Here is a 72,089-nt window from a genome sequence, read left to right as displayed (position 1 = left end):
ATTTTACTCACCTATGAATTTTCATGTCCGATTTGTTAGTAATTGTTAAAAAACAATATCTTCTTGGCATAAGCTAGAAAATTAAAGTTTCAATGCCAAGATCCTACAATTTTTGGGTTCAATTTATTCTAACCATAGCATCGTTCCATAAAAGACAAGTGGAAAAATGGGTCAAATATTGAGTTTACATGCAACTAAAGAAATTGGACAGAGTAAGACAGTCATAGCAAACTATCAACGAGAATTCAAGGTATAAATCCACAATGCCATATAGGTTTTGTAAGTAAGCAGCATTTCACGTTTCCACAATTAGTGACAAACAATAGGAAATGAGAAAAATGGCACGAACGAACCTGATTTTAATTTTTTATCAACAGCCCAATCAAGGGCCTTCTGAGCATCTTCAGTCATTGGAGGACGCTCGGGGACGGGGGGTACTGAAAATATTTCATTTTTTCCAACCACTTTAACAATTTCATCTCGCACCTTGAAAATTGTAATTCCGTTGGCTCGCAAAAACTTGTTAGCCAGATTAGTACCTAGAACCCCAAAGATAGATCAGGCTCAATGTACAAATTTAAATATCCAAAGCTTTCATTGTAAAGAACTTACGTAAGAATAAATACACGGGGGATATGAATAATTAAAGTATAAAACTTAGATACAGTGTCATTGACTCATTGGTACTGTTGGTACTGTTCCCAATAAAACACATACAGTTGGACTCAATTTTTCCAACTCTGAAATTTCAAAGGCAGGGAAACAGCAAATCATTCACCACCATAATAACCACTGAAATGTCACACCCACCTCCAAGGCACTACATTCCTTTGTTCCGTGCACAACATGTGACCATACCCCCACAAATGGCCACTATCTAAGACTCTCAGCCACAAAGACCCACCGCAAACCACTGAATCCTCCCTTTTGCCACAGGGTGTTGCTATTTAGGGATTAAATGGTTTGTAGATCATTCTTTTAATTTGTTTTGTTTTCGCATCATAGTTGCACTTGCAATATTAGTTATAGCATGATGAGGAAAACATGCAAGGAATACATGACATGCATAATATAAGGCTTGGCCATGATAGTTGGTGATGGTTTGGTTATGTGTCCCTAGTCTGCATCGAGAGAATGAAGACAACAGTTTTGTGGGAGTTTTAATTTTTCAAAGAAACCGACACGCGTGATTGTTTTACTGTGGGAACAGTACCAACAGAATTAGTGGTTCTGTACCTAAGTTTTTCCCCTAATTAAAAGCCTCCGAAACATAATAATGGCAAAACTTTGTGTCTCAAAATAACTTCAGAAAAAAATACTAAAACTTTTATATTCATGAAACTTTCAAAAAAAAATCCAGTGAAAATTGAATTCTTTGTGGCCATTAATTAGTTGTTAGGAGAGGGAATCAACTCCTTACACAAGCCAAGTATTATCCTAAAGATCAAGTGTAAATGAGAAATGAGCATATTATTCGCATAAGATTAAATGACTAAACTTTGATGAATCTATAAATTACTGAATTTATGAATCAAGAGAATTATGCAAATGAAAATTTGAATTTATGAAGCAAATGACAGAAATTCATCTATGGTTATCAATAAATCTAGCTTCTAGAACATGGAAACATGAAAAACAAAATTAAAATCTGTAATAACACCAAGAAGTTCCCCAACTGCAGTGAACTAAGTTCCCATCAAAACAAAATTAACAAACTCCAATAAAGCTTCCAATTCAAAAGAAATCCGAAAAATTGCAACCAAATGACTTACCCTCAACAAGAACCCCCAAAATAAGAGCTTCAGTGCCGGTATTAGTAAACCTGAGTTTCCTCGCCTCCACTTCAGCCATTGAAATCGACTTTATAGCCTTGGAAGACCATCTTGCTTTCAACAAACACAATAAGAAATCAACAATCTACAAAATTGAATGAATAAGAAAAAGGAATTGAAGTCACGCAATACTCACTTTGGAGTTTCCTGGCCTGGAGAAACACGCTCTGGATTTCTGAAAATGCGAAACCACAGTTAATTATTAGAAACCTGAAATGGAACAAACATGCATCGAATTTGGGAATGGAGAAGCTTACGAGGTGGGGAGGCTGAAGGAAACGGTGGCGGCGACGGGGCGGCGGTGGGAAATGGACACGGGAGGTTTTGCACTGAGAATGCACGGTTGAACCCTAATTTTGGTTCCTAGCCATGAATTGTTGGGGTTTGTTAGCTTCAAATTGTGAAGCAAACGGAAGGAAGGGTTTGAACGTGATACCAAGGTTGAGGTGCAATGGAAGTGCGGAGCAGCCATTTTTCCGACGAAAATGCGAGACTTCCGATGGAATGGGATAGGATGGTTTATGCAAATTGCATACGGCGTCGTATTACTGATGGGCTTTGAGAGGTTTCATAGGGAATTGGGCTTAGAGCTCTCGAAAATTTTAGACAAAATCTCTTTACACGCTGTGACTATGGGGCGCACCTCTGAAAACATCAAAATACCATTTAGTTTATTTGAAGATACATTTCTGAACGCACTAAATACTATTTTTTGGTTAAATTTAATTTGGAAATGCATCTCTGAATAAAATCCAAAGTAAATTCGCAGATACATCTTCGAAGATATCTTTTTCATTTAGAAGAATTTTTGTAACCACTCAGAGATATTTTCGGAGATATATCTCCAAAAGGATCGAGAGGATACTTGAATTTTTGACCACCTTGCATGATAATCTTCCTCACACTTCAAACTCCTCCATAACCAAAAAAAATCTTTAAAAAAAATTTCATTATCAATCAACTTTTCAATTCCAAACCAAATTTCTTACATTTTATCACATCAAAGAAAGCAAAATAAGTTGCAATTTAAGGTAAACTCTCTCATTTCATCCCTCATTGCTTGCATTAATCTTGAGTTTGAGCTAAAAAAATGTTCGCCTTGTCCAGATATACATATCCGAACTCACCTACAATATTTCAGATATGTATATCTGAATTCTGAGTGGTTTTTAAGCCTTCTCTTGTTTTGGTTCTTAATAGATATGGTTCACTCAAATATGTTTCTCAAAGTTATTTTAAGTAACGATGTAAAAAATGATGTAATGAAGGATATTGTTAAACTAGAACTGAAGCATGGTGTTAAATTGGAAGAAGTGGAGGATGATGTTAAATTGATTGATGTCGAGATAGATGTTGGTCAACGTTTCATAAATGAACAACTATTTACTGTTCACAAACATATACTTCAATGTGTCTGCGTGGTAGCCATGAATTTGGGGTTTGGCATTGTAATCGGAAGGTCCAACAATGATTCAAATAGAAGACAAGCATTTGTAACTATGAGATGTGAGAGAAATGGCATGTATGTTTCCCTAGATTTGGAAGTTGAAATATGATGACACCTTAACGAGAAAATGTGGTTGTCCATTTCATTTGCGTGAATATTGTAACATGGATGAGATGTGGAAATTTAATGTGTTCACGGAATACATAACCATGTCTTGCAAACAAAGCTAGTCGATCATCCCATGGTATGTCGTCTTAAACCGAAGGAGAAGGACATTGTTTCGAACATGTCTTTAATTAAAGTGGCGCCGAATAACATAGTTGCAAATTTGAAACGGAAACCCCTAAAAAGTGTTTCAAATATCAAGCAGGTATACAATGTGCGTCATTGAAACAACATGGCAATCATGGGTCCAAGATCCGAAATGCAATAACTTTTGAAACTTTTGGATGAAAACCACTATGTTTCTAGGTACACAATGTATGGTGATAAAGTCACTGTTTGTGACATATTCTGGACTCATCCTGAAAATATTAAGTTTTTCAACATATTTTCTACTGTCCTCATTATCGATGCAACGTACATGACCAACAAGTATAGGTTTCTGCTTCTTGAAATTGTTGGTATTAATTCTATGGAGAAGACTTTTTCAATGGGATTTGCATTTTTGGAATCAGAAAAAGAGGTCAAATTTACATGGGACTTCAAAGTGTGCAAGACTTTGTTGAAGAACCAAGAAAACACGCAGAAAGTAATTGTCATTCATCGAGACACTGCACTAATGAATTCAGTTGCAAAGGTGTTTCCTACATCCTAAGCATTACTTTGTAGATATCACATTATAAAAAGTGTGAGGAGTCGGCACAAACTCGAGGTAGGCACCAAACAAATCAAGGGTGAAGACAGAAAAATGGTCAAACCAAGTGTGGTGATGGAAAAGATTATGGATGCATGGACTAATATATTAAATTCATCCACAAAGGAATTACATGTTACCTTCGTAATGCAATTTAGGAGCATGTGTATCCGATTTTCCAAATTTCTAAAAATATGTTGAGAGTACTATTCTCGACCAAGTGAAGGAGAAAATTGTTTATGCATGGACCAATCAGGTTAGATACATCGTCAATACAACAACTAACAGAGCTGAAATCAGCATATTCAGCATTGGAGAAATGGTTAGGTGATAGTAAAGGTGATTTCTGTAGAAATTGGGAGGTGGTAAACCAAATGATCCAAAACCAACATTCACAAATACAAACTACTTCTGGTCAAAGCATAATGGTGCAAGAACATAGATTTAAATACAACATTCTTCATTCATAATTGATTGGGTGCGTATCTTGGTTGGGTTTGAATTTCATCTTCCACGAAGCTAAGAAAGCATAATAGACAGGTACGGGTAAGGAAAAGTGTGGATGCACAGTAAGAAAGACTTATGATCTTCCATGTGCTTGTCTCATTGCAAAAAATTAAAGATTAACTTCCTAATACGTATGGATGGAGTGTACAGTCAGAAGAAAATACTCTGATTTGATGATGATGATGATGGTGTGATTAAGGATGGTAAAACATATATAACTATCCAGACCAAGTGTCAAAAAATCCAAGATAGATTTGCAAAGGAAGATGACACCATGAAATTTCACATCAAATAGCAGTAGAGGAAGATTGCATATCTGAAAATTACATATTTGAAACCTCTTTCGCAACCGGTTAAAACCAAAGGTGCAAACCACCTCATCCACCACCGTTACCGGGGATTGAATTCATTGATGAAATGCCGCTTTTTATGCACAAACACAGTGAGCGGATTGTGAATGTTAGGGATAATGGTAATTACAGTTTTCAGGTTGTATCTGAATTGCTCGGTAAAGGAGAAAGGGATCACCAACTTTTCTGAGCCGCACTTTTGAAGGAGTTGACGACGCATAGGGAATTCTACACGAAGTTATATAGGACAAAAAACATTTTAATTTAATTTAAGACGCACTTATTACTTGTGTTAGCGGTAACACATCATTTTCAAAATGGATGCGCTTTCCTAATTTGGCCATCTTATAGCAAATGCATAATACAGAGTGTGTATCGACCTGACAAGATATGGATTCTTTAAGAAATTTTTCCATTACGGAGTGGTCTACCTAAAGAACCTTCTGGACGCATCACGTGCATAGGGTGGCTTTCAAAATTGCTACATTTTGTTCGAGATTCTGTAAAACACGAGTGTCCAATACCATCTAAATCAATCGAGTGTGCGACACATTCAACAAATGAGGCGGAAACTTGGTCAGATCAGTTTCTGAAGAGGATGATAAAGCTCACTAGATTAATGGAGCTTGAAATAGAATCAAATTATGAAGCGTTGAAGGCGGAACCAACTATAAATTTACGCGGTAGTGGATATTTTGATGCATTTTAGATTGTATTCGATATACTTTTTGTATGTATTATTGCCAACGATATAATCTAGATACGATTTAATACAAATTAATTTTATGGTTTGCTTTTGGTTTACAGTGCATGTGCTTGTTTACAAAGTTTTTGGTTTTTTCCTGGTTCATGTAAGTTTCCAAAGTTTCGGATGTATCAAGTACAATATTATTAAATTAATTACCTATAAAATTATACTTATTTACTAACAAAACTACTACGTCATAGCTAGTGGCGGAGCTAAAGGGGAACTAGGGAAGGCCACGGCCACCCCTTTTATATATATTTTCTTTTTTAATTCTTAGGCATATGTATCAGTACTTTTCAAGTAGATGGTAGCCATTGTAGGACATAAAGTTGCATATAGTTCAATCATTTAGTAAGTATACGATAAAAAAAAATAGGAAAATAACTTCTTGTTAGTAGAGAGTAGAGACCTTACATAATTTGTTTTAATTAAAATAATTTTTAATCTCAAGTTAAAATACAAGTTTTTAAAATTTCAATTCTATAATTAAAATACATAAAATTATTGTTATAATATAGTTCTAAGTAGAATATTTAAATAATCGAATAACCACTTATACTAAAATTTGGCATTTGTTTTATTTACCAATGATCAAGTATCAATAGAATATTATTTTAAAGTTAACATTATAAGAGTTAAAAAAAACATATTTAGTAACAAAGTAATAAATTTGTTAAGTTTTTTTTTGTTTTTGTCTCCTAAGAATAAATATCAAATTTTTAATATTAAAATTAATTTATAAACTGGATGCTTGTTATAAAAAGTATTAATTTATAAATTTTAGTACTCAGATTGATTTTACAATTTCAACTTCAATAATTTTTATTTGGAGTTAGTCGGATCAAACATCAATTTACTAGCTATTTAAGAATTATGTTCATATTTAGTTTTAATTGCGTACCAAAATTTAATTCTTGATTTATAAATAACTTCATTATATAATGACTTTTTTTATTTGATAGTTTAATAACAAAAATTTCACTCTTTATTGATAATGCATGAGAATTTATACATTCAAACCCGCACACCTAAAATCTAATATCTCATCATAGTTATCAATTAAATTTGTTTAATATGACACTTTATCATGAGTCTTTTACCTTCTACAATCATGAATAAATATTTTTCTATAGTTAAAATTATCAAATTAAATAGAGAAACAATAATGAAAGCTATATTTCTAGCATATATCATCACACATTTTTAAAAAGAGAAATTAATGTAAAAATTAATTTGAAGTTAATTTTAAGTCACATAATTTAGTTATTTTAATAATCAACTTTATATTTATTATTGCTTAAACATTTTGCATATACTATAACTTGTATCATTATTTATAATTTGTAATTTGTTTTGTCGGCCACCCCACATTTCTTAACCTGGCTCCGCCACTATAGCATTAGGTAATGTGCTTTATCTTAACCTTCCATATTTATTTACTAACAAAACTACCGTATCATAACATTTGGTACTATCTAAACTTTTCATATTCACTCGATCATAATAAATCTTTTTATTAACATTTTATAATAAAGAATTTTTTATAAAATCAAAACAAGAAATATTTTCATTAACTAAACACAATCTTAATAGTGTGTTCAAAAGATAATCAATCTTTCTAAGATGCGAAGCATATGAATAGTAGGATAAACGTGACACATTTAAAGGAATAAATTAAGAAGTGTGGGGTAAGAGTCGAGCAAGAAAGTGGGAGACCAAAACTTGCATAAAATCAAAGAAATGTATGCAAAGATTTGCAAGGAATCGTGTCATACATTTTGATTTAGGGTCTCTGGATTCAACTATTATAATTATTTACATTAGTTTAATGAAACATGTTGAAACACGTTGTAGCAAAACATGCGTGGAGTGTCCCTCGGAGAGACATGCGGCGCCGTAGTAAATCTCTCTCCAGTTTCGTCATAATGCTGGCTGTGCACATAGTTTCAAATTTGGCGCAAGTCTCTCAAATTAAGCTCAAAAGTATTAAAATACTACATTACCCGATAATTCTGGCATTAACGAACCACAGCTGAATTGTCATTCATGGGGCTCTAGTCAAAATCCATCCTCGTACATTGCTGGTTGATTAAATTCTTGTTTGTGTGTAGTGTGGAGTGCCCCACATAACTGTTTAAGATCTAAAAAAGATATTGAGGTGGATTTAACAATGGGCACCGCATCCTATTTTGGTTGGAAATTCTCTTTTAAAAGTATATGAAAGTAGTTCATTAAGATTCTAATATAATTTTAACTGATCCATCATATTGGTAAAAGCAAGATGATGATAGTTGTATTTTTGAAATGTATATAAAATACTCTGACCATCAAGTGATTTACAATTATAAATGTGAAATTATAAATTTGAATAGTTGGTTAGACTTTATAGTATGAGTGTAAGGTTTACGGGCTATAGAACATTTTCTAGTATACATATCAAATAATCCTATAAATTATATCATCAGGTGATTTTTAGGGGTTGAAAAATCCTAATCAAGTGTACTTTTAGGATATGTCTATTTTGTCATAGTTTCTTAGATTTTGGTGACTCGATTTCTAATGGATTGGATTTTAGATTATCTTAAAACAAAAATTAAATTTTGTTATAACATCTTGAAATTTTCTTCTGAACTCAAAAGTTTGAATAACTTTTATAACATTATTGGAAAGTCCTTAAGATGCAACATTACAATATATGTTTTAGTATCTTATACGTCACATTTTAACTCAAAATCGTAAAACATTGAATATATGAGTCACCTCCCTTATATCTCCAACATTTTATCTATTTGTATGCGATGTGAGATTTAAACACTCATGTCTCCTCAACAATAACTTTTCTCTTTTTATTTATCCATATAATTTATTATTTTACAAATAGTGTTTGAATTTTAAAATGTGATGCATGTATTTAGTGGTCGGATGCTAGAATATGAGAGAGATTCAGAAAAGTTTAAAAAAACAGAAAATAAATTATAAAATTTCTTGGTCTTTAATATAAGAAGAGATATTAAGTTTGTTATTCTCTCCATTTTAAAATGAATGTCGTTTTATCAAATAAAATTTGTTTCAAAATGAATTCATTAACACTTTTCAATTTAAAAATGATTGTTATTTTTTCAACTGTGTTCTTTAATTATTACTCAGTACACTACTTCTAACATATTTATAAGATTAATTTAATAAAAGTGTAATGTCTTATAGTAATATTATTACTTTCTTTAATATGTATCTCTTTTTATGGGAAAGAGTAATTATTTGAATAATTTTATTAATATATCATAAGAAAAAAATTATTTGATGATTGTATAAGAATATTTAGTATAAGATTCAGAAGAATAAAGTGTAATATAATTGTTAAAAAAATAAATATTAATGAATTTCACACATAAATACAACATGTGAGACAAAAAATAATGACAATCACTAACTTCAAAAAAAAAATGGACAAAATATAGAAAAGTTATTTACTCAAATCAATCAAATAGACTTACTATTATAAGAGAGAAAACATTTTTATGATCCACTATACTTTAAAAACTATTAAAAAATTTATAATATAATTTAAAAAATTGTATTTTTATCCTCTATACTTCAAAAATTATTAACAAAAAGTATAATATAAGTTTAAAAAAATTGTATTTTTCAAATTCATTTGATAATCTCAAAAGATCGACAAATATAATTTTAAGAATTTCTAATTTTTATTTTCACTACTGAAATATAGGATATACCTTATACACTTTATTAGCTACTTGTGTTAACAACAAGGAAATTTTTTATGTATACACATGCATAAGAAATTTTGTTGCACAAAGTCAATCACAAAATTTGAATTAATTAAAAAATAAATATTTATAACCATCAATTGAACAATAACAATTGAACAATTGAAAAAGAGTCACATTTATAACCATCAAAATCTTAAGGGTCCGTTTGGTACGTAGGATAAAAGACAAAATATGATATCTATATCATATCTTATCTCAATCTAGTGTTTGCAATCACGACAGAATAGGATAAATTAATCTTGAAACTTATTCTATCCTGTCTCAATAGTTCAAACTGCTATCCTGAATATAAGCTGGGTTAGAATACAACAGGATAGAATAAGAAAATGATTTACTAATTTATCTCTATAAAATATAATTCAAAATAAAAAATTAAATATGAAAAAATATAAATAAAAATTAATTTGATATTAAATTAAAAATATTAATAATTAATTTAATAAAATTAAAAATAAGAATATTTAAAAATAAAATAATTATTAAAATTTTAAAAATATAAATACTAATTTTATTTTTTATCAAATTAAATATATGTTCTTGCAAGGGTAGTTTTGTCATTTACATACTTTATATATATATATATATATATATATATATATATATATATATACACACACACACACACACACACAATAGAATTCATGATTTTTTTAAGAAAAATTAAAATTATTTACTCAATAGTGTCAATAAATTTTTTCTAATTGTAAAAAAATATTTTTTTTCTTTACCAATTTATAAATTTTAAAATATTTTACAAAATAATTTTTAAAAAATATAATTATTTTACAACGGTATATATACTCAATAGTATCAATGAGTTTTTTTTTAATTATTGAAAATATTATTTTTTTTATAAATTTATTGATTTTAAAATAGTTTACAAAATAATTTAGAAAAAATATAGTTATTTTACAAGCGTGTGTATATATATATATATATATATATATATATATATATATATATATATATATATATATATATATATACTATCTAGTATTCTCTTGAACCAAATGCACGATATGATAAGTCTTATCATATCTATATCATATCTTATCTTTATTTTATTTAGTATTACTAGATTTTTGGCCCGTGCGTTGCACGGGTTTTATTATAATTTTTACCTGGATTTTATTAAAATCAAATAATATATTTATTAAGTATAGTTAATTATAATAATATCATTAAACATACTTTAAAATTATATTAAATACAAAATAAAATTTTATAGTATGAGATATGTTAATAAATTATACATAAAAAATTTCAATTATATTTTTAAATTAGAAAGATATGTCATATTTATGTGAATAATACAATATTATTAAAAAAATGTTATATAAAATTATGTGTATTTATTATTTGTGATTAATCATTAAATTCATAATAAATATAAGAGTCAATCAATGTAAATTTTAATTTAGTGTTTAATATAATTTATAAAACAAATTTATTATTTTTTTTTGGCTTTATACCACCGGTTTAGTCCGGTTCGGGGGCGAGTTCTGGCATCAAGTGGTTCCATCCCCCTCCCGATCGTAGTTGCGGGGGATCGAACCGTGGTTCTCCCTACCAAGTCCAGCGCCAATCACCACTGGACCAACTAACGATTGGTCTAAAATTTATTATTAAATAGTGATATTTAGATTCTTAAATATAATTTTATGATAAAAAATTTAAATTAGTCCTCATATTTCTCTTCCATTTAACAAAAAAAATTAATTATTTATAGTACATATTACTTGAATATTATAATAAATCAAATACTTTATCATTACGTAACTCTTAAAAAGTTTAGTAACTTAAAACTAAATCAATTATAACTTACAACTAAATTTTCTTTTTCGTAAATAATTATTTAATTTTAAAGGATATTTAGAGATAGTTAATAATTATTATCATATTAATACAAATTAAAATTAAAATTAAAAAAATAGTAATACAAATAAAAATAATATAATTTATAGGATTCAATTGATGTATAAAATAAAATAGAAACCATGCCTATTACTCATATAAAAACTCAATATTATTAAAATGATGTGTAACAAAAATTAATTATTTTATTTATTATAATTAAAAAAGAGAGAGATAAAAATTATAAACATACAAATTATAATATAAAATTAAAAACTAAGAACCATTTAAGAGATAATACAAAATAAAAAAGTATATATGCACCATATAAGAATTGTTTGGAGAAAAAAAATAAGATCTACGACTAAATTGTATACTACACCTATGTAAAATATATGCATCAATTATACATTTATATATGCAATCATAATTATTATTAGGACCATAAATTTCATTAAAAATGATAACTCATAGCTTTAGTAAATAAAATTGTAATTAATTAATATCATTTGTATTGAGTAATAGTCTTCTAGTTCCGCTGCCAGGTTTTCAACATTGATCAAAAGAGATGTTCAACATCTGTTTCTGGTCATTGTGCCAAACAATATCCCATTGATAGGAAGGCCAATAATTCTCCTTTGCCACCACCGAGAACGTATTGATGTACACATTTAAGACTTTTTTCGACATTGTAAACGGGGAATATATGTCTTCTAGAGACATATAATTTATAATTTAAATATGAAATATAGAAGAGAGAATTTTTTTATTTAATATTACACATTTAATTGTAAAAAATAAAATTTTAAAATAAAAGTTTTAAAATCTTTTTTAAGAGACAAATATAATATATTATATATAAGACAGTACTTACAAACAAATACTAATTTTTTTTTTTTTTTGAAGAAACTAAAAAATATATTACCAACAACCAAGAATTCCTTCAAGCACAAGACGTACTTGAAATACTACAAAACGTTATTACAACACTTGACAATGATTAAAACCACACAACAAAACGACGACTCCGTAATTGAAACTACCTAATACAATTCGTGATACATTGCAAAGGATTGAGCCTCCAAAGATTATATTCAACCCTGAAACCCATAAAGTAAGATTTCAGCCACCAGTACGTTTGAAGCTTTACCTTTTCTACTATTGTCATCATCGATAAATACTAAAAAATTAATAAACATCAATAAAATTAAAAAGACTTAACATATTATAAAATTGAACAAACAAAATAAATTTGTATCTTCTAACCCTCCTCAATCTTTTACAATCCAATTTATCAACAATTTTTTTATATATATTTTATAATGTTTCAAAATTTATACCTACAAAAACAAATCAAGAATCAACAAATATTAATAAATATTGAAATCAAAGCATACAAAAATAAGGAGTTTATACCCCTTCTTCTCTCATCATTGTCACCAATCATTTCTAAAATTAAGAATTAACAAATATTAGTAGTAAATATAGAAATCAAGGCATACAAAAATAAGGAGTATGTAAATAAAATGTAAATATTGTGTTTGAGATGAAATAACATATTCAATGACATGAATTGTGATTGAGATGAAATAAGATAATAAGGATCGATTATTTATAAAGGGAATGATAGAGAATAAGTGGGTGAGTGACATTGGTTATGAAATAATACTGATGGAGAGTAATGACGTGGTTGATTTTTCTTAAAATAATTAATAGATTAAAAATGACTTTATGATAAGAAAACGGATAGTAATGGAGTTGTACGTTTTATTACAACTAATTAATAGATAAAAAAAGGAGTTATTATAAGAAAACTAAATGTCAATAATTATATTTCCAAAACGAATGGAGTTATTGGACCATTTACGTAGCTATTATTGTTATTTAAATGCAATAATTATAATTGTCACACTAAATATTAAAATTTATTAATTGTAAAATTTTATATATATATATATATATATATATATATATATATATATATATATATATATATATATATATATATATATATATATATATATATATATATATATATATATATATATATATATAGGGCCGTCTCAAACAATTAGGAGGCCCTGTTCTAATATTTAAAATGGACCTTTAATAAAAAATAAAAAATTTAAATAATTTAAATAAAAGTATTCTTTAATTAAATTGTAAATAACATAAAAAATAGTCATCCTTATAAATAACATTAAAATAGTTATATTTCTAGACAATGAATAATCAAAAAAATAAAATTATAATTTAACAAATTAACAATTAAAAAATAAATTATAAAAAAAAAGTTTTTATGAATTTATATATATTAAAGAGTTTATATAACTTATAATAAATTAACGATGAAAATACACTAAAACAACAACAACTAATAATAATAATAATAATAAAAACATTATTTTTAATAGTGAAATTTGTACAACCTATAAAAATATAAAAAAAGTGATGAACCTCGTAATTTAGAAAACGCAAGCGCAGCTTTAATCTTTCTATGCTAGCTATTATGACGTGTACAGTATAATGACCACTCACATGTACATGTACGGTGCGTAACCAATGCATTGGTGTTTTATAGGCTGGGCTACTGAACTGTTATTTTTTTTAAAAGTTATTAATTGATTGGGCTGGATTTATCATAGCATAAAGTAAAAATTTGAGACCTGTATTTTTTGAGGCCCTGTGCAGTAGACCAGACTGCACAGGCCCAAATCCGGCCCTATATATATATATATATATATATATATATATATATATATATATATATATATATATATATATATATATATATATATATATATATTATCAAAACAGAATATATTTTATTTTTTTTGGTAACCAAAACAAAATATATTTGAGTTATAGAATATTAGTATAAATGTTGAAGCAATCTAAAGAGAATATTTATAATACTTGAGTTATAGAATATTTAGAAAAACTAAGTAATTCAAAGTTTATATAAAAAAATTATACTTTTAATATTAAACAAAATACTTAAAAGAGAATAATTAAAAAACATAATTAAAAGAGAATTAGGATTATAAGATATAATAATGTTAGTTGAATATAATAGTGTTAATTAAAAAAATTGTATTATTATTATTTGATAATTAAATATATTTTTTTGTATGAAAAAATGAAAAATTAGGATAGTAAAATATAATAGTGTTAGTTGAATATATTATTATTATTATTATTATTATTATTATTATTATTATTATTATTATAATATTTTTATTAGTTAGATATTATATTATTATTATTATTATTGATTATAATTGTGGTAGTTGGTTATTAGAATATATTTTTGTTATTATTATTATTATTTTAATATTTTTATTAGTTAGATATTGTATTATTATTATTATTAATAGTGATGGTTTAGTTTTATTATAATTATATTATTATTATTATTTATTTTAATATATATTTTGTATAATTAGGATTTGCATTTAGAATTATTACCAAATGACAATTATTTATCTACTTAATCTAAATGCAAGGTTGTAATACTTAATCTAAATTTATAATATTTAACGATAATATGAGTTATAATATTTAAAATATTGAATTATATAAATTTTTTCAATGTCTTAATGTAAAAAATTGTCTAACAATAATAATAATAATAATAATAATAATAATAATAATAATAATATTAAAAGATCAAAATTTTAAATTTACATTTTATTTTTATTTCTATGAGTATATGTTTTATAAATATCAAGAATTTCAATTTAGGATAAAACATTATCAACAATTTCAATTTAGGATAAAAAATTACAAATTTAGTAAATAATAATGCACAAAGAAATAGTAAAATTTAAAATTTTTATAATTTTATAAATTTATTAAGAAAATGAAAAACTATTTGTTTGACATTTGAATTTTTCATTGAAAACTATTTGTTTGACTTTTGAATTTTTCATGGAAAACTATTTGTTTGACTTTTGAATTTTTCAATGTCTTAATGTAAAAAAATTGTCTAACAATAATAATAATAATATTAAAATATCACAATTTTAAATTTTTATTTTTATTTCCATTTTTATGATTATATATTTTTATAAATTTATTAAAAAAATTAAGGATTATTAATAAAATATAATTATTGAAGGATTAGTAATAAAGTAATAACTATTTATTAATATTATTATACTATTACTATTTGATATTGCTAGAAAGATGATTTAATAATATTGTTAAAAATATAGTGATTAGAAAGGTGGTTTTAATAATATTGTTAGAAAAATATAGTGGCTCATAAAAATTGAAAATTCTAAAATTATGCCACATAAGCATTATAGGATTATGTTCAAAGTTGCTATAATCATGCCACATAAGCATTAGGGTTAGGATGACAACCTTGCATTTAGATTAAGTAGATATCGTGTCTTGATCGCGACTTTACGTGTCTATTAATCTGATGACTGCAAGTGCACAGTCGTGTCGTGTAGTTTTAAAAGATATCGAATCCACAGGGATTATGAATCGATCTACCGTTATCTAAGGTTACTATGTAAAGCTAAGGCTACTAATATTTTGATTGTTTCTAAAGGGAATGTGATTGTGAATTCTAAGAGATATAATAATAGGCGGATATCAGTATGTATTTCGTTTAACTTAGGCGATCCGAAGGTCCATTGGCTATGGTATTAATTCAATTAAAGATCTTTATTAATTCTATTGATTAAAAGTCCTCCTCTCAAACTCTTGCTCTGTTGATTTAGACTACTTATCCTAACTCGTAATGTACGCTCTCGCCATCCCATTAGATTTAGAAAAGTTCTTTGAAAATAACATAGTTAATAAAATGCTTGTTTATTGAAGTCGTTATCTACTTAAATCCCCTAGTCTCAAACTCTCGCTCTGTTGACTCGGTTCATGCTAGTATTCTCTAACGTACGCTTTCGTCATCCCGCGTCGGGTTTAAAAACACTTTTTGAAAATAAATAAGTTCTAATCAGTTTTTATACGCTTTCGCCATCCTTAAAACTAATGTCTTATGTCTACTATCCAGTTAAGAACCTCAAACTTTCGCTCTATTGATTCTAACCTTTGACTGTTTTAAAACCTCAAACTTTCGCTCTATTGATTTTAAGACTTACTGATTAAATTAGACATACAAACCAAAAACAAGTGATATTTAATAAAATATAATTAAGCCAATTTATTTCGGATCCCACGGTTAACTTACTCCACATACTAATACCTTAATTAATTAACTAGACATATTAATACGGTTAAACATGCATAAATTCATTTGGTTCATAATAAAAGGCATGTTAAATGGCATACAATATATCATGCAATAATAATATAAATAAAGGCGGTAAATAATAAACCTGAATAAAATTAATCTGAAATGAAATTGAATCTTGAAGTACTCGAACTTCCACCACATGTTGGCTGGATCGTTCTTCAGAAATTATTAGGCGTAAAATTAAAGGCAAGGAATGTAAAAATAAATCTAACGTAAGGCTAGATTTATAAAAGGTTCACAACAATTTCCGGTGTAGAAATTATTGTGAGAAAATGAAAGCAGTTAAATGAAAGGCAGAAAAATAAAGAATGCTTGAAGAATGAAATTGGCAGCACTTCGTTAGCAGAAATTCGGACCCGGAGAACTGAGGTATCAGTCTCTATTTATAGCTGAGGGTCTGCAGTTGGATTGCGTGAAAAGAGGGGCTTCTGACTTGGACTTGGGAGACGTGCGTCTCCACTTTTTGGGGAAGACCAGCTGAACGACTTGAGACGTGCGTCTCAAGTGGAGAGAATCTAGGAAAGGTTGGAGACGGGCGTCTCTATTGGGTGACGTGGCAGAGAGACGTTGGAGACGGGCGTCTCCACGTGCTCTTTTAGGTCTTTCCCAGCTCCTTCGTGGGCTGGTCTCTTTCTTTGGGCTTTTGGGTCTCCTTTTTGCACCCCCTCCACTTTATTTCTTCAACACTTCTTTTTCATCTTTTAAGCATAAATAGTAGTGGATTTAGCTCAATTTCTTCTCCTTTTCACAAATAGTCTCAATACGAACGTAAAACCTGAAACATCGCAAATACCCGCATAATATCACAATAAAACAATATAATTAAAAGAAATTGCTAATAATACTTATGGATTTTAAGCTAAATATACGATACAAAATCGTGTTATCATGTCTCTATAAAATCCTGGACACTAACGGGCCCTAAGAACTCGATAACAATAAATTTGTGGATTAACTCAAAAAAACTAATAATACCAAAATATCTATTTTTTTCTTTTCTCGATTGTTTTTTTAGGACATATCACAACAATAATTACAAATAGACACAAACAAAATCTAATAATTCATTTTAAATTTGAAGAGTTTTTTTTCAAATTCAAAATAAATTTTATAATAAAGAATAATAAATTTAATTTAATTATATGGTTAGTTACTGGAGGCAGTAACCAACACTAACGACACCCGTTTCTCCTAGGAGCCGGTTTTTGGTTGGGGAGTCGAAGTTGGAAGGTAAAACAAATAAACAATGTAGCCAACCGGGAACGTGTTTTCTGACAGCCTGACCTGCACTACATGTGACACAACACAACACAACGACCCCCACTGCTTCTAATCTACTACCTCCCCACAAAAATAAAATATGAATATTTTGTGTCAAATTTAAAAACCGCTTAATATTACTAGTACTCGATAATAATAATAATAATAATAATAATAATAATAATAATAATAATAATAATAATAATAATAATAATAATAATAATAATAATGTGGAGAATGCGGTTAAAATGGAGATTCTAAGTGTGACAAATTTTGAGGAGGGCCTCATGCCATTTCGCTACTTAGGAATTCCTCTGAATAGTAGGAAAATTTCAGTCAATAATTGCCTGCCATTGATAGATTCTATTGTTAAGCGTATCCGTCATTGGAGCTCTCGGTTACTTAGTGTAGCCGGTAGAGTCCAACTGGTGAAGAGCGTTCTGTTTGCAGTGAACAATTTCTGGTTGCAGTGTATCCCTATCCCCAAACAGGTGATTAAAAAGATCGAGGCAATTTGTCGATCGTTTATGTGGGTAGGCACTGATGTTGTATCTCGCAAGTCTCCTATTTCGTGGAAACAAGTATGCTCGCCTCGGAACAAGGGAGGTCTCAATATTATTGCCTTGCAGGATTGGAGTAGAATGTGTGTGCTGAAGAATCTGTGGAATCTACACAAAAAGGCGGATAGCTTGTGGATCCAGTGGGTTCACAACTATTATATCAAAGGTGCGGATATTATGACGGTCCCAGTAAAGCAATCAGCGTCATGGATAATGAAAAACCTGCTAACGACACGGGAAATTGTTAGACACAACCGGGACTGGACGAATATGCTTAACCAACATTGGTTCAATGCGGGGAAAGTATACGGTTTATTAAGGAACAACGGGCCAGAAGTGTTGTGGAGAAAGCTAATGTTTGGCAATGTTGCGAGAGATCGAGCTATCCAAGTGTTATGGATGGCATGCCATGAGCGGCTGCCGACGAAAGCACGTTTGAATAGACTTGGTATGTTAACAGACACGAACTGTGCTTTCTGCAAGGAGGTAGAAACACAGAATCATATTCTGTTTGAGTGTGATGCGATGAAACAGGTATGGGGGCAGGTTCTTCAATGGTTGGAAGTGAACCATAAACCGGTAGATTGGACTACAGAAGTTAATTGGATGATTGGAAACTGTAACAAAAAAGGGTGGAAAATGAAGATTCTTCAATGTGCGTTCACGGAGGCCGTTTATGAATGTTGGAACTATCGGAATCAAATATGTTTTGGGAAACAAATGAATAGCGAAATGGTGGTTTCGCGTATTATTGAGTCAACTGTGTATAGATGTTGGGCCAAACCTAAGCTTAGATTACCTATAAGTAATGTCCTTATGCCCTAGGATTGGTGTGATGGTTTAATATGTTTAGCAGGATTGTTGGATCCTTGGGATCACATTGGATGTAATGGTTTTTTGAATCTTTTTTCAATAAAGTATTTCTTTGATTCAATAATAATAATAATAATAATAATAATAATAATAATAATAATAATAATAATAATAATAATAATAATAATAATAATAATAATAATAATACTGTTATTATTGTCAAACTGTAGTATATGTGTCCAGTGTACCTCATTTGTATTAACTTATAAACATAGGCATGAAAGCGTGCATCCTCATGCGGTTATACTCATTAATAAGCAAAGATCATCACTATAGTTTTAAGTTATTTCATTATTTATAAACCAACAGATATATTCTGCATAATTTAAAAACTATTCTTTGCCGAAGAAAAATACTAATTTGAAACAATTATGGAACATAGATACTTAAATATATAAGGTCCATATTTTGACTTTTTAAATAAACAATTTCAAAAGACTAGTTTTGTTTTTATGATAGAGAATGACATTAAAAGAATAGTATTGTGATTTGCGGATAAACACCAGAATATTCTGCTTAATTTAATTGACGACCTAATTAAGTAGTTCCAATGTCATGTTGTGTAGTGGATATATTTTTATTCCAACAATTATAAGATGATTCATTCTCGTCTAGATCTGATTTTTTTTTATGATCTTTTAAAAATAAATAAATCATGTTTGAAATATATTTTAATATGTTTGCAATGTAAAATCAAGTTACTACGAAAAACTCTTTATATGGGGTATTAGGGTTGGACAATAAACTACAAAGTGGTCTATTCTGTATTAATTGAATTCGGAAAATTGAATTTAATTTTAGCTATTTAGTCTGATTTTAGTTGTCTAAACCTAAATAGACAATCGTTCATAAATAGATTGTTTTATCTCAATATTAAACAAATTTATTTGGATGATCTTTCAAATCACCCATAAAAAATTAATCAAGAAACTTATTTTCAATTTAATTAAGATTCTAATTTGGTTATTATTTTGGACCGTCTGCAAGGTACATGATAAAAGGCCCAAAAGAAAATATCAAGTAGAAAGACGCACGAGACAAATTCCATGACAAAAAATCCAAGAGCGAATTTCAAGTAGAAAGGCGCACGAGACAGATAGATCTTCAGTTTGACTACAAGTAGAGAATTTCACCCTCCAGCGCATCAATCACCGTTCAATTCAATCAGACAAGTGTTTGCACAACACATTGCATCACTTACAAACAATTTCAACTGATCTTGATGTATAAGGGTAAAATGTGCCATTTTACGTATTCAAACTCATTCTCACTCACATTACTTCTCATTTTTCTCACTGACTTGGTGTTATAGTGGTAATCTTATAAACCCTCCTCGCTCATTCACATCAGAAGTATTGCTCCACCACAATGAGACACAACTCCACTAACTCACATTCTATTTCTAGTTTCTAATCATACAGTGATACATTCTGTGAAAAATGACTTATGATTCTCGCTAATTTCCACAGAAAACCACCGTTTCTCCACCAAAGATCCATGCCATTGATCTCATTTCTCGAAGATTCAATCTCACCCCTACACAAATTTATTTTTAAATCCATCGGGCATGTGACATCCAAAGTCACTCAATCTGCCACCCAATGACAAGTTATTGTTTTGATTGTCAAAGCTCCACCTCTTCCTCCCTCATTCTCTGGTGGAAGACAGTATAAGCTTTCCCGTTCTTTCGACCTATACAACAACCTTACTAGGGTGAACCATCACATGACCTCCTTCACAACCAGTTGTACCTAGACAAGAAATGCCCCAAATCCTTTAGTTTCTGCAAGAAAACCTTGAAGTACAGGGATTCAGTGGCTTGCTGAACAACGTCCACTGCCTAGTACACCAATATAGCTCACAATTCCTGGCTAATATGATACTTATGATTGAAGATAACCTTGAATATGCTCCACCAATGGACAACAATGTATGGAAAGCATCCTCTCGAGACAACCAAGTTGCCACACTAAAGTCAGTTCCCGTTGGCACAACTGCGTCGTGAGGAGAGATCTTGAGATCACCAGCTCATAATCAGCACCGAGGACATTTAACTTCTCTGCCTGATTCTAAAGGAAACACATGTATCCATACTCCTTTGGGAGTTCATTGTCTTCATCATTTACGGAGACACTATTCCCGAAAAATGGAAAGACGTGACATATACACCTCAGCTCCAAAAAAAGGAAAACCTGATATCAATCTGCATCCTCGATAACAAAAATCCAAAGGTCTCAATAGAAACATCCAAACTTGCAAAGTTACAACAGAACCAGAGATCTGAACAAACATGTTGATCGTGTAGACCAGAAGCTATCTTACTACCATGAACAAGGGGCCATGAAGTACAAGCTTTTCACAATAGCCCTCATGGGATCCACAATGGTATGGATCAAAATCATTCCAAACAGGAATGCATATTTGTGGAAGGATCAGTGCGATTCATTCACCACCCAATTTACTTCCCGAAAGAGGAAATCCATAACCATGGCCATCTCAACAGGGTCACACAAAGAAAGAGGGATACCTTGCCTAAGTATATTGATCGATTTAGAAAAATGGCAGTGGAAATAGGAAACATGTATGGCGGATTAAAGTGTTGATGTTCAAGAAGGGGATAGGGCCGAATTGCATGTGTTGGGAAAAGTTGTGGCTCGAAGGAGCTTATAATTTATGTGGTTTTTTGAATAAAGCAAACCCTATATCAATTACGAAGAATAACTCATTTTCAAATAAGGAGAGAGGGGGTGGGGAACAACAAACTCCAAATATGATTGTTACAAATAGACAACAACTACAAAGAAGATCGCGAACGCGAAACCCAATTCATGTTCTTCGTCTGCACCTCTTTGAAAACTTCGAGGCTAAAAATCTAGAGTATTCTAAGAACGAATTTAAGTAAGTCGGGATCAAGAAACCTTATTCGGTAAGAGAATCATCTAAGACTGATAAGTCCAACTACTGTCATTTTGACAAAAGTCACGACCATAATACCAATGAATAAAAAATCTAATTAAAAAAAGGGAGACTCATCAAGTAGTACATAGGGAAGGATAAAAACAAATGAGTGAATATTTTATGCCTCTATATGAATGATAGTCACATGTAACAATCGGATAAGATTGTATTTCAAAGAAACCGTAGAGGTCGGATGATGCATCATAAAAGATATGTTGGTGAAATCTGAAAAAAATAAATTGAAATGTAACATTGAAATTCTAAAATGACATAGGTTTAGTCAATATTCTAATTATCAAGAAATTCATAATAAAGTGGTGTGAGTTTTACTTAATACAAAAAAACTTATTGGATCTTTGAAGTACCACTGCCACATAAGATTTGATTTTGCATACAATATAAAAGCAATATGTAAATTTATAGAGAGATCAAAATCATCTCTTCTCGCGATAACAAATAAAATTATAAGATATATTAAAGAAATAAGATTCCACCATCAATTGTTTCTCTAATCTAACACATTGTTATTGCTAAACGAGGTGTCTCTGTCTTCTCCATAATAAAAACGTCAACTTTTACATTGATGTATATTCTATTTAATAAACTCTCAATATTTCTCTAACATTATTTATATAAAAAAAATAGATAGTTTCTCTACCCATCACAAAAATCGGATAGTGTAGGGGTGTTTAAAACCAAATCGGCCCAGTAGAAAACCGTAAAATTGAACCAAACCAAATCGAAACCGCAAAAAACTGCATTTGATTCGGATGTGTTTGGGCCATTTTTTAACAAACTGTGAGGTTCTGTTCGGTTCGGTTTGCGATTTCTATTTTACAAACCGAACCAAACCAAACCGCATTATGTTACAACTCTCAAACTTCAATTAACTTATATTCAACCAAAACTCAAACCTATTATGCCTTAGTCTTACGATTACGAATGATTTTCTCTTCCTCACACTTAAGGTTTCAGTTTAAGTCTTCTCAAATCTCTCTTAGCGGTATTGCACATTCTTGTCATCTTCTTTTCCAAATCCATATCACATATTCTTTTTTAGTCTTTCATCTCTTAAGTTATTTCTTTTTCATCTTATTATTTTTATTCTATTGTTCTCTCTTCCAATTACGTTTTTAATGTTCCTCTTCTTATCTAATCGCATCTCTCCTGCTCTTTCTTTTTCATCTTCTATAATATTTCATCTTTTTTTTTATTATTATAATGTTTTTGATATTTTTTGATATTTTTTATTCCACTTTTATATAATATTATTTTTGTATATTAAATGAAAAGTTGTTATCCAAATATGATGAATTTTATTGTTATTTGATAACGCATAAATAACTAAAATACAAAGATATGTTGTCATAAATATGTGTATGTATGGCTCAATAATTTAAAAAAAACCGAACTAACCGAATCAATCTAAACCGCATTGGTTTGGTTTTATTTGGTTCAGTTTTATTTTCAAAAGTCAATCAAACCAAACCGAACCACATGCTTTTTCCTCTTGTGGTTTGGATAGTTTTTTACGTCAAAACTGCTCAAATCGCACCGCAAACACCTTTAGGATAGTGTATATTCCACCAATTATATCTATTATTTAATTTAATTTAATTAATTATTTCTAAAGTATTTTAAACTAAGGGTAAATTTATCAAACTTTATTTTTGTATTGAGTACATAAGAATAATAAGTCAAATAAAATATTTGAATAGGAGATGCTTAACCCTCTCATTGTAAGAGCTTCTAATTCTACCATAAAACTTGATTATGGAAGACACGACTACAAAGAGAAGTACAAGAAAACGGAACCCGAGAGGGTTGGCCTAGTGGGAGGGTGCTTGGGTCTCAAGGGTTTGCTCCCCTTGAGGTCCTGAGTTCGAAGGTGCCTAGGACCAACTTTCGGAGGCTACGTGGGGGAGCCTAAAAAATTCCTCTCGGGTGGATTAGTCGGCACGGAAGGAAGGATACCACTCTTAAAAAAAAAAAAGTACAAGAAAACGGCCAAAATCGAGTAAGTGACACAGACAGTGAAAGCCGATAAAACCGTTGTTAACGTGCGGAGACCATAATTTGGGTCGGCAAAATTCCCCCTCAATTCCACCCTCGACAAGGGCCCCACCCGAATTGCCACATACCATTTCCTATGTGCTCATCTGTACACGTGTCACATTTCTTTGTTGCCCGATCACACACTTCAGCCACACGATCAATCAACCGGCCAAAAAACACTTACGATAAGTATTAAACACGGTGTGAAACAGCACAAAATTCTAATAAGAGTCAACGCAACACGCGCTACTCACGCCATGTGATTTGAATGTGTGTTGTGTTCCATTAAACACCCACACCTTCCTCATATTTTACTACAACTTGTTTCATTTCAAATTTCAAAATAATCAAAAACCGGAACGACCAAATATCTATAAATATTTTTTCCATATATAAATAGGTCGTAACTTTACACAAGCGCAAGAGTTAAGAACAAAACGTGCTTTCTGACAGAGAAAAGAGTATTCAACACTCAGATCGCACAGCAAAGAGAGAACCCAGTTTGAGTTTGTTAAGGTGATTTGTGACGGTTGAGGTTTTAGCAGATAAAAGGTTACGGTTTCTCGGATCATAACAAAAGCTATGGAGTGGCCTGCTTGTACGGATGAATATGAGAAGCTCTTATTAAGGATGAGCACACCAAGGTTTGTTAATATTTACTTCAACATGTTATTTTTTTTTGTTGTTGTTGATTTTGTTTAATCTTTGATCATGTGTTTTGAATGATGAGAACATGTTTTGTTTTTTAGTTTGAAAACATTTGTGAGTATTTTTGATGTTTATTTGTTGTTTTTTTTTTTTTTTTGGTTTCTTTTACTCTAGTAGAAGTTAATTTCAGCAAGCAAGAATGTTCTTTGTCTATGACGGTTTATCTTGCTTGGTTGCAATAATTCATTTTAAAATATTTTCTTGACTTTTCTAGTCAATTTTTATTTATTTTTGACTTTTCTGTACTTATCTCTTCTAGGTTCTAGCATTAATTTCTCCATCTAGAACGTTTTTGTACCCAATTTTTGACATTTTTGTATGAAACAGGGTTGTTATTGACAATGTCGTGTGTTCCACTGCTACTCTTGTCAAGGTAACATTCATAAGGAATCATTTTGTTTTTTTCATTTTAATTTTGAAAAGTTCAAATTAATAATAATAGTTTCTTGTTTGATGAAATTTATAGGTTATTAGTGCAAGAAGACATGGTAGTTTACTTGATGCAATTCAAATTCTCATTGATCTAAACCTTGTAATTAAGAAAGCTTATATATCTTCTGATGGCAAATGGTTCATGGATGGTAAGCTTGTATTCATTTCCCTTTTGAAGTTTTCAATTTGATTATGTTATTCTGCTTAATTGGCTATTCAATGTACAGTTTTTCATGTTGTCGATCAAAATGGAAACAAGCTAATCGACGAGAGTGTTTTAAAGTATATAGAACAGGTGAGACAGTTAGAACAAGACATTATTGATAATATAAGAAGTTGAATCCTTGTTAATGTTGTCAATGTCAATCTTAATTTTTGATTGTATGTTGCAACAGTCGCTTGGGAGTGTTCACAGTGTGAGGACTAGTTGCTCGAACGGTCTCACTGCGCTTGAATTATCGGGAACCGATAGAGTTGGTCTTCTATCGGAGGTTTTCGCAGTACTTGCTGATCTTCAATGTGATGTTGTTGAAGCTAAGGTTTGGACTCACAATGGCCGCATTGCTTCTTTGATCTATGTTAAAGACTGCGATTCCGGAGCAACTATTGATGATTCTCAAAAGATTAAAAAGATTGAAGTTCGTTTAAGAAATGTTTTGAAGGGAGACAATGACATTAGAACTGCGAAAACTTCGGTCTCTATGTCTGTCATGCACAGTGAAAGAAGATTGCATCAAATGATGTTCGCTGATCGTGACTACGAGAGGACTCCCATTCTCAAGCTCATTTCCGATGACACTGTAGTGACGGTCCAGAATTGGGCGGAAAGGGGTTATTCAGTTGTGAATGTTCAGTGCAAGGATCGAATTAAACTATTATTTGATGTCGTATGCAATTTGACAGACATGGAATATGTTGTTTTTCATGCGACCATCAACACGAATAGTAACCAGGCTTACTTGGTAATTAATTACTCATCAACTTCCTTACTTGAAATGCCGTATATATGTTTGCTTATAGTTTATGTTCTAAGTTTTGTTTATTGATATTCAAATTTCGATTCATTAATCATTTCAGGAGTTTTACATAAGACACAATGATGGCACGCCAATTAGTTCAGAACCAGAACGACAACGCGTAATTCAATGTTTAAAAGCTTCTGTGGAGAGAAGGGCATCTGAGGTATATGTTTGTCGAATCATTTTTTTTACGATTATAACCTCTGCTTATGGAGTGTTTAAGACTGATTAGTCCTTAATTGTGTGATTACAGGGTGTTCAACTAGAGTTATGCACAGAAGACAAAAAGGGACTTCTAGCAGAAGTGATGAGAACCTTCAGAGAAAATGGACTTAATGTTACAAGAGCTGAAATATCCACCACAGGAAAAATGGCTACAAATGTTTTCTATGTAACAGATGTGATTGGACACCAAGCTGATCCAAAAATCATAGAGTCTGTTAGGCAGAAAATTGGGTCAAGCAGTTTGGAAGTGAAGGAATTACCATTGGTATATCATGAGAAGGCAGAAAGAGAGGATCAATCAGGTGGAATTGGTGGTGCAGTGTTGTGGTCTATTGGGAGCCTTGTGAGAAAGAATTTGTATAGTTTGGGATTAATTAAATCATGCTCTTAAAGCATATGCTTGTGTATGATAATATCATTTGCTTAAGATTAGGTTTGTGTATATAAAAAGTTAAGAATGATGGAAATTGGTGATAGTTAGTAGTTTGAAAGATGAAAGTTGTGCATACTTGGATTAATGGTTGCTGGTAGAAAAAATTTAGGTAGAAAATTGGACAGAACAAATTTGGTTAATTTGTTCATTTAGTACTTGGGTCATGTGTACATATATATACTTATTTTGGCTGTTAATATATCAAATATAGTGGTTGACTTGACTCCAATTTTATATTTGAGCTCTCTCTTCCTTGCAACTTCCTTCTTGCTCTAGGTTTTGCAATTACTAGATTTTTATTGGATCTTTTAAGTTGGCATCATTGAAAGGTTATATATTATCATTAGATTATAATGTATGCAAATTTATGTCCATTATGCAACAAATTTATGCAAATTTGATACTTCGCCAAAAAAAAAAGGAATTATGTCAAGCCAAACCTGAATCGAGTCGCCGGACCGCACGCTAGTTCTATTACACTACCAGTAATTGCTTACAAAAGAAGAAGAAATCACATTATAATATTATCTACCATGAAATGATACATTAAAGTCAGTTGAGTTATTCCTATTTTCTATCTCCATGGACAGAATATATGTTTAAGCAGACCAACTTTCAAAGAATGAACCACCTTTCTTAGATCATCTTTGCCAACTTTCCAAATTGTTCTCAGAAAAACCTGTAAAATGATTTCCAATAGCTTCAACTTCTATTAGTATTATTTGTTGGTTTCATGATTAATTGAAACATTTATGCCTAAATCAACTTCATGAGTGCGATAGTCATTAAAAACTTAGGACAAGGTTGACAGAAAATGAAACCCATTGCTATTATCATGCCAAGAGATCCGATCATAATAAATTAATGAAAATCTCAAATTTATGAGCAAATTAAACACATTGCTATGATTGATATTGGAGCTATTGTAACTAATATTTTTTATTTTCCCATTACTGTCATGTAGAAGTTGAAACCTTTGAATAATTTAGAATTGGGAAGAGTTGCAAGCAATTCTACAGAAAAATGTTCAATAAGAATTAAAATTGTATTGTAAAGTTTGGTCACATATCATGCGTAAATGAAAAAACTGCAAATCACTAAGAATTAATTATTTTTCCCTCTCATTCACATTTATATATATTCATTCTCTATCTAATATTGAATTAAGCTTGTTTGAGGCTAAGGATTGCATAGCAACTTTTAATTGTGAATCAAATTATATATGAAGCAGAATGAATGTTTAACTAAATAAAATGTAATGTAGGGTGGCAAAACCAGCAACACTAACTAACAAATAAATGAAAAATAAGAGTATTTTCCCAAGTCACATATTCCATACTTCATAAACTAGCATTAGCCCCACATGAAGTCAGTAGTAAACATACTATTACCTAAAATAAAACAATAACATCTAGAAAGGAGATATCAAACTCTCAACATAAAAAAGTGGTGCCACCTTGTGATCATAGATATTGTTTTGCATTTCAGGAGTACTAAAAGTTTTATTTATAGAGTTATAGACAACCAAACCATATCCCCCCTTGTTATAGAACTCCATCAGCAATTGATCATCCTCTGAAACATATAACACCTTCACATAGCAGTAAAAACTACCTATACCTTGATCTGGGTGAGGAACAGTAAACAATTTAGTCCAAGATTTTTCATTCCCGTATTCCTTCATGATCCAAACATTAGAAAATTTGTCTACATTAGAAAGGATAGATTAACAACCCCTCAATGTCCCCAAGGCAACGGGAAGTTCGGATCCTGTATCATCATCATTATAAAGAGGGGGTGAAAGCTTTTGATATGACTCCTTCTCTAAATCAAGAGAAATAATGACGTTGTCCCGTGGCAAATTAGTATCATATGCAATCCAATTAATAGTATCATTCACAAATATTCCAGGTTTACTAATGTGATTAGAACATGGAAAGTCTTGAATACTTGTCCAATAATCCGTCCCCAAAGTGTGAATGTTAACTCCTACTATGCTATTAAAGTAACCAATAGCAATAACCTTATAATTACTAGCCATTCGATCATACACTAAAGTATATAAGTTTTGAAAACATGTTTTCAAAGGAGGCAATACTTTGGATTTTCCAGTAGAAGGATTATACAAAACAGCTAAAGATTCATCTATCCCAAAACAGAGGATACCGTCACAAGTGGTAATTGCCAGACGAGTGCGTCCATTATTAAGAACCCCAGTTAGAGTTTGACTGAGGTGTTTTACGGTAACAAGGGAGGCAGAGGTGAAAAAAGAGGATATTGTGGAATGACACAGAAGGAACTCACGCGAAGAACGAGTAGATGATAGGAAGAGGTGGTGGTGGTCGCGGCGGGAGGTTGACAAACTGAGTTGCTTCCTGGCGAAATTGGAATCAAGAGAGATAAAGAATTCCATGATTTACAGACGCAACAGAGTTGAAGGAGTTGTTTCACGGAGAGTCTACACAGTATATCTGACACTAAATCCAACGGGAGATTTGGCGGTGTTAGGGTCACTGACAGAGAAGAAGAAGAAGAAGAAGAAGCCGCCGTCATATCTAAATCCGAAGTGAGAATGAAAGACAACTTCAACTTTTTTGTCACGTAACTCTTCTTATTTTAGGTTTAGTTAGTTAATACTAACACAAGACCTAGGTAGCACTTTAAACACCTGCACTTGGCACTTGCCATTGAGCTAGCCGAGGGCTGGACATATTTTTCTATTACACTTTCGTTTTAATTATATTTTAACTTTCTTCAAATTTAAGGAGAAAAATTTATCAATTTACTTTCTTCAAATTTTATGGCATTTATTTGCCTTTGATACTATTGATTTTAGTTGTTATACTCATATTTCATTATCAAAATTGTACGCGTAATAACATCTATCTTCATTTCATTTTATAAATCTGCAAAATATATAAATCTTTAACAAAATTTTAATATTAGGAATGAAAAAGAAATTTTTAAAAAAAATAAGGAAAGAGAAACATTTGTCCATTTACTTTCTTCAATTTTTATGGTATTTATTTGCCTATGATACTCCTGATTTTAGTTGTTATACTTATATTTCATTTTAGCCAATTGTTCTTGTCATAAGAATTATTTTTCATTTCATTTTATAAATCTGCAAAATATATGAATCTTTAACAAAAAATCAAAATTAGGGTTGAAATAGTAAATTATAAAAAATAGATCAATCATATGGTTGATATATAAAAGGGTTAAGTATGTTTTTGGTTCCTATAAATACCTCAAATTTTATTTTTAGTCCCTATTAAAAAAATGACATATTTTGGTCTCTATAAAATTATTATGCACGTAGTTTTAGTTCTACTGTTAAACCGATGTGTATTTTTGAATCATTATTTTACAGACATGTTAAAAATGTTATAAAAGTTCCTTGAGATTTGCATTACTTTTATCATTATCTTTTGAAATTTAAAAAGTTCATATTTAATTCTTATTATAAAAAATTCTATAATTTGGTAAAAAAATTTTTATAATATTCTAAACACGTATGAAAAAATAATTCAAAAATTTAAAATTTTAAGGGTAATTAAATAATTTTCAAAATTTTTAAAAAAAGTAGGGACTAAAAATGCATGCATAAAAATTTTATAGGGACTAAAATATATTATTTATTTAATAGGAACTAAAAATAAAATTTAAAATATTTATAGGAATCAAAAACATATTTTTTTTTTGACCAAAGCAAAGTTAACTTCTTTCATTCATAATAATAGTTTCAATACAACGAGGAATAATGTTAATAGAACTACGACAAGACCAAGAATTGGCCGCCTTTGAAATACAATGGGCAACCATATTCGCTTGACGCTTAACGAACTCTACCTCAAAGTTCGGAGAATGGGAAAGTAAAAATTTAATAGATTGAATAATAAGATTAAATTCGGAACCACCTTTGTTACTAGAATGAATAGCTTGGACAACTTGTAGAGAATCACCCTCGAAAATAACATGATCAAGCTGGAGTTCTAGAGCACTTTGGATAGCTTCCTTTAACGCCAAAGCTTCCGCCTCTAGGATAGAAAACAACCCAACATCCCAAGCAACACCCGCATGAATAAAATTCCCCAAGTTATCCCGGAAACACCAACCTCGATTCGTAGTACCTTGATGCCGATTAAAACCCGCATCAACATTGCACTTTAACCAACCGGGAGGGGGGGGCTCCAAGTTATAGAGGACGGAGGACCAATCCCACCCTCCCGGGGATTTTGAGCCAACCACCACTCTTGCCACTTGTGGACCGCTAACCACCCAAGCCTTGAAGCTTCCTCCTTCTCATTATTCCAAATAAAATCATTCCTATTAAACCACAACAAATCAATCATCATAGCAAAACTTCCCGAAACCTTCTTGTCCATCCTATTGCACAAGTTCAAAATAAGAGATCGAATATCATTGGAATGAAGGAGGAACGGTGATAAAATGTCGGACAAACCTGCAAATCTCCAGCACTCGAGAGTCTCAGGGCATCCAAAGAAGACGTGCCAATCATTCTCCTCCTCCACCCCACACAACTGGCACATAATAGGACAAGGAACGTGGTGTTGTCGAAGACGGACCCGGGTAGGCAAACAACCCGAACAAATTCTCCAAAGAAGATGTTTCACCCTCGGGGGGGCAAGAATAGACCACAAACCATTCCAACTAGCCTCATTATTATCTTGAATAGGTGGCTTATTTCTACCCATCCACACACGATAACCGGATCGAACACTATACTGACCATCTTTCTCTTCCCTCCACACCAAGCGGTCCGTAACCACATCCTCAACTAACGGGACACAAGTAATAGCTGCCACTCCTGGAAAGTCAAACAACTCTTTAATCCTCCTCAAATTCCATTGTTTAGCAAAAGGCGATAACAAATCTTTAACGACCAGATTATAGATGCCCTGATGTTGAGGTCCCGGGACACACCTAAACTCCTTACCCCGAATCCAAGGCTCCTGCATTACCTTAATCTGGCTACCATCACCTATACTCCACCTGCATCCGAGCTTAAGAACATCTCTAGCTTTCCAAATACTCCTCCAAACAAAACTAGGATTAAAACCAATGTTAGCTTCAAAGAAAGATGTATTTGGGAAATACCTTGCTTTGAAAATTCTGGCCACTAAGGTGTGCGGGTGACTCATAATATACCAACCTTGCTTAGCCACCATAGCCATATTAAAAGCTCTAAAGTCTCTGAATCCAAGACCACCATCCCTCTTAGAACAAGCTAATCGCTCCCATGCCATCCACCGAATACCCTTACTATTAGACCCTCCTCCCCACCAAAAGGCATTCAACATTCTCTCTATATCAGTAATCGCTGCTTCAGGCAAAATAAAAATACTCATCACATAAGCCGGGATAGCTTGGAGAACTGATTTGATCATGACTTCTTTACCTGCTTTTGACAATGAACGGCCCTTCCAAGAATTAATCCGTTTCCAAATACGATCTTTAATGAAAGCAAAAGTAGACTTTTTACTCCTCCCGATCATAGAAGGCAGACCTAAGTACTTGCCGGTACCTAAAACATGATGCACTCCCATGATGTTTGCCAGATCTTCCTGAGCCAGTAAACTCAGATTCCGACTGAAAAAAACCTCCGATTTGGATAAGTTGATTTCCTGACCAGAGGCTTTTGCATAGATATTCAGAATCCCCATAAGATGGGAAGCTTCCGCCACATTTGCCCTGCAAAAAAGAAAACAATCGTCAGCAAAAAGCAGATGCGACACGCTAGGTGCCCCTCTGCAGATTTGAATCCCATGGATATCCCCTCTCGCAGCAGAGCCCTTAATGAGAGTTGAGAGCCCTTCAGATATGAGAATAAAAAGATAAGGCGACAGTGGGTCGCCTTGCCTGAGTCCACGTCCTGGTAGAATAGGTCCAACTGTGTCCGAGTTAACTAGAACCGAATAGTGAACAGACGTCACACACATCATCATCCAGTGCGTCCACTGATCCGAAAAACCCATCTTAATCAGCACACTACGTAAGAAACCCCAATCCACTCTATCATATGCCTTACTAATATCGATCTTAAGAGCTAACTGGGCTCTCCCACCTTGAGTCTTTCTCTTGAGGGAATGGATGATTTCAGATGCAATCATGGCGTTGTGCAAAATAGACCGACCCTCAACAAAAGCAGATTGTTCCTCTGAGATACAATTGTTAAGAAACGGCTTCAGCCTATTTGCCAACGCTTTAACAACAATCTTATAAATGACATTACACAATGAAATTGAAAGAAAACATAAAGAAATAATTGAAATTAATGTTGCATTTTGCTGCTATGAGTATCTTCCTTTAAATGGAGAATAATATTATAATTTGAGTGAGATATATAAATTGAGAGATAAATGAATATTATTGTGATTTAGTAACCGTTATATAAAAAAATAATAATTTTTTTCATTGAATAAGTTATTTATTTTTCTTAACGTAAAAATTTAAACATTAATTAAACGTGATTTGATTGAATACTAATAATTGGTGATAACTGATTTTAATTTACTATTATTCTAAAACCGACTTTCGAAATTTGATTGGTTATCAAATTTAATCGAGTTTTTAATTATTTGTTGTTTGGTATCCTTATGTTAAAACCATCATTTCTAAAATATTAAATCTCTAAAATGGATATTCTAATAAAACCCTAGCCATATATATATATATATATATATATATATATATATATATATATATATATATATATATATATATATATATATATATATATATATATATATATATGAATTCTCATTCTAAAATTTTTTTGTTTAAAGAAAATTATATTTCTAACATAAAACAATTATATCTTTTATTAAACATATGAGAAGTTATAGGAATATGGAAAGTATAAGGAAATCTAATATATAAAGAAAATTACATAGTATTTATACCTATTAAATAAGTAAAAATCATGTATTCTTAAAAGATACAAATATATATATATATATATATATATATATATATATATATATATATATATATATATATATATATATGGGGACGACTCAAGTGAGAACACTTGGTTATTATGAGAAATGAGAACAATAAATCACGACCATTAAATTTGATTTTAATGGACTGGATTGGTTTCTCTTTCTAAGATCCAGTCCATTAAATATTAAAGATCTTAGAAAGAGAAATCAATCCAGTCCATTAAAATCAAATTTAATGGTCGTGATTCATTGTTCTCATTTCTCATAATAACCAAGTGTTCTCACTTGAGTCGTCCCCATATATATATATATATATATATATATATATATATATATATATATATATATATATATATATATATATATATATATATATATAGGGGACGACTCAAGTGAGAACACTTGGTTATTATGAGAAATGAGAACACGGCCATTAAATTTTGATTTTGTTGATTTTAATGGACTGGATTGGTTTCTCTTTCTATGTTGATTTAAAATAAATATTAAGGATCATAGAAAGAGAAACCAATCCAGTCCATTAAAATCAACAAAATCAAAATTTAATGGTCGTGATTCATTGTTCTCATTTCTCATAATAACCAAGTGTTCTCACCTGAGTCGTCCCCTATATATATATATATATATATATATATATATATATATATATATATATATATATATATATATATATATATATATATATATATATATATATATATATATTTATTTAATCTCTTATAATTTTAATTTATAAAAATATTAATTAAGAAATTTTTGTAATATTTATGGATTTAAATTAAATACATAAAATTTATTAAATATTTATGTAATTATTTAAAAAACAATGAAATATAAAATAAATTAAAAAATTATTACATTTTTTATAAAACATAGGAATATGGAAATTTGTATGGAAATCTAACATATAAAAAAAATTATGTAGTATTTGTATCATTAAATAAGTAAAATTACGTCTTTTTAAAAGTTATAAATATAAGTTATAACTTATTTAATATCTTATTAATTTACACAATTATTAGTTTTCATAACTTTAATTATCATTACTGTTGATCTAAATACTATCAGGGTTTGTATCCCAAAAAAATAATATTTTTTTTTTTGTAAGCAAGGGATATATTGAAGGGAGAACTAGGGGTTCCCCAACCCGAATACAAACAAAACGGCCCAAAGCCGACAAAAACCAATATTACAACCAATTACAATTACGATAAAAAAGACCAAGGGTCTTTGTAAAAATCGTAAAAACTACAATTGGAATACGTAATATTGCCGTAAGAGGACCATCTCCAAGCCAAAAATTTGATACTCCAAACCATATTGTTAATGTTCCACACATCATTCCTAAAACAAAAGCCATTTCTTGTCATCCAAATGATCCAAGTTGTAGCTAGCCAAAACACCCCCAATTTGCCGCTATTAACCTTTTTACAACGGCCCAAAGAATGCCATTCCACAAAAAACGGGATACAATCTTCCTCCGACCAACCCGAAAAACCCACCCACGAAGCAATTTCTTCCCAAACCAATTTAATCACATAACATTTTGAAAAAAGATGGTCCGCCTCTTCAACATGAGAATCACAAAAAACACACATTAAATTATCATGATTTAAATTAATGCCTCTAACCACCAATAAATTTTTAGTTGGTAACCTATTCAAAAAAAGCCTCCACCCAAACGCCTTAATCTTGAAGGGGACATCCGCTTTCCATAACAAATTGAAAGCCTCTTCGCACTTAACCGGGGGGCCAAAAGAAATGCGCCTAGAAGCATAAAAATTATAACAAGAGGAAACCGAATAACCATTATTTAAGTCCAACAACCAAACAACCTCATCCTTTGAATCCCTCAAGCTACCGAAATTAACCAAAATCTCCTTCAACTCCGAGAGAGATTGTAAAAAAACCGAATCCCTTCCAACGACCGAGATGCCAAGATCTCCCCACTCCCAAACCCCGTCAAGCCACCCACCCATAACCGCTACCGAAACCTTTTTAAGGTGAGAAGCCAAAAATAAATCCGGAAATTCCTCTTTTAAAATACAATTATTCCGCCAACAAGATTCCCCAAAAGGAGTATTAAATCCATTTCCCACCTTAAAACTACAATTCGCTACAATGGGATCAACATGTAAAGGATTAGAAGAAACAATACTAACCTTCAAAATATCTCTCCACCAAAAGGAATAAGAAGCGCATTTGTGAGAATCTCCCTCACAAAACAATTGCAAGCACAAATCTCCATAACGCGCCTTCAACACTTCTAACCATAAAGAATTATGTCCTTGGATTATCCTCCATCTCCACTTGTTCAAAAGAGCCAAATTAAATTCGGCTAAATTTTTTATTCCCAATCCACCTTTCTCTAGAGGAAGAGTCACACCTTTCCAACCAACCCAATGAATCTTTCTTTTATCCTCCACTCCACCCCATAAAAAATTGTTTTGAATTGCCGTAACCGCTTTAACAACTCTTGTCGGCATCTTGTAAAAAGACAAAGTGAAAATGGCTAAAGAACTCAAAATGGACTTTAAAAGTGTAATTCTACCTCCAAGGTTAAGCATTCTATTCTTCCAACCCACTAATCTCTTTTTCATTTTTTCCATTAAAGATGTCCAAGTAGCTTCCTTCCTAGGATTGCTTCCGATCGGAATTCCAAGAAAAAGAAAATTACTACTCTCGATCTTGCACGAAAGGAAGTAGGCCGCGGCTTCCAAAAACAAACAAGACACATTAATACCGATCAATTTGCTCTTGTGAAAGTTAATACCAAGACCCGATACAATTTCGAAAGCTCTCAAAACCATCTTCAAAGCCTTGACATGTTTCCAAGACCCCTTTCCAACTAACAAAGTGTCATCCGCGAATTGGAGAATGTCCACCCCACACCTTCTATTGATATCAAAATGCTCAAATTCACCAATATCAATAGATTTTCTAACAAGTCTCGTGAGGGCCTCCGTCACCAAAACAAAAAGAAACGGTGATAAAGGATCACCTTGTCTTAAACCTCTATTAACACCGAATTCCTTCGTTGGACTCCCGTTAACCAACACCGACATGTCGCTTTTGAACACCAATAGCTCCATCCACTTCCTCCATTTTTCTCCAAAACCCATCTTTCCTAAGAGAAACCGAAGAAAGTCCCATGAAACCTTATCGTAAGCTTTTTCAAAGTCTACTTTAAAAAGTAAACAAGAACCCCCCTCCTTTCTAGCATAATCCACCACCTCATTGGCCACTAAAACTCCATCAAGTAATTGCCTTCCCGGAACAAAAGCACTTTGACAATGAGAAATAATCGAATTCAAAACTTTTTTCAACCTACCCGCCAACATTTTGGACACTATTTTATACATACACCCCACTAAACAAATGGGTCTATAGTCATCCAAACATAACGGATTAGAGCCTTTCGGAATCAAAGCTAAGAAAGATGATGTAATTACCTTAGTCAATTCGCCTCCGTTGAACACGTGATCGAAATACTTCAAAAAATCGTTTCTCAAAATTGGCCAACATTTCTTTATGAAAAGAAAAGTATAACCATCCGGCCCCGGACTCTTAGATCCGCCACAATTCCCCACCGCTTCCATTATTTCTTCCTCATGAAAAGGTCTCTCAAGCCAATTTTTCTCATCCTCACTAATCGTATCAAAAGAAATCCCTTCAAGACTAGTGGATACACCATTAATTCCGCCGAATTTTCTAGAAAAATGATGGAACACCTCCTCCTTAATTCCCTCCACCGAATCCAAAACACCTCTACTAGAATTGATAGGCCCTATGTGATTGTGTCTTCTTTTCTCTTTCATAACTTTATGAAAAAGACCACTATTAGAATCCCCCTCCTTTAGCCATTTCATTCTTGATTTTTGAAGGAGCATGTTCTCTTTAATTCTCAACCTTGACCAAAATCTACTAGTAGCTTCCCTTCTATCTTTTAAAATTTCGAGATGAAGATCTTCCCCTTCAACTTCCAACCTATCGTCCCCATCATTAATGTTCCTCGCCTCTTCCTCCACTTCCAAATCAATCTTACCAAAAACCTACTTATTCCACCATTTTAATCTTCCTTTTAAACGAAAAAGTTTTTCTTTCAAAACGTAATCTCCTCTTCCTTCCACCTTTATATCATTCCACTCCTTTTCAACAAAAGAATAAAAGGATCCAAAAGAGAACCACTCATTGTTGAATTTGAATGGTTTTGGACCCCAATTATTTTTGTCAACTTCTAGCCATATAGGACAATGGTCGGAAACATCACGATCACCCACAAATTGGCCTACCACACCCCATTCCTTCACCGTGTTCTCCGAGATAAGGAATCTATCAATCCTACTCATCGATGTGCCATTACCACTATACCAAGTGAACTTTTTTCCTTTACAAGGAATATCCACCAATTTACTTTCTTCAATGAAATCCGCGAATTCATTCATCTCCGTAGTGTTAGAATTGGGATTAGAGACCGCCCCCTACCTTTTCTTTCATTCCGATTCTTGGTAGTGTTGAAATCCCCCCAAGATCCATTCACCATCATTATACGCTTCTTTCAACTCTAAAATCTTCCTCTATAAAGCTCTCTTTTTAGAAAGATCACAAGAAGAATATATATTCACCACATAGTAAAATATATTATCCTTCAAAATTTTGATACCTAGAAATCCCTCTCCTTTGAAACTAGCCACCACCTCCATATTGTCCTCTTTCCACAATGTCAAGAGACCTCCCGATCTACCAACCGAATTGGAAAACGAGAAACCAATGTCACCACCCCTCCAAAAACTCTTTGCCACCCACTCATGCATATTTACAAGTTTAGTTTCTTGAATCAAAAAAATATCCGCCCTGCCTTTAGAAATTAACGCACTTATCCTTTTCCTTTTCAAAGCGTTCCCCCTCCTCTAATGTTTAAGGTGCCGACTAACATAAAGACCCTTTATTGTTCTCCTTCCTACAAACTCTCCGCGACGACGCTTCATTCTCCATGTCCTCCAATCTCTTCAATATACTATCTTCCCCGCCGTGATTAACAACACCCAAAGCTTGCATGGATTTCCAGATTTTAGATCCCGCCTCTCCATCTAAGTTACCTCACAACCTATGATTGTTTCTTGATATATTGCTAAATTCACTAATGTCGGATGAAGAAAGATCCTTGTTTCCTTCAAGAAACAGAACCGGATCAGACTTCGAAGTTGCGTGCAAAACCACCTTTGTACCCTCCCCTGTTGACACAGTTCTTCTACTTATTTTCTTCTTACCCCTCTCCTTCACCTCCTTAGCTTTGGCCTTTTTAAGAGTCAAAATGGAATTCTTATGGACAGTTCCCCTCAAATCAGCCAAATATTTGAAAGATAATTTCCTACTATTGATCTTTTTCTTCCTCTTTAGCCTATCTAAAGCTCCATCAAAACTCCCAGCTCCCTTGCGTTCCACCCCCTGCCCCACCTCAGTACCAGCTACAGAACAGGAAACATTGCCCACACCAATCTTCTCTGCCATAGAATTAATGAACACGCTGTCTGGAACAAAAGAAGAAGAAGCCGATACCGAAACGTCCCTTTCCTCCCGTAAAGACGCGTCAACAGAACAGTTATGCCCTGAAACCACCTCAATCGGGCCAACAGAAACAATAACAGGATCGATAATGGGATGCTCCATCGCCTCCGCAGGACATCCTTGAACACCGATAACACAGCCAGGATCAATCCCCTCTCCTCTCACCCCACCAACCCCTAAAACAGCTCCATTCGAAGCAGATGACACCCTCCCCGCTTCCCCGAACAAACCGTTATCAGCCGCTATGCCAATAGCATCCACCGCGGCAATGTCCTCACCATGGTATCGCGAATCAGTCCCAGTATCAGAAACCACCTCCCGCAAACCATCGGATTCGGAAGAAAAGTCCGAAGAAGTAAAATCAGAATCGGACTCGAGATCAGAATTGAAAGAGGGAAACTTACAAGGAACGGTGTTTCGACCTCCATTATCCTCCTTGAAAACCAGATCGTATACAAACCCGTCAATCTCCACCGTGCCGAACTGAATTAATTCAAAATCGTTCCGAACTTCAATAAGCATCCTAGCAACATCCATCCTTTCCCCGCTCGACGTATGGTCGTCGATACATATCAGTTTCCCTAAAGAATTCCCCAAAGCCGACATAAACACAGTGTTCCAAGCATGGGGAGGAATACCGAACACATTAATCCATAATGCCTTGCCTGCCACCAAATCACCCTCAACCCACCTCTTCACCTCCGAGAAACAATTCCTCCACCAAACCGAACCTTCGTCAATCAACAACCTGATAACACCCTCTTCTGTTTCTTCAAGTGAATAAACAGAGCAGCTAATAGGTGTTACTTTAATGTTGAGCAAACCTTCCATCTCGAGTTTTGTTTGAAGGCCCCCAGTCGTCCCCGGAATCACCACAATCCCTACGTAGGCCTTCGCAAATCTCCGTCTAACCTCCTCAGACGACGTATGTTTCAGGATGCACACAGATGAAGCTGCCTTAGAAGTCCCAACCTTGTTATTCAGAACATCAACGAACGACCTCGACCCATTGAACGTGTTGAACGCGTTGCCCCTGAAACCTGCATCTTTAAAAATCCTCCCATCAAAACCCCCTCCCTTGTTAAACCTTCTAGACTCCAACGGACCCTGCCCTCCCTTGACCACTCCTATCGTATTGCGTTCAAATCTTGGCAAGTTAGCATGAATTTTCTTGCCCAAAATACGCACATTGTCAAGTTTGACCGCTAATAACCTAGCATCCTCACAATCCTTAAAACTAATATATGATCTTATTTAAATTAAATATTACATATTCATTGAAACTAACAAAATGATTAAAATTAACAATCACAATATATAGGTTAAATTATATATTGCAAATAAGAAATAATACAAATTTATTAGATAATATTTTGATGATCATTAAAATACATTAATATTTTTCTATAATATAATACAATTACAATAACATGTATCAAGAATGACTATATCAAAATCATTCATTTTTAATTAAAGGCCTTCAATATATTATGCTTAGAGACAGATACTTATATGATTTTTCACATGTTTCTCAAATAATAAGAATGTAAAAGTAGCAACAAAATAATTCTTCTTTGTTCTTTACATCCGCAAGAAATAGTAGAGATCTACATCACCAAATCCTATAAGAAAATTATTACAAAATCGTATAGTTAAAATATTTAGATAATTGATAAAATAGAGCAAATTAAGTATAAGTCTGCCATATAAATTGAAGAATAGTTAAGACATAGTCAATAATAAGAAAAGGAAATAAAAATATCGATAAAAAAATTAGGTACCTTATTATTGTTTGGGTAAAAGAGGATGTAGATCTACAACAACAAAAAAATAGTTGAAATATATATAATTACTACAATAGAATAGGTTGAGTTACTTGTCATATAAATCAAATAATAGTTAAAACATATGAAAAGAAAGGAAAATATTAATACAAAATAGAAAATGAAGTACTGTGTCAACCTTGTTTAAAGAGAATGATGAAGACCTACGACAAAATATATAGTACAGAAATGTAAAACTCATCAACCAATTATGTATTTATATACATAAGAATGATTATTAAAAAGACAATAACTCATATGTTACAAAAAAAATTGTAACTTTCAGTTTCACCAATTAAAATTTATTATAATTAATACTAATTAAATATTTGTATTGTAATTAAAACATATTTAATTTTATCTTCAATATAATAATTTCATAGTATTGCAAATGATGAATATTTATGGAATATATTTTAACCATAAAGAAATATAGAATTATGAAATTTGTTTTCTTCAGGTAGATGTTTATATCTATAAAATGAATAATAATAATAATCAATAAAAATATTGACTAATTATTTTTAATAAAATCTTACCTTAATATAAATTTTTTTCTCGTATTGGTCAACTAATTATTTTTAATCAAATATAAGTAAATGTTGTGACAAAAATTATATATGTTATTAAAATGAACTAAGTTTTTAGAACTAATAATATAAATTTCACATATTAAAGATTGACTACAAATGTTTTAATATTTAATATTATTTTAATTATTTATTTATAAATATTACATCCAAATAGAATAAAAGTTTTATTGAGCGGTGGAGTAGTTATGGAATATGAAAAGTTGAATAAAGTTGAAGAAATATCTCAATTTAATTATAATCATTATTTTAATTACATAGAAATCAAAAGATATCACTATTAATCTGAGAAAAAAACATCATTTTTTGGTAGTAAGACAATTTGTTGACTCTACAATGGAATAGAGCAAGTTGAAGAAAGTTGAGAAAATATCTACAGTTTATTGACTCTAAAATTTTGAAAAACATATTATTTTTTCGAGCTTATTATGTCAAAATATAACATTATATTATTGAATTGTAATGCTTCAAAATAAAATATTATTTCACTATTTATAAATAATTATTATATACAAATAGAACAAACAATAAGTAAAAATGAATTTTATAATAATTAGTTAATATAATAATTTTTATATTTCTGATTCGTATTTTTAATTTATATAATCATTATTGATGGAATATATTGATAGAATATTATATTATATCATTATTATTATTATTATTATTATTATTATTATTATTATTATTATTATTATTATAGTTGTGACTAAATATTATGTTATTATTATTATTATTAGATTTATTATTTTTAGTTATTTTGGATGATAAAATTAATTTTTATTAAAATAGTTAATCATATAATATTGTTTTTTAATATTTAGAGAAAAAACATGTTTTATTATTTAATTGATTCGTGTACTTTTTTTTAATTCTAAATAAATAAAAGTTCCTAAATCTTTTTGAGACAAACACTACAAAAAAATCGCTGGATTGCGGAGGTTTTATTGGGGAGGTTTTAAATAACCCCCTTAGTTTAGCTTAACAAAGGGCTTGAAGCGCAAAATGGAAACAAACATTCTTTTATTTGAGGGAGTTTTAAAAACCCCTGAAATTAGAGTAATTTACCTTTTACTGAAATGCTTTTATTTATTTTTTATTAATTATTAATATTAATTAGAACAATACAACTCTAAGTTTCTTTTTTTCTTCTTGCGAACCCTAATTCCCTTGCTCTCTCGTTTATCTCTTGTGCCGCCACCCATAACTTGCCATCAACCAGCCATATCTCACCGTAAACTTTATCATTTTCTCAATTCATCTTCTCACTCGATCCTTCACCAGGAAGATAAGCCCTTATTTTTATCTCTTTTTTCGTTTCTTTTGTGCCCTCAATAAGAAGGGTTTCTCCATGTATAATTTTCTTCTTCAATTCGATTTCTTTCACTTTTTCAATTTCTATTTTGCTATAGTTTGTTTTCAATTTGATAAGGGTTCCTTTATTTTGTGGTTTTCTCATTCAATTTGAATTCTTCACACACATTTCAGTTATTGATTTTTTTATCTATTGTGCTTTCCCGTATTTTCTTTATCTAACTTTATTTTTCTTTTGATTTTAAGCTTTGCAGAAAGCACTGATTCAGATTTTCCTTTTCAAGCTAAAGGATTTGAGGATAATCATGGTAAGTATAATTTTTATTGATTGATTTCTTTGGGTGTTAATGAAATAGACTTAAAAAATGTATTATAAAGAATGAACATAATTTAATTAGGATTTTTATTGATTTATTGACTTCCTTTTCGTTTGTCCTAGCTAATTCATCCATGTAGTACGTGTGAAGATGTGATTCTGTTGCAATTTGCAGCCTTAATAGGTGCTAATTTCAATTGCAATGTACTGCGCCGCTGCTGAGATCAAATTAGTACCGCAAAAGATAGCTGATTATGATTAACGGTTAGTTATTTGGCTTGGTAGTTTTCAACAGGTACACATTAAATCCTCTAACTTCCAATTATAATGCAGAATTTCTTCCAAGCATTATTACTAGGTAATTTCATTTCTTTGCTACTTGAAAATTTTCAAGGTGGAACACTTTTGTGGATTATTTTTCTGTAGAAGCTTTTAATGTCGCAAGTCAGTTAATAGTTTTTCTGTAGAAGTTATTTGTGAGTATTTGAAGCAGGTGAGATGCTTCACTAGTTAGTTGGAAGTAGTTTATTGGTCTATTTATTAGAAAGTACATGTACACTAGTTTATTTAGAAGCTATCTAGTTTTTCTAAATTTTCTAAAATGTCTTGTGTACTTTTTGGGTAAGTTCTACTATACTTCTTTGTTATTGTTTCAAAAAAAACATGGATGTACATTTGTTGCAATAACTTATCCAAACAAATATGATAAGAACTGATATCAGTTAATCCCACTTACTCTGTCAGTTTTCATCTTTATTATGTATTGTTTCCTTATGCTCTCATTTATAATATTTTCAATACACTACGGGCACAACTTATTAGAATGTGTATGAGAAACAATGCTTTGAGTAAGACCCTCTTTTTTTATATCTGCCAATGTATCTTCATAAACTACAATTTGTCTTGTTAATATACTATATGTACCATTATTAGTATCTTCTTTTAGTAATTATTTTGGTAGAAAGTTGTATTGACATTGCTGAGATTTAATGGTGTTTAATGGAATTGCTTAGATTTTATCAAACTATTTTTTCTATTATCCTATTATAAAAACCCCCCGCAGATTTGTTTAAAAACCCCCGCAATCCATGCGCGTTTTTTGTATGTTTAAACATAATATTATATACATAAGATAAAAGGAGAAAAACATGATTTTTTTAATTATCATAAATTATTTATATAGATGATATTATTTTTAATAGTGGTAGTTGAATATTATTATTATTCTTATTTTATTATTATTATTATTATTATTATTATTATTATTATTATTATTATTATTGTTGTTGTTGTAGCTTAGTATTCTATTATTATTATTATTATTATTATTATTATTATTATTATTATATACTAATGTAGAAATAATTTGTTAAAATATTATTATTATTATTATTGTTATTATTATTATTAATTATTAATGTAGATTTAATTATTATTTTTATGGTTTTATTATTACTATATTTATTTTTAATGTAGGGTTAAATTAGTAAAATTAACAATAGAGTGTAGGGTTAAATTAGTAAAATTTAAATTAGGGTTTGTGCTTAGAGTTGCTATGAGGTTGACATGTGGCTTGGGTTGCCATCATGACAACCTTGGATTTATATATAAGATTATCTGATTATGTAACCTGATATATATATATATATATATATATATATATATATATATATATATATATATATATATATATATATATATATATATATATATATATATATATATATATATATATATATATATGTGTGTGTGTGTGTGTTCACCTTAATTATTATAAGTAGATTTCTAAACTATTTAAGAATATTTAAATTGGTTTTAAAATTTAACAATTTTTTAACTATTATTTACTTCAATTAGATCCTTCTATTAAACCGCTAGTCAAGCGTTAACCAATATTTTTTTCATAACTGGATTGATCTATTAAGCAAACAAAATCGAAAATGGAACAATACAACAAAGAATTTTCATCCAGCGCAGGGATGAAACCAAGCCAGGTTCTACACCGAAGGACTTTACCTATGCTCATTATATGGCGAGTGTTAGAAATTCGGTATGATAATTCTGTATATCTTCGAAGAATCGTGTTCGTTCACTTTCCGAACAAAGTATTTCGACCTTATTCTTGTCTGGGTTCACGAAATTTTTGCGGGGATAATTCTGGAAGAGCAATCTATTTTCTGACAATAGAGAACAGATCAGAATGTAGAGAGGAAGTATGATTTCGTATATCAAAATCGAGGCCAAATGACTCCTTATATAGGAGACCAATAACAGAAAACGAACAGACACACCTTGTCGGAAAAAAACGGTCATGCCCCGCACCTCGCCCGCTGACCTGGCAGCGGGACCCCAGCTAGGGGCGCTGCCCCTTGGACCCCGGCAGGGCGCTGCCCCGCACCCGCCAGGGGCTCTGCCCCTTGGACCCCGACGGGGCGCTGCCCCGCACCCCGCCAGGGGCTACACCCCTTGGAACCCCCGTTTCTATTATTCGTATTCAATTACACGTTTGGCTCGATGAGCGTGCACTCCGCACTACCATAACTCGTTTCAAACTTAACGCATAATTGCATTGGCCTATAGTAAATCACATTACTACCAAAATACATTGATGATACTAAAATCACCAACAGTGAGCTCCAACATTACTCGTCTTACTCCAAAACAAAAGGGAGGCACTCTCAAAACTACCTAAAATATGCTTACTTACAATCAACGAGAATCAGTTCCAAAACAACATAAAAGGATAAATCATTAATACAATATTCCATAACTTTTAGAGCATCCAACAAGAGAAAAATCACGTTGTCAAGGTCTTGCGCCATCTGCATGACCCATCTGATAGCAAGTGTCTCAACAACACAAGGAGCAACGTGGATGGGTTCACGGTTGCTTGCTTCCAAAGTAAAGCCAACATCAACAAATTAATGACGCACCCCATAGTGACGAAACCTTCCTCAAAACAACATGCGTCAATTTGCACCAAGGATGTACCTGCAGCCGGAGGCGCCTCCAAACCACTATGAATCGCCTATTTCTTTGTCAGCACATCTGGATTGGCTTTAGTGAAATCCCACACCGATACAAAGGCTTCTCATGCAAACGTTTAAGGGTCAGACATCTTAAGATTGAAGACACAATTATTGTGAGCCTGCCAGATTTTCCAAAGGGCATTGCACTGGAGTTGTAAGGACAAAATGTCACCGTAGAATAAAGCTTGAATGATCCAGACAATTGCATTAGAATGGGAATGCAATCGAAAGCCCAATGGGGGAGAAGCAGACTCTTTTGAAGAAAAAGGTGTTGGGAGGTTTCAAGCAAGGAATGACAAAAGGGGCAGCAAATGTCTAACCTGATACTTTTTTCTCCAAAAAGTAGAGGTGTGCGTGGTATCCCTACACAGGTAAGGGATACTCAGAGGCCTTAGTAAATGAGGGTGATAAGAGTTTTCCCGAGGTGCCAAGATGCCCTATCATGCGATGTTTATGATGTTTAGGTGATAAGAGAGATCAACTCACGTGCGACGAGAGGCTGTGTATTATGCGTTATGCTTGTTAGGTTATAAAATGTCCATATCTCGTTAGTGGAGCAATATTTATAGAGGTCCCCGTGTCTAGGGTTTTCTTGAGAATGATAACTGTCCACTAGTCAATGGTGGACCATTGAATCCATACATTTTATGAGAACATGGATCAATAACTACTAACTCCGACTCCTCTATGATCAAGAAACATTTTCTCCATATTTCTTATAAATTGACGAGTAAGAGACACTTAAGTTAGGACGAGATGATTTCTATCAAGGAGCGACATATGATTACCGTCCCTTTTGAGGGCTACAACTCTCCCATCTTTACTAGACATTTTAAAATATAACACTACAATACTAGTAGAATAAAAAAATATATTTTTCAACACATAAAACATAATAAATAATCTTTTTTAACACAATTAAAATTAAGTATACTAATTGATTAAAATTTTAATTTTTTTCCAAGTTTTTTAAATGTTTTGAGGACGTCGTTGAAAAAAGAGTATAATAAATTGAAGTGTGATATGAAGCACACTTCAAAATTCCAAGACTTAGAATCAATACCTCTGATATCATGCAACAAATATATAAGATTTATACCCCTGCTATATTTAATCTAACACCAATATGAATTATTTGAAGCATGTTATGTGAAGAGCATGGACATACAAATATTATCAGTTGATTATGTTTTTGTTGGAAAAAAGAAAACATGAAGAAAAAATAAGAATAAAATACAATACAAAAGATTAATTTGGAAATTCTAAATCGGAGAAAAAACTATAATCGTTGTCAAATAACAACCAGAGAATAACACTATGTAAAAATTATTATAGCAGATAAACTATCTTCAACCACCCCAAGCCCCTAATACACCCACACTCTCCTAAATAAATGTTTAATTACCCCTCACAAAACTCTAAAACAAGAGTATAAGAAAAAAAATATAAAAAGTGAAATACAAGCTTAAAATGTTTTTAAGTGGTACTTCTTAAAACGGATAACTCGAATCATATATATAGCCCTGGACTCCCTCTCCCTTCACTAAAATAAGCGACGTGGGATTTAGAAGAATGTTAATCATGTATATAGCTTTGGACACTCTCTTCCTTCACAAAGCTAATCGATGTGAGACTTTTTCAACAGGTATATTTTCAACCAACCTCAACAATCTCCACATTTATTGAAAATAATACATTAGCTTTCATTGTCTTCATCGACAATCATACTCCACCATAAAGAGTATAATCATTTGAAGCTACATCACTCTAAGAATTTTCACATTGTCTTTTCCGAGAAATCCTAGTTTTAAAAACTATAATACTCCATCTAAAGAAGAGTATACTTCACTTGAAGCTAAACCACTTCAAGAATTTTCACATGTAAAAATTCAGGTTAAAACTTTATGGTACAACTTTTATGTTGGTAGGAAGCTCTTCAACCATCGACATAATCTCACACCTTAAGTAAACTTGATTGTATCAATATATCTTTGACTTGAACTTTCCGCAAGTCAAAATTGATTCTTCCATCAATTTTTTCTAAAATCTTCATTGCACTTGAAAAACTTGACATTGCAACCAAAATAAATTTCTAAATATATTTTATTAATCGAAACAAAATCAAAATTTTAATCAAGGTGAACACTTATATAAATAATTTACTTAAATTTAATATCATGTTTACTTTTTATTATAATTCATTCATAGAGGGCAAAAGCCCAAGAAAGAAGACAACTATAATCTTTTTATTATAATTCATTTTAAAATAAATTTGAACACTTATCTAAATATTTATTATTAATTAAACCTAGAATATACAATATGAAGAGTAAGGTATTAGGTTAGTAATAATATTTCGTTCTCCATTAGGATTTAGATATGACGGCAGTTTCTTCTTTTTCTCAGTCACCGCCACATCTTCCATTGATGACGTGCATATATATGTATCCTATGACACAAGTTTATTAGGTTAGTTCATATTAGGATTTACATATGACGACAGTTTCTTCTTCTTCTTCTCTGTTGTCACTGCCCTTTACACAGCCACATCTCCCGTTGGATGTGGTATCAGATATACTGAGTAGACTTTCTGTGAAACACCTCCTTCAACTCTGTTGCGTCTGCAAATCTTGGAATTCTCTTATCTCTCTTGATTCCTGTTTCGCAAGGAAGCAACTCAGCTTGTCAACCTCCAACAAAGACCGCCACCACCTAATCCTATCCTCTACTCAATCTTCACGTGAGCTCCTTCTATATCATTCCCCAATCTCCTCTTTTTTCACCTCTGCTTCCATTGTTCCTGTAAATCAGCTTAGGCACACTCTAACGGTGCACCTTAATACTGAACGCAGTCGTACATCAATTTCCACTTGTGACGGCATCCTCTGTTTTGGGATAGATGAATCTTTAGCTGTTTTGTATAATCCTTCTACTGGAAAATCCAAAATATTGCCTCCTTTGAAAACTTGTTTTCATCAAAACTTATATACTTTGGTGTATGATCGTATCACTAGTAATTATAAGATTATTGCTATTGCACTAAGTGATAAGTTAACATTCACACTTTGGGTACCGATTATTGGACAAGAATTCAAGACTTTCCACGTCCTAATCACATTATTAAACCTGGAATATCTTTGAATGATACTATAAATTGGTTTACATGGGATACTAGTTTGCCACGGGTCAAGGTCATTGTGTCTCTTGATTTAGAGAAGGAGTCGTATCAAATGTTTTCACCGCCTCTTTATAAAGATACAGGATGCGAACTTTCTATTACCCTGGGGAAATTGAGGGGTTATTTGTCCATTATTTCTCTTAGAGAAAGAGACCATTTTTCTAATGTTTGGATCATGAAGGAATATGGGAATGAGAAATCTTGGACTAAATTGTTTAGTGTTCCTCACTCAGAAGGATGTAGTTTTTACTGCTATGCGAAAGTATTATATATTTCAGAGGATGATCGGTTGCTGATGGAGTTCTTTAAGACGGGGAATATTAAACATGGTTTGGTTGTCTATGATTCTACGAATAATACTTCTAATATTCCTGAAATGCTAAACAATATTCATTATCTTACGGTGGCACCACATTTTTATGTTGAGAGTTTGATATCTCCTTTCTAGATGTAGCACTGTGCTACGTGAAATGGTTTGGCAACTCTGTATGCAATATATATGATTAAATGATCTTGTTATTAGTAGGATTACTTCTGACTTTATGGATTAATGTTAATTTTTCAATTTTTTTTTTCATTTATTTGTTAGTTTGAGTTGCTGGTTTTGTTACCCTACATTACATTTTATACAGTGAACAATCATTAAAATCTTCTACCAATTTCTCTTATTATTTACTCTCTTGTTGGTGGATCTAGATTCTGTAACAAAGTTTGACTCACAATTATAAAATTATAAGTTGCTATGCAATCCTTAATCTCAAACAAGCCTAATACAGTATTAGATAGAGAATGAATATATAAAAGTCTGTGTGCTTACACAGTAAAAATAAATATAGAGAGATATGGATGGAGAATGATAAGCTTAAGCATATCTATCATCTTGCCACAGCTTCCATTTCTGCATTTTTGAGACTTTAAAAAGCAAATATCAATAGCATATTTACATATGACAATTAAACACATGAATTTACTGCAACAAATGAACACTCACTCCTTTTCCAATCTCTAAATCTACAGCTGGATTACAGTTATTAAACTTTAAATTATGTTATAAGATTAAGGATGCTGAATTTTTTCAGTAAGTAATTGCACCCACTTTGGCAATCTCCTTGAACAATATAAACAAATTACTTAAATCAACAACCGATTTTAAATTTTTAGAAAAGAGTTGCCACCATTAACTCTTATCCTAAGGGAAGGGATTTAAATGAATTACCCTAAATTTAGAGATTCTACATTCGTGAGTCGGTTAAACGGAGGGAAGGTGTTAGATACTATTCATCTCCCTTGTATTCAAAGGGACCCCCTCTAAGTTTAGGTTTTTTATAGGTTTTAATTTGAAGATACGACAGTAAGTTTATCCATATCCTAAAAAAGTTTATTGAGGTTTAAGAGAATTATACTGAATGTCAATTTTTATGGTTATACTCGCTAGGGTTTCGAAATCCTATGCATACGTATCCTCTAGTGCAATAAGGAAGTCAGAGTACCGTAGTTCATAAGTTGATTGGTTAGTTTTTTTATGAATTGTGTAAATGTTTTAGAAACTTCTTTGAATCTTGTCTGAATTAAAAAAGCGTACTCGTAGACGCAGTTCATAGTTGACTTAGAAAATAGATCCACAATCCTTTTTGAAATTAAATTGAATTGATAATTAAGTTATATTATATATAAAAAGGAATTTAGATTTATTAGCTATTTTAATGTATAATGCAATTACGAAAAGAATTTAAATGAGGAAAGAAGTTGTTTATGCTAGTATGGCTTCCCGACACTCGTTTTGAACTCGCAGATTGCTGACGTAGGAGAAGGATCCAATGGGGATTGTACGCAGAAAGATTGCCCCTTCATGGAGGGTCTTGCCCCAATTTCTTGATTTGTATAAATTCTCCTTGATATAAGATTTGGAAGTTGTCTGATCAAAGTATGAATAACCCCACTAGTTTCTGGTGGATATTAATCCAAACAACGATGGAACGACAATATCACGCTATTAGTCAGCGGCACTGGCGTCCCAAAAAAAGCAGGATCGCCGTCAACTACCAACACTCCGTCAGAAACGCCCTAGAAACTACGATCCACCTATCCTAAACCACATACATTCTACAAAGTAACAAAACTAGGGCGAAAAAAGTAAAGGAAACAAGAGAGCTTACGTCTATGGTGAGAGAATTGATGGTGGTCGAAAACTTTACGTGGCGGCTAACGGTAGATAAAGCTCCGAGCAGATAATGAGCAGGAGACTCAAGAAGAGAGAGAAGCGAAAATGACAAATAGCATGACTCCCTCTTATTTATAGAGGGTCCCCCCAGTGCGTGACCGAGCACGCGCCTAAGCCTATCCTAGCATAGCCATCATTATGCCTTTATGATGACACGTGGCTCAACGCATGCGTGCAACATCGTCGAGTCGTTTTCCATCAGCTAATCATTTCCCCGACAATTCCTAATCTCCTCGACAATCTCCCCTCCTCGAGCAAGCTGAAACATGCAACCCCTTAGAAAGCAGGCACGTCCCCGTACACTCCTCCTCGAATCAGGGCTTACTCTTAAGTCATCACTCCCATGCTCGGAGCAACGACTTGGGGGCTCCTATTCTAGATTGGCCCAATAGCTAGGAATGGCCCAATCCACTCCTGCTCCCAGGATGGCCCAATGACCTTGGCCTAACCACTTAAAGGAAGTAGAGGCACCATTCCCCTGGCCCTTCACCGGGCTCACTCCCCATCATGTCGAGGACAGCTCACTCGATTAGACAACTTTCATCCCAGCAGCAAGGCACACACCCTGCTCCCCTCAAGAGCGAAATGACCTCTGTTCGACGGACAACCGTGTCGACCAGGAATCACCCATCAGTTCAACTAACGGCTAGCTCTGGGATGCATCCCTTGATTCCTAGATTTACTCCTAAAAATTCTGGCAGTCACGCATTTTGGGCCTAGATCCACGATCCAATCCAAAACGTGGACCAACGGCCAAGTGCTAGGGGACAATATAAATACCCTTTCCCTTGAGAGGGTCAGGTAACACAATTTCAAATCCCTGAAATATTCTCACGTATTTGTGCTCCTACTGACTTGCTCGTCGGAGTGCCTTGCAGGTACACCTCCTCCTCCTCTTCATCAACACCGCGCAGATGTCCCTGACCCTCCTTTTGATTTCGACCAACCTCTGAAACAGTAACATTTGCTTTCTTCTTGTTGTTCCATCAATCAAATAAGTTTCCAAGTAAGTGACACGTTGTCATACCCCAAAATTTACCCGATGTAATTCACATCTGATGATTTATTAAGGGGGGTTAAAAATTAAGAGCCATAGGGTTTAATATACCTATTATTAAACTCGATCTCTTATAAAATTCCCTTTTTAAAAATGAAATGGAGGTGTAGATAGCGAATCTTCCTGAATCCAATTAACGCTTATGGCCCATTCATAAATTGCTTCTAATAAAAAAAAAGGGGTGTGTTCTAAGGAATAGAGAGTGTGGGCTCAATTTTAGTATTAGGCCCATTTAATGTAAAAAGGAAAATTTTGTTTTAATATTAAATTTTGCATACTTTTTAAAAAAAAATAAAATAAAACAAAAGAGCCAACCTTGGAAACTAATGGAGCCAGAGGAGGTTGAAGATCAAAAAAGGAAGACTTGGATGATGATTTCCAATCAGAAGATTTGGCATTCAAAGCAAGATTTCTGATCAAAATTTGTGAACCTAATTTATAAGACTATAAAAAGAGAATTGATCCAAGGATTAGGGGAGGAGGTTTGGCTGAAAATCTGCAGAAAGGGGGAGCCTCCAAAACCTTAATCGAGCTCAAAAAAGTGAGGAAGAAAGTCAAATTCGTTTGGTAATTAGGAGTTGTTTCAAGGCGTGTGGAGCATTCCAATCAGTTCCCTGGTGTTTCCTGGTGCTATTGCAATCATCATCTTCGATCAAAACGCTCGGAATCACGTTCACAATAACTCACGGTTTGGAATTTTTGAGTTTTTTTAGATTACCACCTCACAAGCATTGTAAATAACATTTGTTCATATATTATTGTTAGTATTGATACATAGAGCGTTTCTGGATACTTTGATTCAAGTTCTGATGCAGATTTGACAAATCACCATTGTTAGGTTACCCAAGCTCTAAATTGGGATTCTACAATATAAGTAAAATCAGACTGAATTAAGGATATTATCGTGTTCATAATATAATTTCCAATTGAACCATATGATTTTTTTTACAGTTATTTGTTGTGTTGTACGACTGTGAAAAACGCAGGGCTGGTAGAGGTATGGTGAAGACGAAGGCCTACAGTACCTGTGCAGGTTTTGTTTTCAAAAATTTAAGGATGAATTCGTTATTAAATTTCGCGCACGTCGTTATGATAACAGATGCAGGACGCAGCTCGAGTGGTACGAGCGTTGTAGCAATCAGCGTGAGGGCCTGGATTCGAACCCTACCCTCAACGCTTTATTTTTATAAAGTGTACGCTTTATTCTGTCTGAAGATCCGGTGTTGTCCTCTTGTGAATGACCATGGTGCGCCTGCGCTGAAGGACCCTTGGATGATCACAACGTTAGATCCGACGCTCATGGATATGCAGGAGCACCATGCACCCTCCCAGATGCGCAGCATAGAATTAAAGCCAGGTTTTTTTTATTTTTTTTATTATTTATTTTATTATTTAAATCTTTAGATTAATTGTTAATTAATTACTATTGTTTAACTTAATTGGTTTAGTTAATTAGGATTATCATATAAATTATGATTAGACTAGGGTTTAGGATTTTCTTCCGATTATTTCGATTACACCGATTTAATCTATTTAATTAGTTTTAATTATAACAAAAATCACAAAAAAAACCCTAGAAAGGTTTATGACTATTAGGGTTCGCCCAACCCCATTGCCATTTGGCAAAACATTAACCATCAATTAATTCTCTCCTCGACCCGACTAAAGTTATTGGTCGCATTAGACGAGAGATAAAAAATACATAAAATTCAAAACACACTTAATTTGCTGCCCGCGACGATCAATCTATCGATCTGAGTAACCAGCAATGCCTCTTAATCCGTTATCTATACTGATCAAATCTATTGATCATCGCATCTAACGGTGCCAAATCAAATCAGGGTTGTACGCCCAAACACTTAAAACACATCCAACCACAAACCAGAGATTTTCATCTCTTCGATACTGCGAAACTTCGAGGGTAATTCAAAATACCTTTTTCAAAACCACGAAACGGTAATTCAAAATACCGTCAACACATTCAAACTCTAATTCAAAGGCGTACAACCCTGTGCCCGAACTACGTTGACTCTGATTCTCCCTAAGGAGATACGTAGGCACTTGGATAACCAAGGCGAGTCCCCCTCCCTAAAATCTCAATCCACTTAAAATCTCAATTTTTCCCTTTTCACTTCTTTAGCTATTATCCTAAATATTTTAGCCATAAGCCTTAACCTTAGATACAAACCTTAGGAAAGGGTTGAGGGTACCTAACACCTTCCCTCGACCTGATTATAATAATCTTACCCCGATCTCTTAACTACGTAGGGTTTCCTATTCGCCCTGGTAGAATAGGTGGCGACTCTAAAAGCTTTAATTTTTAGGGCAGGTTGCTACAGCTGGCGACTCTGCTGGGGATATACACTATAGGTGAATTATTATGCTCCTAAGGCTTGAGAGGGTTTAGGTTTTTGGGCGAACTTTTTAGGTTTTGGCGAATTTTTTAGGGTTTGGCTTACTCGCCATTTTAGGGTTTAGGGTTTTTATAAATATTTAAATTTTATTTATTTATTTATTTATTCGTAATCGCATTTATTTACAACCATTTTATCTATTTACAGTAATTTAATTAAATATTTGTTTATCTGAATATTTGTTATTTTACTGCATCTTTTGGGTTTATATAAATTGTTGTAAAAACCTAAGCGTGGGAATTATAATAATGACCAGAGGGGAATTACATCACCTACGAGTCTTATTATAATTCCACTCAGAGTGGGTTGAATATCCGGAAAGGTCTGATACGAGGCTCGACCTTGTTGAGGGCTGGACTTGGTATTTGGCTGATCTCTCTGGGAACCTACCCCTAAAACTCGAACCTCATGGATAAATGAGTTGTTCTAAAATCCAAAGAGACAGAAAGTCTCGGCGGCTACGAACGATCCCATGAGACCTTCTAGAACATACCAATGGGAAGGGTAGGCACCCTAAGCCGTTACGTCGAACCTATGAACCTAGGGCTTATGTGCTTATGTGCTTATTATGTGGTTGCAATTTATATACTGCGAATGTCTTGCATGTTAATTTTGCAGGTACACCTACGCGTTCCCTGGCCTGCAGGGACTCTACTGCTAAAACCATGTCCTTCCCACGAAGGACACCTCCATTTACGCACGTCAATTGGCCTCTCGATGGCCATGCGATCTAGTGACTGTCTTGAACGGTCACCCCGTGCTTACTCCTACGTACTCCCTAGCCTGTAGGGATGTTCTTTTACGTCCATGTGTTTTTACAATGACGCGTCCTTCCACTGAAGGACAACTTCATTAGCATGCGTTCGATTGGCCTCTCGATGGCTATGAGATTTAGTGACTGTCTTGAACGGTCACTTCATGCTAGTTCCTGCGCACCCTCTAATTTGTGGGGTTTTTGGATTTCCATCTATACATCTTCCATCCCTAGCCTGTAGGGATTTCACTTCAGCCGATATCGTCCTTATATAGGTTGTGTTCTGCATAGAGAACCTTCCCACCAAGGACAACTTCATTGGTACACGTTGATTGGCCTCTCGATGACCATGAGACTTGGCGACTGTCTTGAACGGTCACCAGCCGCTACCTTCTGCATACTCCCTAATCTAAGGGATTTCCATTTGGCATGTCATAACATCTAGCTTGCAAAGATTTCACTAGGATCTAATGTCGCCTCTAAGGCTATCCCTAGGATTATACGTCACACGTCTGCATTGCATACACAGAGTTATAATACAAGGATTCTCTCGCATACGCATGCATTTGCATTTTCATGCATTCATACATTTACATTTGCATTTCTATCTTCGTCCGCATCCACACTTTCCGTGCTAGCCGATTTCCCGAGACCCCTGGAGAAAAATCAAAAAAAGGATCAGAAACTATGGAGAAAGAAGAATAAACGAACTTGGTCTCACAAGGAAAAAAGAGGATGCCTTTCGTCATGCCACATGTCCATGCCTTGTCGTAACAGGATCATAAATACAACAAAGGTTATCATCGAGCGAGGATTAGTTCAACAAAAGAGTTCCCTCATAGATACACACAAGGGGTATCTAGTCATAAGGGGGGTTCATCTATGAACATAGCAAAACTTACATGGACGCTCTGCGATAACTTTGGGGCAAGGGTCAGTCCAACTAGGGCAATACCCTAAACAAAGATGCATAACTACGATGGAGAGAAAGCAACATATGTTAATTCCACACCAAAGGGCAAAAGGGTCATAGGTTCTCTCTATCAGTCTACAAACTCTGGAGGTTACGAACGGTGTGATACTATTCTTAGGAAAAGCAAAAGAGGTTCAGTCAAAGGAAACTCATGAAGTTCCGATACGACGAAAACCCACCGCTAACGATTTATTCCCAACAGGTTTGACATGTATAAGGAGAACTCGAGGTTACCCTTCACTTCTACAAGTTCATCAACTAAGGAGTAAAACAAAGTCAATGGATCTACAAAGGAGACTGTCCCTAGGATCAATAGGTGTTTACCACGCTTAGAATTTCAACCCCTACGATCGCTAAGTGTTGCTTAGGATAAAAGTTGTATCTTCGGATTAGCAATTATAATGGGATGACCATGCAGGTTTTGGAATCAATTCATTCGCTTCATTCGCGCACTTCTATTTTCAATCTCAGATTTAGGATTATTGACAAACTTAAGGGAGAATGAAGAATACAAATAACTAAGTCCAGCTAAACATATGCTTTCAAGGTAAGACCGAGCCGAGGATGTACAGGCATTGCTTCAATTCCCAAACAGTGGAGATATAAGGATGTTAATCCCTCGTCACCCCCTCGAGCCAGGAGTTGGAGTTTGTTTTTACTTTTTCAAATAAACCTTGATTTCAACCAGAGGCAGGGTAGAGTTCAATTAATCCAATGGCGTATTTTGGTTGTCAAGAGAATCAGTCAATCCAAGCAAGGATTCAAGCAAAGGTTAAAGCATAAGGATCAAGCAAAGCAAAGGTTCAAGCATATCTTCTTCCTTGCTTTCATCCAAGATTGAGGAAGCAATGGAGATAACATTCGCAACATCTTCTTCCTCAATATATCATTCAAGATCGAGGACATATCAAAGACGAAGCTTGCAAATCAAAGTCATGGCAGTCACAATATTCAAAATCCAAAGATCAAAAGGAGCCTTCAAAAGAAAAACGCCCGCTAAGTCAAAATGGAAAATTTCATAAAAGAAAATAAAAATGACTTAGGCAAAAATTAGGGCATCCCGATGGATCAAATTCAAAGGAATTGGTTCATGCAAAAATAAGGGATAGAAAAATAAAAGCAAAATATCAAGGATAATCTTGTGACTGCTGACTCATCAAAGCTTCACATGAATGCTTGGATCTTTACAACTTTTTTTATCAGTGCTTGGATCTCTACTAAAGCTTTTGCTCTACATCAAAACTGAAAGGGTTCTCTTGCAAACAAAGCACATTCATTGGATTAGGCGAATTTTAGGATTTGGAGAACATCAAGGAGAAAGGGGTGGGTTAAATAAATTTTGAGCCTTATATCTATTGTTTCTTAAAACCGTAAACCAGGCCAAATTACAGCATTCAAAAGTCCTAATTGAGGCAAGGTTAACTACGAAAGCATATTAAGCAGGATTTTGTTATACTGACTCCTATGTTTGTTAAAACTATTTCTGATCACTACGCTTCTTCAAGCATTCACTTCTAATCGTCCTGTCCTAATTCATAACGGACTTCGATTTCAAAACTTGCATACGCATCGCATTGGGGTTACTTCTCAAAGGATACAACGTCATCTGCGAGTATACACTTAGCATCGAGGAGATCTCGAAATGGGTTAATCAAAGGTGATCCTTTTCTAATAAAGACTCTGGAATGGGGGGAACCACATCTAGAGGGTTCTCCTAAACAGGGGCAAAAATTTCAAGGATCACAGGGGCATGCATTCAAACATCCTATTCACTAGGGGCATTCTTCCTAAAGTTCAATCGACTTGGGGCACACCTCAAAGCAATAACAAACAAGGGCCTGTCAAACATGGGTAGAATTCAAATTCAGAGGATAGAAGACTATGGATAGCCCTCCATATCCTGGAAATCACGAACATACCCTTCAATCTAAACGTTGAAGCATACGACAAGGTTATTCCTCGGGGCACTTCTTCTACATCTTGGAGATCATAAGCATCTTTTCCCACGAAATATTGGGGGCAATGGATATTAAATCCACAAGACGCACAACAAAAGGAAAATGCGTTCTCACACTTTACAACAATCTTTCTCCTAACTACGATCTGCAAAATTCAAAAGGAGGTATTGGGGAATCGCGTTAGCATCCAACAACCTTACAACTCCAGCGAACTATATACGCTTTGGTTATTAACAACCTATCATTGGAGCGTCATGCAAATATATATAAGTCACGCATTACATACATTTGGTTGATACATTGCACCATACCTTTTCATGTAGTCTTCTTTAAGACAAGCCTTACGACCCCTTCTGGGAACCTTTTCAAACAGTCTTCTTTAAGACAAACCTTACGATCCCTTCTGGGAACCTTTTCAAACAGTCTTCTTCAAGACAAACCTTACGATCCTTTTCAGGAACCTCTTCAGGTAGTCTTCTTTAAGACATTATTTTTCTAAGAACCCTTTCAGGTAGTCTTCTTTAAGACATTATTTTTCTAAGAATTTTTTTCAGGTGGTTTTCTTTAAGACATTATTTTTCTAAGAATCTTTTCAGGTGGTCTTCTTTAAGACATTATTTTTCTAAGAATCTTTTCAGGTAGTTTTCTTTAAGACAAATATTCATATCCATTCCGGAAACCCTTTCAGGTAGTCTTATAGAAGACATTATTTCGTTCCACTCATTACATCAATCAACACACGCATGAGCATAAGCATTATCCTATACATCAAAACATCCAAATCATTACTCTGGTGCTAAGCCACATTGTCCACCTGCTTCCCGGTAACCTTACCGATGTCAGTAACCTTACTGAGATATTCTTCCCAATCGCCTGATTGATGCTTTCCGGTAACCTTACCGATGCCAGTAACCTTACTGAGATATTCACCCGATCACCTGATTGATGTATCCCAGTAACCTTACCGATGATAGCAACCTTGTTGTTCATTTCACTCATAAACAAACTACGCATATGCATAAGCATAAACATTACCCGCATACATAAACATTACCAAGCCGGCATAAGCATAGCCGTGTGTAGGGGCAAACATGGATTAAACAAGTTCAATGGGATTAAGGAGATAAAATCTCGGGATTGCATCAGCATACATACGTACGCATTAGCATATGCATATCATCTATTACATTCACATATTACCAAAAGCCTAGTTTCCGACCGTCGAGTCGTGAGTTTCCAACCCTCGTGTTGTGATAGGTGTATTTTCCGGTCCTCGAGTCGTGAGTTTCCAACCCTCGTGTTGTGGTAGGTGTGTTTTCCGACCCTCGAGTCGTGAATGTCCGACCCTCGAGTCGTGAGTTTCTAAACATAACGTTTCCTTCCCGATCCTTGAGTCGTGAATATTTGACATGCTATTTTCTCCGACCCTCGAGTCGTGAGTCTCCAAACAGGTGAATCTTTTCATGTAGGTAAGTTTGCTAGAACTATAACAAATGATTACTCTTATGCAGGTATGCTTGTCAACACCATGGCAGGTAATTCCTTTGGTGCAGGTGAAATTTGTCCAAACCAGGGCAAATGATCCAAATGGTGTAGGTGAAATTTGTCCGAACCAGGGCAAATGATCCAAATGGTGCAGGTGAAATTTGTCCGAACCAGGGCAAATGATCCTATTGGTGCAGGTGAGTTTGCTATAACCCTAGCAAATAATCCTAATGGTGCAGGTGAGTTTGCGATAACCCTCGCAAATGATCCTAATGGTGCAGGTGAGTTTGCTATAACCATAGCAAATAACCCTATTGGTGCATGTGAGTTTGCGATAACCCTCGCAAATGACCCTATTGGTGCAGGTGAGTTTGCGATAACCCCCGCAAATGATCCTATTGGTGCAGGTGAGTTTGCTATAACCCTAGAAAATTATCCTAATGGTGCAGGTGAACTTGTTAGAATCATAACAAGTGATCCCTCTTACAAGTCCTCGCTATGTAAGACTCAGGCTTTAGCAGGACGGTTCTCTTCTCTCACGCTCGAGCACAAGGTTTTACAAAAAGTTTCTTCAATTGGGTTTATCACGTGAGTCCCTCGGCAGTGATATTCTCCAAGACGTCATCAACAACAAACAAAGGTTTCTTTTCTTTTTCAAAGCTACTAACATACTTCAACTGACAATCATGCATCATTCAACTAACATACCTCATTCATACATAATGCATATACACACATCGCTCTCATTTATTTTGAGAAGCTCGCTGCATCATACATCGCATGCATCATAACATTGCATAAAATTCAGGTTTCCTTTTTAGGCCGTGCTACAATCGAAACACAGTGATTCCTTTCGAAAACATCTACTTCACATTCGAAAGAAAGGGGTATTTACCTTGGGTGGCATCTGTAAGCCCATCTCCCATGGAATTCCTTCCCAACAAAGGCAAATTTTAGGGCATTTCAGTGTTCAATCATCTTCTACCTTTAGATTACGATAGGCAGACGTGCCTATCCGACTCTCCAGGTTTAAGAAGATTGAACAGGGGCAGCTGTCATACCCCAAAATTTACCCGATGTAATTCACATCTGATGATTTATTAAGGGGGGTTAAAAATTAAGAGCCATAGGGTTTAATATACCTATTATTAAACTCGATCTCTTATAAAATTCCCTTTTTAAAAATGAAATGGAGGTGTAGATAGCGAATCTTCCTGAATCCAATTAACGCTTATGGCCCATTCATAAATTGCTTCTAATAAAAAAAAAGGGGTGTGTTCTAAGGAATAGAGAGTGTGGGCTCAATTTAAGTATTAGGCCCATTTAATGTAAAAAGGAAAATTTTGTTTTAATATTAAATTTTGTATACTTTTAAAAAAAAAATAAAATAAAACAAAAGAGCCAACCTTGGAAACTAATGGGGCCAGAGGAGGTTGAAGATCAAAAAAGGAAGACTTGGATGATGATTTCCAATCAGAAGATTTGGCATTCAAAGCAAGATTTCTGATCAAAATTTGTGAACCTAATTTATAAGACTATAAAAAGAGAATTGATCCAAGGATTAGGGGAGGAGGTTTGGCTGAAAATCTGCAGAAAGGGGGAGCCTCCAAAACCTGAATCGAGCTCAAAAAAGTGAGGAAGAAAGTCAAATTCGTTTGGTAATTAGGAGTTGTTTCAAGGCGTGTGGAGCATTCCAATCAGTTCCCTGGTGTTTCCTGGTGCTATTGCAATCATCATCTTCGATCAAAACGCTCGGAATCACGTTCACAATAACTCACGGTTTGGAATTTTTGAGTTTTTTTAGATTACCACCTCACAAGCATTGTAAATAACATTTGTTCATATATTATTGTTAGTATTGATACATAGAGCGTTTCTGGATACTTTGATTCAAGTTCTGATGCAGATTTGACAAATCACCATTGTTAGGTTACCCAAGCTCTAAATTGGGATTCTACAATATAAGTAAAATCAGACTGAATTAAGGATATTATCGTGTTCATAATATAATTTCCAATTGAACCATATGATTTTTTTTACAGTTATTTGTTGTGTTGTACGACTGTGAAAAACGCAGGGCTGGTAGAGGTATGGTGAAGACGAAGGCCTACAGTACCTGTGCAGGTTTTGTTTTCAAAAATTTAAGGATGAATTCGTTATTAAATTTCGCGCGCGTCGTTATGATAACAGATGCAGGACGCAGCTCGAGTGGTACGAGCGTTGTAGCAATCAGCGTGAGGGCCTGGGTTCGAACCCTACCCTCAACGCTTTATTTTTATAAAGTGTACGCTTTATTCTGTCTGAAGATCCGGTGTTGTCCTCTTGTGAATGACCATGGTGCGCCTGCGCTGAAGGACCCTTGGATGATCACAACGTTAGATCCGACGCTCATGGATATGCAGGAGCACCATGCACCCTCCCAGATGCGCAACATAGAATTAAAGCCAGGTTTTTTATTTTTTTTATTATTTATTTTATTATTTAAATCTTTAGATTAATTGTTAATTAATTACTATTGTTTAACTTAATTGGTTTAGTTAATTAGGATTATCATATAAATTAGGATTATACTAGGGTTTAGGATTTTCTTCCGATTATTTCGATTACACCGATTTAATCTATTTAATTAGTTTTAATTATAACAAAAATCAGAAAAAAATTCCTAGAAAGGTTTATGACTATTAGGGTTCGCCCAACCCCATTGCCATTTGGCAAAACATTAACCATCAATTAATTCTCTCCTGGACCCGACTAAAGCTATTGGTCGCATTAGACGAGAGATAAAAAATACATAAAATTCAAAACACACTTAATTTGCTGCCCGCGACGATCAATCTATCGATCTGAGTAACCAGCAATGCCTCTTAATCCGTTAGCTATACTGATCAAATCTATTGATCATCGCATCTAACGGTGCCAAATCAAATCAGGGTTGTACGCCCAAACACTTAAAACACATCCAACCACAAACCAGAGATTTTCATCTCTTCGATACTGCGAAACTTCGAGGGTAATTCAAAATACCTTTTTCAAAACCACGAAACGGTAATTCAAAATACCGTCAACACATTCAAACTCTAATTCAAAGGCGTACAACCCTGTGCCCGAACTACGTTGACTCTGATTCTCCCTAAGGAGATACGTAGGCACTTGGATAACCAAGGCGAGTCCCCCTCCCTAAAATCTCAATCCACTTAAAATCTCAATTTTTCCCTTTCCACTTCTTTAGCTATTATCCTAAATATTTTAGCCATAAGCCTTAACCTTAGATACAAACCTTAGGAAAGGGTTGAGGGTACCTAACACCTTCTCTCGACCTGATTATAATAATCTTACCCCGATCTCTTAACTACGTAGGGTTTCCTATTCGCCCTGGTAGAATAGGTGGCGACTCTAAAAGCTTTAATTTTTAGTGCAGGTTGCTACACACGTATTGTTGGTACTTTTCCTATATTGTCTGCACCCAAGTGGTATATAATTTAAATTTTAATTAATTAATATTATTAATTTGTTTTTTAAAATAAGATAATAGATGGACAAAAGGTTTTCAGCATCTATTTTATGACGACAAAAGTTTAACAAAGAATATAAAATATTAAAGTGAAACTTTTTTTACTGCTTTGTCCAAAAAGAAGTTTTAGAAAGGAGTTCGGCACTCAATGATGCTGAGACTCTGACCTAAATTTTTTTTCTTAAGAATAGACTCGACAAATAAGTGGCCGAGGGTGTATTTTTTAATTAGTTTTACTAATTTTAGCAAAACTAATAAAACTTATTTAATTATTCTTAAATAGTTTATAAATCAACATATAATATAATTAAAGTGAACACTTTTCTCAAAAATTTAATTAAATATATTATCATATATATATATATATATATATATATATATATATATATATATATATATATATATATATATATATATATATATATATATATATATATATATATATATATATATATATATATATATATATATATATATATATATATATATATATATATATATATATATATATATATATATATATATATATATATATATATATATATATATATATGGAAGATAGAGGGGCAAAAGCCTAACAAAGAATACAACTATCATTATTTTTATTATATTTCATTTTAAAATAAATTTGAAAAATCAATATCTATAAATTTATTATTAAGAGTTTAAAGATAGTGTACTGACAGTGTAAACTAACTTTACACATACATCCAATCAAAATCTTTACATTTGCCATGTCATCAGTGGCGGAGCCACGTTGGGACAGGAGGTGGCCATGGCCACCCCAACATTTTAATTATCATGATATTTATATACAGTATATATTTAGATTAGAAACTGAAATGGCTAATTGGTTAAAGACTTGTGTTGCAACTTTAAAGTCCACGGTTCTACTCTTGGCATAACAATTTTAATATTTACAATTTTTTTTAACTGAAATTTATCAGCTTAAAGCATAACAATTTTAATGTTTACAATTTTTTTAAGGTAATTTTAATATTAAAATTTGACTGAAATTTATCAGCTTAAATTCAAAAGCTTAGACTTCTCCGATTTTTTTTTAGAAATGCATTATATATAAGCTTAGACTGAAATATATATTTCAGTTTTAAATTGTCATGTGATCGTGAATGCAATTATGGGTGTTACAATTGCGATCGCTATGGTTATTATATCACGTATTGCGGCCGTTGCTATATGATTTTTAGTTGAGAGATGTTTGAAATATATTGTTTAAAAATACTTGATGTTACAATTTTTCATCACATAGAAAGTAAATTGAATTTTGAGATTATGAAATTTTGTGTTTAAGTGAAAATACTCTAATAACCAAAAGTGAAATTGTTTAATGTGATTTCTAATGGCAACAAGACGCATCATTTTAATACACAATGCAATTATGGTATGATGCGGTTGCAATTACCATTACGTAATGTAATTTAAAATCATGTTGTGTATATTATTTATATTTGTGGCCCCCTCTAAATATTAAATCTGGCTCCGCCACTGCATGTCATATTAATTTTTTTAAATTAAAATTGTGTTTTAATTGGATACATGGTTGTGATTGGTTGACAGTGTAAAAATATTTTATACTGTCAGTGCATATCCCTTTTTCTCTATTATTAATTAAATTAAATCTAGAATATAAAATATGAAGAGTATGGTAACAAAGAAATTTGAAGACGTGTGTATACATCCCATTACACAAAGTTTATTAGGTTAGTAATATATTACGTTCTCTATTTTTCAGGATTTAGATATGACGGCAGTTTCTTCTTCTTCTCAGTCACCGCCGCATATTCCATTGGATTTGGTATCAGAAATACTGTGTAGACTTCCTGTGAAACACCTCCTTCAACTCTGTTGCGTCTGCAAATCATGGAATTCTCTTATCTCTCTTGATTCCAATTTCGCAAGGAAGCAACTCAGTCTGTCAACTCCCAACAAAGACCGCCACCACCTCATCCAATCCTCTACTAAATATTATCGTGAGTTCCTTCTAAGTCACTCCACAATCTCCTCTTTTTTCACCAATGATCCCATTGTTACGGTCAATCAGTTTAGGCACACTCTAAAAAGGGTTCTTGGTCTGCACATTTCCACTTGTGACGGCATCCTCTGTTTTGCGATAAAGGGATCTCAAGCTGTTTTGTATAATCCTTTCACTAGAAAATCCAACAAATTGCCTCCTTTGAAAGCTCCGAATTCAAGGGATTTTCAAAACTTATATACCTTAGTGTATGATAGTATCACTGGTAATTATAAGATTATTGCTGTTACTTTTGGTAATAGCAAAATCCAAGTTAACATTCACACTTTGGGTACTCGTTATTGGAGAAGAATTCAAGATTTTCCATGTTCTCTTCTCATTTCTACACCTGGAATATTTGTGAATGATACTGTTAATTGGTTTGCATATGATTCTAATTCAGCTAAAGTTATCGTTTCTCTTGATTTAAAGAAGGAGTCGTATCAAAAGTTTTCACTCCCTTTTTCCCATTTTGAATTTTTCATTAACTTGGGGACATTGAAAGGTTGTTTGTCCATCCTTTCTCAACATGAAAATTTTCAATTATTTTATGTTTGGATCATGAAGGAATATCGAAATGAAAAATCTTGGACTAAATTGTTTACTATTCCTTCTCATCCAGAAAGATGTGGTCTTTACGACGGCTATTCAAAGGTATTATATATTTCCGAAAATAATCAATTGTTGATGGAGTTCGAGAAACGTGGTTTGGTTGTCTATGATTCTACAAATAAAAATTTCAGTATTCCTAAAATGCAAAATAATATCCATGATGACGAGGAGGTGGCACCACTTTTTTGTGTTGAGAGTTTGATATCTCCTTTCTAGATGTTATTATGGATCTTATTATTTATTTTAGATATAGTATGTTTACTACTGTCTTCATGGGTTAATGTTAGTTTATGAAGTATGGAATATGTGACTTAGAAAAATACTCTTATTTTTCATTGTTACTGTTGCTGGTTTTGCCACCCTACATTACATTTTATTTAGTTAAACATTCATTCAAATCTTCCATCATATATTTTAAATTTCTCTTATTATTTACTCTACTATTAGTTGGATTCTACATTCTGCTGCATAATTTGATTCACGGTTAAAAGTTGCTATATAATCCTTAGCCTCAAACAAGCTTAATTCAAGATTAGATAGAGAATGAATATATAAGTGTGAATCAGATGGGAAAAAAATTAATTCTTGGTTCTGACATTTTTTTGTTCTGTTAGTTAGTAATCTGTAACTTGTAGTTTTTTCATTTAGGCATGATATGTGATCAAACTTTACAATATAATTTTATCTTACTTGAACATTTTTTTAGGAGAATTGCTTGCAACTCTTCCCAATTCTAAATTATTCCAAGGTTTCAACTTCTATATCAATTATAGCAATGTATTTAATTTTCTGTCAACCTTGTCCTAAGTTTTTAATGACTATCGCACTCATGAGGTTGATTTAGGCATAAAAGTTTTAATCAATCACGAAACCAATAAATTAGTACTAATCAAAGCCATTAATTTTACTTGACTCAATATTTCAGTGAAAATCGTCACCGCGCTTTATTATTTTCAAAGGAAAAGGGAAAAGAACGAAGAAAACCCAAAGTTTAAAACAAGAAAGAGATCTTAGGTACGGGTGTTGATTATACAAGGGGAAGGTTTTAAGCACCCCTCATATCTGTGGTACTCCACAGGAACCTTTTTGAAAATCTGTGTCGTGTGTGCTAAAAAAGGGTTTGTTTTATTTTTAAAAGTAAGCTCGGCAAAGCATTAAGCCTTGTGCCTACATACCTCCTCGGTGCAATGGAGAAGTCAGAGCTAATGTAGTTCCGCTTAAAAGGGAAAACGGTTTTTAAAAGGAATAAACACTTTATCGTCGCCTGAGAGAATACTCAGCCATTGATCTTGAGTATGAGAACAAACGAGTTCTTTGCATCGCAAATGAAAGAAGGGCTCCAACTCGGATAAAAATCAACGAGTATGCCACTAGCTCTCTCATGCGGAAAAGATCTCATTATATCAATCAATTTCAAAATCGTAGGGTATCGCAACTCGTTACGACAATTAATCGTGTCTAAACTTTTGAGGAAAAGCCACTAAGGGCAAAAGATATTTTTAAAGAAAGGTTTTAAAAGAGGTTGCAAACATAATAAGATTTTGGAAAAAGGGAGAAGATTTTGAAAATCTAAGAAAGGGGGCAAGAGACGAAGAGGCTATCCTAGTGCGTAAAATAAAAGCTAAGGAAATAAACGGTCTAACCGAAGAAGAAGCCAACACTTGACATTAAGAGTCAAGGTAGATTTCCCATCCTTTGGATTATCAACACTAAGCCAACACATTACCACTTGGGGATCCAAATGAACTTATTATCTTTAGCAAAACTTTGCATTAAGCATGTTAAGATTTTGACAAAAATCAGGCAGAGTAACGGCTGTTTTCGGGTAAAATCCTTATATCAATGTCTTGGAATTAACCATCAAGGACTTTCAAGGAAATACCTGCATACACAAACAGACAACAATCCAATGCCAGACAGACATAATAACTACAGAGTAACAACAGAATAATAGGGTCCAGAGGTACTAAGTCAAATAAGTCCAAGTCTCCAAAATGCTCGGGATAGTAATCAATAGTCCATAAGGAGCCTTAGGTGTTTTTTAGATTTTTGTTATTTATTAGTGTTTTAGCATAAAAACAGAGTATGGTCCAAGTGGACAAAAGGAAAATAGCGGAAACATAAACAAAACGTCCAAATGGACAAAAAGAAAATAACGGAATGTAAACGTCCAAGTGGACAAACTGAAAATGGCGGAAACATAAATGTCCAAATGGACAAAGAGAAAATGGCGGAAACATAAACGTGATGAAATGATAAAATAAAGCAATAAAGCGAGAAATATAAAGAGAAATATAATAAAATACGGAAATTAAAGTTAATTGTTAGATGTTAAAGATAACCATCTCGAAACTTGTCAAGTATGTTATCAAAGTTAGTAGTAAAGATCGATGGTGAGTGAAGGATGTTCTCGGATTTAAATTCAATGGAAATTTATCAGAAGCTTGATAAAATCATAGCGACTACACGATAAACTTCCACAAGTCTTAAATCAACGGCATACAATTCTCTTCCATGTTTGATCTTTTTTATTCGGGACACGAAATATTGCGCTATGTTAAGCAGATCACCAAGTGATTTATGTAGAAATCACCCTACAACGAGGCCGGTCAAAACTTTACGTGCTAATGCATGCGAGAGAAGCGATATATAGATCACTCTCCGAAAGCAATACCGCACGAAAAGGAAATAGGTAGCGATCTCGTCTTTACCAAGAATCCATAAGAATTCTCAAGGTATCAAAGACTTTCATCGATCAAAATAAAAAGAAATAAAAGATGGAACCACACTCAAAATCTCCTTTCATCCATGATTTCAATCACTTAATTTTGCGGATTTGGATTCTCATCCTATCGACGCCCTAAGTCCATTGATATTAGAGAGAAATTAGGCCTCTAACTTGTGATTCAAAGAAAATAACAAAAGAAGGGAGTATAAGATGAGTTAGAACCAAGAACAAGTCAAAAAAAGGCAAAAAAAAACACATTCTGCTCAGCTGCAAATCGATTTGCACAGAGTGTAAATTGATTTGCATAACTCTGTTTTCAAATCTGCACAATTTTTCAGTTATGTAAATCGATTTGCATCAGATGTAAATCGATTTGCACAAAACATCTTTTCAAAAAAACAGCAAAGAAAGAGAAGAAAACTTGTTTAAACATAAAACCAAACACCTTGTGATCTTGGATCAATTTGTGCACGAAAATGTATCAAGTAAGCAAGCAAAACTCAACAATGTAGCACCAAAGGTGCATCAAATATAAACAACAATGGATCACATCTTGAATTATGGAAAGGATCTAGAATTTTACCAAATCTTTCACAAACTTTGAATCTTCTTCAAGAACACACAACCACAAGCCTTGATCTCTCACAATTGATGAAGAAAATAGTGTTTAGATGGAGGTTTAGCTCAAAGTTAGTGAGGTTCCAGATGTAACTCACTAACTTTTATGGAAGAAAAGAACTTTTAGTGAGGGGTTTGGGAGAGATGAGGAGAGAAAGAGCAAGAGTTTCTTTGGCTTTCAAAGTTTGAGAAATGAAGAGGGGAAAGCCTCTATTTATAGGATTTAGGCTTGGGATTATTGGTGGTTTGGAGTTAGGATTGGAAAATAGATTTAGGTTTGGTAAATGAATTTGGAGCCAAAATTATGATCCAATGGTATTGATGTGATCACATGAGGGTTTATGATAAAATGATGTAGGAAATCAAATATAAGAACTAAGTCATGCTTCCCACACTTGCAAATGATGTCATCACCTTCAAAAGCTGAAATTTGCCTTCATTCTTCAAAATTCGCACTAGTGCAATTGATTTACACTTTATGCAAATCTATTTGCATTGCTGAAAAAGGCAAAATCTGGTGAAAAAACAGTTATGCAAATCGATTTTCACACAATGCAAATCGATTTACACTGATGGCAGAAGCAAAATCTGGGGCAGAATCAGTTATGTAAATCGATTTGCACAGGGATAATGTTGAAAAATGCCCTTTTTGATGGATATTTTGACTTGGTACCTACAAAACACAAACATACAAAAGCACAAGGCAATATTTTTGGTATTTTGGTTAGTAGAACAACATATACAAAAACAACATTGGTTCTTGATGATTCCTTCTACAGATGAAGTGAGCATAACATCGAGAGCAGAGCTTTAAGATGAAACTCTGGATTGATGATTGAAATGCAAATGATGTATGATCTTAGGGTCAAAAATTGAGGTATGACAAGGGGATCTGAAGCAGAGATGGAGAATAGATTCGAGGGTGGGGATTGGGATGGAAATGTATCCCCCGCCCCTCCCCATTGACATTCCTAAGTTAAATGTCCTTTTAAGCTGAGATATATGCCTAGCGGTAGCCGTTGGAAGGTGAATGTTATGTGTAGGTTGCATAATTATAAACTATATGAGGATTTAGAAGGTCATGACATATTGGGCCATCTAAAAGATCATGAAAGATAATTTCTGAATGATATGACGAAGTACAATATGGCTCCGAGGTACATAATTGCTGCTTTGAAAGACAAAGATCTAGAAAACCTCACGAGTGTTACCCATGTGAATAAATCTAGAGCTACATACAATACGAGCAAGAGAGGTCCATTGACGAAAATGAAAATGTTCTTGAGTCTTATTCATAGAGAAAATACATGTGCTGGACTAATAATAGGGACGACTCAAATGTTGTTGCTGGTATCTTTTGGACACGTCCTGATTCGGTGAAGTTGTTGGATATGTTTCATTTGATGTTGATTTTTTATTGTACATACAAGACATATAGCTAATGGAAACTAATCATTAAAAATGCATATTTTAAATTTGTAGACTTTTATTATGTGCATCGTGATCATACAAGTATCAGGTATCACTGTTTGAGATTGTTGGTGTTACGTCAATGGAGTTAACGTTTTCGGTTGGCTTTGCCTATTTATAACTTGAAATGGAGGAGAACTTCAAATGGGCATTGTGTTGCACCCTAATTCCCCCCGTGTGATTTATAAATAAAAATCAGAGCAAATTAAAACAATTAATCAATTAGGATGCTACATTCAACTACAATCTGTTCGCACAATATGATATGTAACACATAT

General features: G+C 33.0%; 4 protein-coding genes and 1 pseudogene across 4 annotated transcripts in view; 3 read left to right on the top strand and 2 right to left on the bottom strand.

Annotated features, from left to right (window-relative positions):
• LOC131652407 (ATP-dependent Clp protease ATP-binding subunit CLPT2, chloroplastic-like) overlaps positions 1 to 2,369 on the bottom strand; it is a 6,100-nt gene extending 3,731 nt beyond the window's left edge. Inside the window, exons 1-4 of the mRNA XM_058922255.1 lie at positions 2,090 to 2,369; positions 1,969 to 2,007; positions 1,773 to 1,882; positions 354 to 539 (exon numbers count right to left, since the gene is read on the bottom strand). Coding sequence (XP_058778238.1) covers positions 354 to 539; positions 1,773 to 1,882; positions 1,969 to 2,007; positions 2,090 to 2,304 — 550 coding nt within the window. The 5' untranslated portion in view covers positions 2,305 to 2,369. The remainder of the gene's footprint in view (positions 1 to 353; positions 540 to 1,772; positions 1,883 to 1,968; positions 2,008 to 2,089) is intronic.
• Positions 2,370 to 24,592: 22,223 nt separating this feature from the next.
• Positions 24,593 to 27,410, top strand: LOC131652405 (ACT domain-containing protein ACR8). The gene is made up of 7 exons (XM_058922253.1): positions 24,593 to 25,001; positions 25,393 to 25,438; positions 25,532 to 25,646; positions 25,725 to 25,792; positions 25,893 to 26,459; positions 26,575 to 26,679; positions 26,770 to 27,410. Exons 1-7 carry the CDS (start codon positions 24,940 to 24,942, stop codon positions 27,130 to 27,132), a joined length of 1,326 nt encoding a protein of 441 aa, XP_058778236.1. The 5' UTR covers positions 24,593 to 24,939; the 3' UTR covers positions 27,133 to 27,410.
• Positions 27,411 to 28,900: 1,490 nt separating this feature from the next.
• On the bottom strand, positions 28,901 to 29,587 carry LOC131650292 (F-box/kelch-repeat protein At3g23880-like). The gene has a single exon (XM_058920006.1). The coding sequence runs from the start codon at positions 29,585 to 29,587 to the stop codon at positions 28,901 to 28,903; it is 687 nt and encodes a 228-aa protein (XP_058775989.1).
• A 19,706-nt stretch (positions 29,588 to 49,293) lies between these two features.
• Positions 49,294 to 50,455, top strand: LOC131650291 (F-box/kelch-repeat protein At3g23880-like; annotated as a pseudogene).
• A 15,658-nt stretch (positions 50,456 to 66,113) lies between these two features.
• On the top strand, positions 66,114 to 67,211 carry LOC131650290 (F-box/kelch-repeat protein At3g23880-like). Its single transcript, XM_058920005.1, has one exon. The coding sequence runs from the start codon at positions 66,114 to 66,116 to the stop codon at positions 67,209 to 67,211; it is 1,098 nt and encodes a 365-aa protein (XP_058775988.1).
• The last annotated feature ends 4,878 nt before the right edge of the window (positions 67,212 to 72,089 follow it).

This window comes from Vicia villosa, linkage group LG2 (assembly GCF_029867415.1).
Source record: "Vicia villosa cultivar HV-30 ecotype Madison, WI linkage group LG2, Vvil1.0, whole genome shotgun sequence".
Taxonomy (NCBI): domain Eukaryota; kingdom Viridiplantae; phylum Streptophyta; class Magnoliopsida; order Fabales; family Fabaceae; genus Vicia; species Vicia villosa.
This window is presented reverse-complemented; position numbering and strand designations above follow the sequence as displayed.

Bases quoted from the DNA above. Each gene is read 5' to 3' on its own strand.
- LOC131652405 (XM_058922253.1), top strand. From the start codon at position 24,940: ATGGAGTGGCCTGCTTGTACGGATGAATATGAGAAGCTCTTATTAAGG. The intron at 25,793-25,892 runs GTGAGACAGTTA...ATGTTGCAACAG, and splicing joins TTTTAAAGTATATAGAACAG to TCGCTTGGGAGTGTTCACAG. The intron at 26,680-26,769 runs GTATATGTTTGT...GTGTGATTACAG, and splicing joins TGGAGAGAAGGGCATCTGAG to GGTGTTCAACTAGAGTTATG.
- LOC131650292 (XM_058920006.1), bottom strand. From the start codon at position 29,587: ATGGAATTCTTTATCTCTCTTGATTCCAATTTCGCCAGGAAGCAACTC.
- LOC131650290 (XM_058920005.1), top strand. From the start codon at position 66,114: ATGACGGCAGTTTCTTCTTCTTCTCAGTCACCGCCGCATATTCCATTG.